The sequence below is a fragment of the Delphinus delphis genome, chromosome 1, assembly GCF_949987515.2.
Source record: "Delphinus delphis chromosome 1, mDelDel1.2, whole genome shotgun sequence".
Classification (NCBI taxonomy): domain Eukaryota; kingdom Metazoa; phylum Chordata; class Mammalia; order Artiodactyla; family Delphinidae; genus Delphinus; species Delphinus delphis.
The window spans coordinates 114,391,204-114,462,213 of NC_082683.1; the positions used below are offsets into that span (position 1 = coordinate 114,391,204).

The 71,010-nt window shown below is 46.3% G+C and overlaps 2 protein-coding genes across 4 annotated transcripts; both read left to right on the forward strand.

The window, feature by feature from the left end:
* Positions 1 to 16,292: 16,292 nt before the first annotated feature.
* Positions 16,293 to 47,638, forward strand: CADM3 (cell adhesion molecule 3). Of its 2 annotated transcripts, XM_060032308.1 has the most exons (10): positions 16,293 to 16,542; positions 34,367 to 34,468; positions 36,519 to 36,659; positions 37,167 to 37,319; positions 38,004 to 38,141; positions 38,500 to 38,670; positions 41,160 to 41,250; positions 41,693 to 41,862; positions 44,487 to 44,612; positions 45,500 to 47,638. In XM_060032308.1, exons 1-10 carry the CDS (start codon positions 16,461 to 16,463, stop codon positions 45,616 to 45,618), a joined length of 1,293 nt encoding a protein of 430 aa, XP_059888291.1. In that variant the 5' UTR covers positions 16,293 to 16,460; the 3' UTR covers positions 45,619 to 47,638. The 2 variants fall into 2 exon arrangements, with proteins under 2 accessions (XP_059888291.1, XP_059888300.1); XM_060032317.1 differs by lacking the exon at positions 34,367 to 34,468 and having other exon boundaries at positions 16,294 to 16,542.
* Positions 47,639 to 47,697: 59 nt separating this feature from the next.
* Positions 47,698 to 51,214, forward strand: ACKR1 (atypical chemokine receptor 1 (Duffy blood group)). 2 transcript variants are annotated; one of them, XM_060008590.1, is made up of 3 exons: positions 47,698 to 48,348; positions 49,467 to 49,599; positions 50,201 to 51,214. In XM_060008590.1, exons 1-3 carry the CDS (start codon positions 47,909 to 47,911, stop codon positions 51,182 to 51,184), a joined length of 1,557 nt encoding a protein of 518 aa, XP_059864573.1. In that variant the 5' UTR covers positions 47,698 to 47,908; the 3' UTR covers positions 51,185 to 51,214. The 2 variants fall into 2 exon arrangements, with proteins under 2 accessions (XP_059864573.1, XP_059864563.1); XM_060008580.1 differs by lacking the exon at positions 47,698 to 48,348 and having other exon boundaries at positions 49,184 to 49,599; positions 50,213 to 51,214.
* The last annotated feature ends 19,796 nt before the right edge of the window (positions 51,215 to 71,010 follow it).

A 71,010-nucleotide genomic window follows, 5' to 3' on the forward strand; every position in this document is an offset into this window, starting at 1 on the left:
GATAAATAAAATAACCTGCCCAAGATCAGTCAACTAGTCATTCACAAAGCTGGCACTCAATTCTAGGTTTTCTGACTCCTACTTTAGTGCAAAAATGTAGGAGTCAGAAAACATCAAACACCTTTTAATGAAATACATCAAATAACAGGTAAGCGAGAAAAGCATTTTAACAGATTCAATCCTTAGATCAAATACAGCGCTCATTCATCAGATACAATTTTTTTTTAATGTTTTTCCTTGTGCTGAGAACTCTCAGGATTTGCTCTCTTAACAACTTTCTTAGATAACGCACAGCAGTGATAAACTTCAGTGCCCTTTTTATTCTATTATAGTGTCACCAATTCACTCTTGAGTCTTCAATATCATCCCTGTGCAGTGCGTGTGGGGAAGGGGAGGGAAGACCAACATGCTTAGTATTCCGTCTTAACTGATAAATTAAAAAATCAAAAGTATTGGATAAACTCTTCCCAGAATTACTGAAGGCTCAAAATAGAAAAAGAGTTTAAAATAATTGTCTCCATTTTTAACCTTATGCATCAGTTGAATTTTTACCACATGCTCTTATGACACGAATAAATTAAAAAAAAAACTGATTTGAAGATTAAATTGATAATGCTAAGTGGGCGCATGCTTGCTCTTTATTTTCTCTATTTCTGTAGTCTGTAATTTTTGTCAACCCTCTCCATCCGTAATTACATAGATTAGTAAACTCATGACCATAGAAATTAAATTACTCACCCAAAATTACAAAAATAGACTCACCATAACGGTCTAATTGGAAAACTACAGACTTTAAAGTCAGGATTGACCAAGGTTTGAATCTCAGTTCTGCAACTTACTATGGGATGATGGGCACCGAAGGGCACCTAAATGTACCTCTCTGAGGTTTGCATTACTCATTTGATTTTTTAGATGCGCACAAGTAATAATGCCATGTAAGGTCATTATAAGGAATAAATGAGATAAAGGATGAGAAAATCCTTAGTAGACTAGTGCCAGGTAGTCTCCATTTTTACAGAGAAGAGCTTATACCCAGGGTTTTTCCCGTATCCCCGACCCATGCCACGATTGACTTCAATGTAGCTAATGCGAAAATGTTCTCACTAGAGTCACTAATGGCTCCCTAATCGCCAGATTCAATAGTCTCACTTCACCTTTCTGCAGTATTTCACGCTAGTGACCACACCTCTGTTCTCGAAAATGTTCACTCCTCTGGTTTCTGTGACACACGCTACTCTCTTCTAATTTGCCTCCTACTTCTTGCCCCCCACCCCTTTTCAGTCTCCTTCACTAGCCCCTCCTCTTCCTTCTTAAATATCAGTGTGCCACAGAGCAGCGTTTATCAGAGTGCCAGTCAGAATGTTAGCAGCGTTTTCATATTATTAAATAGAAGAGAAAAGAAATGATGGGACAGGAAGAGACAGGACAAAATAAGAAAGAAAATATCAGAGGGCATCACCTTCTAATAAGACCATGTACTGGTTCATAAAATTTTGTTTTAGTTACATGTACATGGATTTGTGTGGACTTGTATGTTCTGCGGCACAATAAAAATTAACTTTTTCTGTGAGCTGTGGTCAAAAATACTCTCCCAAAGTGTGCCTTGCTCTCTTCTCATACTTTCACCCTGAATGATCTTAAATAGCACCATACCACATACTACCAACTACGAGCTAAAAATTCCCATACCCATATCTTAAAGCCAGACATCTCACCTGAAAGCCAGATTGGTGTATTTGGCTGCCTTGAAACAGCCATCCCTATGTGACTCACAGGCATCTCAATTGTAAAATGTACAAATCTGAACTTACAGTTCCCCATAAATCTCCTGCTCTTCATAATCCACCAGTCTAGCTAATGTTAGTGCCATCCAGCTACTCATTTATCCATTTATTGATTTCGCAAACCCACAAACATGTACTATATACCAAGAAAGTGCTAAGCATTTGAGACACAGAGATCATGGAGATACCATACCTGCCCTGGATAGAGTCACAGTCAGAAACAAAATAAACAGAATCATAAAACAAAAAAGTTGCCCAGGGCTTCCCGGGTGGGGCAGTGGTTGAGAGTCCGCCTGCCGATGCAGGGGACACAGGTTCGTGCCCTGGTCCGGGAATATCCCACATGCCGCAGAGCGGCTGGGCCCGTGAGCCATGGCCGCTGAGGCTGCGCGTCCGGAGCCTGTGCTCCACGACGGGAGAGGCCACAACAGTGAGAGGCCCGCGTACCGCAAAAAAAAAAAAAAAATGTTGCCCAACTGTAGAAGTAGGTCCAGCGTCCTACAATATCAAAGAATATGGGCAAACTAATCCAGGCTGCAGAACCTGAGAAAGTTTTCTAGAGCTGCAGACCTAACCTGAGGTTTAAAGTAAGAACAGTTGTGAATCTGAGCCAAAGAGGTTAGAGTGGGAAGAGTGCATGCATATGTGTGTGCGTGTGTGTGTATGTGTGTGTTGGGGAAACAGAGAAAGAAAGGCATTCTAAGGAGAGGGGACAGCACAAGCAATGATATAGCTCTGTGTAAGATACTACAAGAAATGAGGGGTTGCTTAAGTCCAAAGTCTCAGGCAGGGAGTTACAAAGAACGTGGCCAGAAAGACCACATCCTGGAGACATTCATATGTCATGTTAAAGGCCTTCGATTTTCATCCTGCAGCAGATGCAGAGGCAGTGACGGACAAGTTTTAAGTGAGGGAGAACTATGATTTGATTTGCATTTAAGATAGATCATTCGGGATGCGGCATGGTGGATAATTTCAAGAGGTCACAGTGAGGAGGCTTTGGCAGTCATCAAGGTAAGTTATGATGGAGATCTGGACCCCAGTAATAGAAGAGATTACACAACAGCAAATTGACAGGAGAAGACTGATTTGCCATAAAGAGTACTGAGGAGAAAGAACTGGTCATCCACTCACTTAAGCTGGAAACATGGAGTCTGTCAAGGCTCCTTCCCTCACCTTTATCCTCCAAATTTAATCAGCTACTGAGTTCTAGCAATTCTGCTTCTTCTCTAGCTCTCAAATCTATCCCTCACTTTCCATTCTCATTACTTTTAGTTCATCCTTTGTAACCAGGGCAATTTAAAAATTTTAATAACCCATCTCTTGTCTACCTGCAACCCTCCCTGTGCCCCTTCTACCCATCTGCCATACCACCACCAAGAGCAATTGTGATTTTTCTGGAAGGCGAAACCCCTCAATGTTTCTCCATGGCCTAGAGAAGAGCCTAAAGGCCATTTATGATCTGATCTCTCCTCCCCTTTTCAATGCATTTACTAATATTCCCTACCCCTACCCTCATGTTGTGCCATGCCAAAGTACTTCCAGTTCCCTAAAATAGAAACAAAATAAACCAGAATGAAAAACCTGTTCCAATCCCATGCTAACATGCTTTGGGATGCAATGCTTCCTCTTTCTGGAAGGCCCTTCCCTTCTCCCCACCCTCACCTCTGCCTGGAGAACTGCTCCTCCTGCTTGAAGATTCAACTCCATCACCTCATTTTCTATCATATCTTCCCTGACCTCCCCCATAGCCCTAAGCAGACTGGATCACATCCATCTTCACACAACCCTGTGCAGATGGCTACTGGAGCACCAAGCACACTGTACTGCAATCAATTTTGTGCAGGTCTCTCTCCGACCAGATGGTGAGCAACTGAGTTCCTTCTACTTCGTCAGTCCAGCAGTGTCTGGCACATGGGAGTTGCTCAACATATGTTTGCTGGGTAAAAAAAAAAAAAAAAGAATAGACAAACAAACTGACTAGAACTGGTCTCTGTCCCACCCAGAAATTATCCCATAATACTACTATAATTTTTTTATAATGGAAATATTAGATGGAAACCCTTAAAATGAGTCCTAAGAACTGGAGACTTTTTCTTCTGTTCTACCTCAAAGTGGTAGTTGGAACTTTCTCCAGAGCTCCAGTTTTTATATCCAGTCTACTGAATATTTATTAGATGGGTTTCCAGAAGCTTAAACAACATAGTTTATACAAAACTAACCTCCCTCATCCCAAAATACTACACCCCACAGAAAGATTCTCCTGCCTCCACTATTTCTTTCCAGGGTTCAGCATTTTCCAAGTCAATCACTCAAACCCGCAAACTGAGAGCGGCCCCTGCCTTCTCCCTCTCGGCCTTTCCATCATCAACACCAAACACAGAGCCTCCTTTCCGTTCCCAGCGCCATCACCCTAGCTCAGGACTGTGACTTTGCTCTTGGATTTCTGTAATCATCTTTGGATAACCTCTTTAAAATAAGCTTTTAAAATTATCTTAAATCTGAAAATCTCACTCCCACCCCAAAAATAATAATTTTCCAAGTTTTATATGTGTCTGAATAATAGGATCACTCATCAAGTATGTCCTATGTGCCAGGCACTATTCAAAGCACTTTAAATAGATTAATTTATTTAAGCCTCACATCACACAACCCTAGGACACATGTACTCTTATTATCTCTATTTTCCATTCAAGGAGAATGAAATATTGAGAGGTTAAGCATCTTGCCCGAGGTCACACAGCCAGCAAGTAGCTATTCATTTACTTAAACACATTTTCACATATGTTATATATGAAATATAACATATGCAAAAATATCGTTTTAGTCCTTTCTCTTATTTTACACAAAAGGGATAACAGTATGTGTATTTTCTTTGTATTTGCTCTTAACAGTGCATCCTGGTTATCTTTCCATGTTGGTACGTATAAATTCACCTCATTCTTTGCTATATGTTATTACAAAGTATGGCTATAGCATAATTTATTTGACCAATTCACTGTTGATGGATATTCAGGCTGTTTTCCATTTTTCACTACTGTAAACAATGACGTGATTCCTATGTACATAAATCATGGTACTCATGTGAATAGATTTATAGCACAGATTGGTGGAAATAGCACTGCTGGTATTTCCATTTTTAATTTGGATACATTCTGCCAAAATATCTCCAAAAAAAACTGCACCGATTTACATTCTCATTAACAATATATAAAGGTGCCCGTTCTTCCAAACGCTTGGCAAGTTGGATATTATCCATCATTTTAATTTTTAACAATCTAGGGTCTCTTTGTTGCTTTAACTTGCATTTCTCAAAATTCACATGCAGTAGACCATCTTTTCAGATGTTTATTGGACAGCTATACTTGTTCTGAAAATTCCTACTCATGCCCTTTGTCCAATTTTCTATTGAATTGTTTGTCTTTTACGTGTGTTTATTAAATATTCTACATATTATCAATTTAATACTTTGTTATATATGTTGTAAATAAAATTATCCCAATCTGTAACTTACTTTTAAATTTTGCCTACAGTGTCTACAATTATATCAATTTTCAAAAATCTTACAGTAACCTGCTGTATAGCACAAGGAACTCTCCTCAATATTCTGTAATAACCTAAATGGGAAAAGAATTTGAAAAAGAATAGATATATGTATATATATAACCGAATCACTTTGGTTATTCAATCACATAACATTCTGCTACAAAAATTTTTCCCACTGACATTGGGCTAAAGATAAAACTTTTCAGTGTCTGGTTTTCACGTCCTACCTTCTCAAATTTGGTTTAAAGCCACCTCAACAAATTTATTTCCCTTTATTCTTATCCACAAAGTTTTTCAAACAAACTAGTGTACTTGACTGTATCCTAAATAATCCTTCATTACCTTTGCTAGGCATGCTTTGCAATTAGGAGAGAACGAAAGCAGATACATCCTTTGTCTACACATCTTTAGTCTGAAGCACTGGCATTGTGGGTCTATCCAAGGTCCATCACTACCCTTTGGCAAGGCAAGAATGGGTGCATTTTCTCTTATTAACTTAAAAAGCTCTGACGTTGAGGGTAAAAAAGAGGGGATTTCTATGATTAAATAACCTATGGCAACATACCGCTCTTTCAGCATTCCTAGGCCAGAGAACTTGGTGTTAAACAAGGCAACAGATAATGGGATCTGAAACTTGAAGAAGCCTTACTGGCATCCAAACTCATAACATTCAGCATACATTTCTTACACAATCTCTGACTGATGAGATGAATATTAGAAAGGAATCAGGAGAGGTTAGAAGAACTGAGATAATACTACCTGAAGAGAAAAGACTGAAGTTAACCTGAAAAATGCTGTATGTATGTGTTCAAAACTCAGAGGAGTTGGGAGCCAGTTCAGCTGAGAAGCTGGGAAGAGGCTGCATTACAGCAAAGCAACCACAGCGAGGGAGCAGAGCACCAGGAATGGTGAGGGGTCAGGGTGGCCACACGAGGGTAGCAGAGAGCAGGCTAAACAGAAACGCTCTGGGTAAGAGTGAACAAGTTATTGGAACCGAACATCTAGACCCAAGAAGTACTTTCTATTCAGACAATGAGCACAGAGAAAAATTGTATGGTACACACAGGCAGAACAGAGAAACATCCCTCACACATCTGCTCTAAGGTGAAGGGGCACAGAGAAAGGTAACTAACATGGATTGAGTTCTTAGCTAGGAGTTTTGCAGAAATGCCTTCATTTAATCTTCACAACAGGTGGAAAACAACAATGTGGAATATTCAACAAGTGAAAAGACTGATCTCAAATAAAAGAAGTGGCATGGTTGGTATATAAGCCCAGGACAGTCCAACTTCAAAAGCCATCCTTCGTCCTGCACTGTTTCTGCAAGGAGTCAGGAATAGCTCCTTGCAGCTGGACCCTAGAGCCTGTTTAACTTCCTTAGAGCCGGACACGCAGCCTTTCCTGGCCTCCTTCGTCCACACCAGCACTAGCCAGGGCTCCATGTGACTGTAGAAAGAACATCCTAATGTACCTGCCTCGGCATCTGGCTTCATTCGCCACAAGAAGAGCAGCAGCAATGGTCAGCCTGACAGGTGGTAAGAGGTAGTGGGGACAGTAGTCCACAAGGAAGCCCTGGGACTGGACTCTCTGGGGGTGAATCTCATCAAGTGTCACCTGGCAAGGGAATACTCCTCGAGTGGTAGCAAGCTCTGGAATTTTAGGGCTTAAAAAGGTCTTAGGACCAACATGGACCACAAGTGATCGTGAGTTAGCCAAGAAGACAGATTTAAAATCAAGGATAGCAGAAAAACATACAAGAGAGCCTGGAATAGTATCTTCATGTCCAACTCATAACCATCAGCCATGGCCTTACCTACTGGGACCTGTTCTGAACTCAACTATCTAAGAGAAATCAGAGAAGACGTTCTGAAATGAGAAAGGAAATGGCAGAAGGTTAAGAATTAGGACACTCCACCTGATATATAGGAGGCTGAGGGGCAATTTAATAACAGTCTTGAAGGCTCTAGAGGGACATTACACAGATGCTAGGAAAGAGAAAGAGATGTCTTCTTTCGTGAACCAGAGGGAAAAGCCTTAAATGACAGTGGGAGGTTCTTGATTGTAAAATCAACGTGTAGAATCAAAGAATGTGGACACTCTTCTCCAAATGTGATGGATAGAGTTCTCTTTCATGCGTTCATTCAAACAACACTTAATAAGCACCGATTATGTGCCAAGCATTCTTATGTGCAACATCCCTTCTGTTTCTGACAACACAACTTGACAGAAAAATTGACAGGGTTTCTTTCCTCGCGAAGTTTACATCTACTGGGAGAAGGAGTACAGACAACAAATAAACCAAAGATAAATTATTAAGAAGATAGCAGAAAATGCTAACTGATTACAAGGGAATGAGAAGGCTTCTCTGAGGAGGCGACATTTTAAGCTGAGATGTGCAAGAAAGGCCAGCTTTGCATAGAGCAGAGAGGGAAGATTCCAGATCAGGAAGGCCAGCCAGTGCAAAGGATTAGGGTGGGCACGAGCTTGGTGTGTTAGAGATACAAAAGGAAGAATAGTGTGGGAGGGGTAGTGTGGCCAAAAAGTAACATGAGGTCAGAGGCATAGGCAAGGGCCAGACTGCATAGGGTTTTATGAACAAGGTTAGCAATCGCTGGAGAGGAAGAGTCAAGGAAATTCTGTGTTGAAAGACTCAGTTATATTTTTTGGTTTTAAAACTTAACACAAAAGACTATTTACAGACACAGTTCTCTCAGGAGTCAGTCAGCCCCTTATGAGGAGACACAAGCTGTGGTGTGTTGCTTCTCAGGAATGTCGGGACCTAGGCATCATCTGGAAGCACTTATTAACAGTGAGGTCAGGAATCTTCATTATTACCCTATGGAACAAGACTCTCCTGGGTACCTGTATTATTTTTAACCACTGCCCCCATATAATTCCTACGATCAGGCACAGATGGATATACTGGGTTTCTGGATGACCAAGGACTCCACCAGTTAATGTGTGCCTTGTAGGAAGTTACCACATCTCCTGAGCCTCATTTTCTTCATCTGTAAACTGGGAATAATAATACCGACAAGACACGGGGCCGTGTGTGAAGGCTGAATGACATAGCATGAGCAAAGTGCCAAGCACATCGTAAGCACTCCATGAATGCTGAAGGAATAAATACATGTGTGAATATGTCACCCTTCAGCAACCATAAGGAATTGGTTCCAGGCCCCCCCCCCCCACCCCCAGGATACCAAATCTGCAGATGCTCGAATCCCTTACAATTGGCGCTCTGTATCGTCAGGTCCCACATCCTCCAACAAAGAGGGCTGACTACACGTATTGAAAAAAATCCACGTGTAAGTGGACCAGTGCAGTTCAAACTCGTGTTGCTCAAGAGTCAACTGTATATGAACCCCATGCATGAATGAAAAGCTAAATATATACATTCAATTCATTCTTTGCAATCCTTTCTGTTTCGAGTCTGCAGTACTCCTTACCACCAGCAGGGAGCCCAGGATCTCAGAGATTCGAATGGAGGTGAGATCCTGGACCAGAAACCAACGTCCGCCCTCTGCCTCCTGCCTAGCCTTTCTTCTTCCCTCTCGTTCAACTGGCCTAGCTATTCTGACTCATCGCCACCTCTACCCCTTCCCACTGCTACCCTCCCCTAAAACAGAAAAGAGCACGCTCAGCCTTCCTCCCACTCCAGCCTACCCTGGAGATGATCCCAGCTCCTTGCCAGGGAGATGGTCTAAGTAACAGGTGCCCCTGACTGCAGGCTGTTTCTGCCAGGAACTGCCTAAGGAGACCAACCTCATCTGAGTTTGTCTGGAACTTTTCCAATTTTAACACTGAAAGTCCTGGCAATTGCCTCTGGCAAGCAGGGACAGTTGGTCATGGTACCTAACCCCTTTCTCTATACAACTTTACATTGCTGTGCACCACTGTTTGGGTCTGTATGTGCTCCACAGCACCGTCTACACTATATATTGATGTCTGGGTCCTACAACAGTATCCTGGGGTTATCTTCACCCTACCCATAGGATCAGACAAGACCACACTCGGTGGGTCCTAGTCAATGTCATGGAACTGGATGTGTGGTCCCCAGAAGGGTCAGGCTTCTGAATCAAATGATGCGCCTCCTCCAGTACATCCATCCACCACTGCCAGAGTTATCGCTCTAAAATGCAAATGTGGCAGTGACATTTCCCTGCTTCAAACCCTTCAATGACTGCTCGTCTGCAGAATAAAGAGCAATCTCGAGCATAAATTCCCTTCACAATCTAGCCACAACAGACTATAGTCTGCTTTGCCTGCTTTCCTGCTTTTGTACATGCTGTTCCCTTTTGCAATACCTTTCATCCTTTTTATACGTGACCAACTCCTAGTCATTTCTTAAGGTTTTCCATAAATTTAATCCCTGCCCCTTCCCTGATTCTATGATGCCTTATATATAATTGTACTGTAGCGTTTATCACATGGTGTAGTAATTACATGTTTGCCTATCTTTCCTACTGGACTATGAGTTCCTTGAAGGTAAATTTCATGACTTATCTTTGTATTCTCTAGAGGCCAACACTAGACATAACATTTTTTAACATTCGCTCCTACTTTATGATTCTAAAAAGTAAGCTATTACTGCCAGATTGGTCTTCGTCATCATGAACTTTGCATCCCTGAATGTTATCCTGACCCTTGCATTATTCCTTGCAGATAAAGTGAGGCTCAACAAACAGGGTGGGATTGGGGATGGGGTAAGAGCATCCACTGATCATCTTGTTTTGTCATTATAAAAATAAAACCTGGGCTTATAGATTTTTTTTATAGATTGCAACAAAACAGCTGTGTCAAAACACCCACTTTCAACTAGCATTGTGCACTGCACATAAAAACTCAATAAACTATAAATGAATGAATGAATGAAAGATCAGGGATCTATTCTGGACAAATGATTTTTTGTGTTCTTATACTAGAGTGTGACTATAAAATGACAAAAATCCTGTTTGACTTTGTTTGTATTAACAAACTGATCAGAATGCCACTGCTCAGAAATTTTCTAGAACTCCTCTTCAGAAACTGCCCTAAGAACCAACATATTAGTCAACCTATAAGCCATTTACTATTACTTTACAGCCAAATCTTGTTTTTGCATTACCCAACATGAACCACCACTTATCGAAAAGGCTTGGATCCCAAAGGCTTTGGCTATTTTCAAAATTAAAAGCTAACCTCCAAGGATAAAAATTTTCCACAATTGAAGATATGCAAAAGGAAGTGGAAGGCTCTTAGTCAACTCCAAGAATTACAAAATGTATCTTGAATAAGTGGATGAAAATATGTGTACATGTGTATTAGACTCATTCACCTAATTTGGGACACATTGTATCTATATGAACACATACAAACGTACAGGAAGTATACCAATGAAATCAGTGTGCCCATGCTTCTGGAAAAAAAAATCGGTTGATTAAGCCTATGTGTTTGTAAACATATCATTTCAGTTTAATTCAGCAGAATTAACTGAGAATCTACTATTTTTCTGTTTCTACACTAAGCACCGGGAATAACAACATTCATAAAATATTATTCCTGCCCTCAATGAGCTCACAGTTAGAAGAGAAAACCATGTAGACAAACTATCGTAACACAGTGAAAACAGTGTAACAGTGGAAGGATATATACAATATCATGATAGCACCTAGCAAGGAGTGATTAACTCTGTGCAGAAGGCTTCACAGAGGCAACGACACCTAATCAAAGTTTGGATGAATAAACACAAAAGTTTCATCAAGCTTAATGACATGGGCAATCCAGGTATAGACAATAGTATGTGCAAAGACACTGAGGCATGAAACGACATACTGCGTTTGGGAAATTACAAGCCATTGGATGTCGGTGGAACACGGAAGGTAAGGGGAGGGATGCGGAGATATTTTGTTGGAAAGGCTACAGATACCCATGTAACTGAAATGTGTATTTTTGTTTGCAGATGATTATGTGTGTCTACTGTCTTTCCAAAATACATCAATCAGCCTGTAGCTGAAACAACAGTGGCACACATATTTATTACATGATTTTATTTTTGCCTGAATGCATCACAAAAAAATCCCCCAGGTCTCTGCTCATATTCGTTCTATTTCCCTGTTATGCTCTCACCTTTTACTCACTTCCCTCCATTTGCTATCTTGCTCCTTTTCCCCTTGTATTGTCTCCTCCCATATCGATCTGAGTCTATCTACAGTCTCATAGGTCATCCTCCTTTCTAATGTCAAGCAACTTCCCTTCTCTCCTTTAGAACAAAGCTCAAATGACCTCTTCTCTAACATGCCTCCCTGGCTAAGTCTAGTGGTTAAACATTGAGGCTGTGTAGTAAGACAAATCTGTCTTTGAAACCTGTGTCTCTCGTTCACCATCTTTGTGATTTTGTGCCAGTCATTTGGCTTCTCCAGGCCTTGCTGTCCTCACCTGTAAAATAGGGGTGAGGCATCCTCTGCACCAGGAGCTAGTGAATATAAAAAGGGATAATAAATGTAAAGAGCTTAGTAGAGAACCTGGCACACCCTTAGCCTTTAACAGTCATTGTTAATCGTAAATTCAAATTGTCTAGAGGGCCTCAAGCCTAAGTCGTGCATATATACGGTGATTTCATTGGTAGGTATTTATTTTGACTCTAAGTGCTTTCCTGATACACAGTGGGAGGCAGGGCAGCTGTGCTGCAAAACTCCAATGGGAACAATGCCCCCAGGGGTACCGCAAGCCTGGGGAGGAGAAGGAGGCTTTTCCTTTTGGTTTGTTTCTTTCCACAGTTTGATTAGTTTAACTCTATAAATACATTACTTTAATGTTTTAAAGTGGCAGTGGGGTTTCTGGGCAGGGAGAATTTGGGCCTTTTTGTTGGTCTGTTTGGTTTCTATCTTGTACCACTATTTTTTTTTTTTTTTATGTAACTAATAATACACTTTCAAGAAACTCAGTATTTTAGAAGTTATTCTAGTCAGAATTAGGATTTTAGGAAAAGATGGATCAGAAAGTATTTGTTAGCAGAAAGAGAGATGACCATCAACAGTGGATTTGGATGCACTACTTACAAATAACATAATCTCATCAAACCTTTATTTCCTCGTATCTGTAAGGCAGCTGATAATTCCAACCACATTAGGGTACTTTCCGGTACCTGAATGACATACTGTGCGTGTAAAGGACCCAGTGCAAAGTCTGGCATACAACGGATTCCCAAAAAATGGTACCTGTGATCATTTTTATGATGTGCAAGTTGCTGTCCTAAATTGGTGGCTTATAACAGGTTAGAATTAGGATGTGGCTTAAAATTAACAATTAAATTGGGGTTGGTATTAGGATTAGTAGAGTCTGTAATAGCTTAGGGTTAGGGTTGAAATTAGAATTCAATTAAGGTTAGAATTAAAACACGTACAAAGGTTATTATTAAGGATAGGGTTAATTAAAACTGTATAATAGAAACAAGAAGCAGTATGAGGAATCCTGGTTTAGTTGGGTGGAAAATTAAAGGGGAAAGCAAATACGGAAACCTGTATAGAATTTACTGATAAAGAAAAAGTCATACAGAGGCGAAGGGTTAGAGGGCAAAGCAGAACCGAGGCAGGCTTCTGAGATTTTTCCTTCAGGTGCTGTCATCCCCCTCCTAGATGAATATGTAGTATTCACCCTACTCAGGCCAAGTTCCTGCCCTCCCCGCTCCCTGAGAGGAGGCGCGTGGGGAAAGGAATGCCCAGGGCCCACACAGCTGCATCCAGCCCTGCACCGGTGCCAGCGCCACATTCCTCAACCCTAGCCACCCAGGCTGCTGCTGAGTGGATAGGGGCACCCAGGAGCCAGAACTCGCCTTCTCTCCACTCCCCTTCACTGTTCCCCCCAGTTTTCACTGTGGTGACCAGTTCTTTAATCCCACAGACAACCTACTCCAGACTTTGTGCAAGTCTCTGGGAAACACAGCTTGTATGTCATAGCATTTTAGAGTGCAAAGTAACCATAGAGATCACAAAGCAACATGGATACTCTTATTTTACCTGTTTTCGGGATGAGGATAATCCTTGCAGGTCAGGCTTTCTTTGTAAAATTCTTTTCCTAGTGAAAAGGGTGCCTGTAAGATGCTGGGTGCACAGAGACACAGGGCATTAGAGCGATTATAGGTAATGAGTTATTCCAAATGGAGACATCTGCCTCTGTAGGAGACACTACCCTTTCACTCTGAGATACGCAGAAGTGGAAATTCCTCAAAGAGGACAATGCTGGAGAGTAATGATTCTCCTTATTCCTCCTGCCCCCGAGAGTATATCTGCCTCCTTTATCCAATACCTTAAGCCCTCTACCACATCCCCGTGTGAACACAGAAAGTCACCTAACTTCTCTGAGTTTCATTTTCCTCATCTGTTCAACAAGGGGTATTAATTAGGTAATCCTGAAGGTCCCTTACAATTCTAATACTCTTTTATCCTATAATTCCAAAAGCCAATGACTGCTTCCTATTCCCAGGGCCTAAAGTACTGCCAAACTGATGCTAATGATGCAGAAAAGGGAAGGAGCCAGTAGGAAAAGAGCATTCCAGAGTCTCATTTGCTTGCTCTTAATACTCTCTCTCCACAAAAGCTCTCGCCCTCTCCTCCCACCCTTGGTTCTCATCCCAGTGCAGTTACAGTAGAGGGTGGGGACAGACCAGCAGAGTAGTTAGAGAATTAAAGGACAGGCAGAAGGGGATCACGGCAGAGTAGCAGATGGAAAAGGTGATTAGTGACAGGAGCTTGGGACCTAATTCCACATCCTGCCATCCCAATCCCACCCATGCCCACTCTCATTCCCCCCAACACTAACCTGTCCTCTCTTAATCCCACTTAGATGATCTCTAAAACTTCTTCTAGCTCCAAAGATAATACTCTTTATCCATCAAGACTCTTTAACTAGGATAGCCTGATCCTTCTTCTCCGAAGCCGTATTCTCTCTTTGAAAACACACCCACTCGTTCCTTTTCTCTGAAGGACTAAACTCATGCCGACCTAATCCCACCTCTGTCGGAAGGTCCAATTTTCCCCTTATCTCCCCTCCTGCCCCACCCCATAGTCCAGTCTCACCTCTCTCTTACATCCAGGTGTCTGTATCCCTCAACCACACTCCTCCCTCTAGCTTTGCCTCTCACAGATATCAAGGTGTCAGAGAACCCCCAGGGAGGCAGAGAACCCCAGAGCAGTAGAACGGTTTGGAGTCACTAAGATGTGTCAAGGTAGGCAAGTCAGGCAACCCAAGGTGGTCAAAAACTCTTACAAATAATTCTTAATAAACACCCAGACATTCAGTAAGTGTTCAAGAGGTAGGCAGAGCTCTTCTCCCAGAAACGATAGATAAACTCCACACACAGCGAGAAGAAAAACAGAGGGGCAGCTTTCTGGCTATCCTCAAGGGTCTTCCTGGAGAATATTCTCTCTCATCCTCTCCACCAGTGACTAACATTCATACAGAGCTTTACTGATTACTAAGTACTTTCCACATCCTTGTCCTTGAGTTACTAGGTGACAGAGACATTAAGTCCATCACAAACAGCTGTGAAGCCTATCTGAGAGGAGGAAAGATTACCCAAACGTTGAAGATTAGCACAGTGAGGTACAAGCAGTTCAGAGAGGGGACTGGTCCAGGGCTTAGAAGACAGGCACCCAAATCCCTCATCTAGGGACAAAATTGGCCTCCCAAGATTGGACGGCACTTTAAAAATCATATGATTCCTTGTGTTTTCTACTATTAATTGTCAGTATAACCTTGGGTAGATCAATTCATACCCTTTGGGTCTCAGTTGCACCTGTGTAATAAGGGATTGGACCAAATATTTTCTAAGAATCCTTATATACATAAAATTCTTTGATTCAGAGATTCTAAAATTTAGGAATGTATTCCCAAAAGCTAAGTTTGAGCAAAACTGACTCAGAAGGATCTCTTTCTGAGACGTACCAAGACTCTTCCAGAGAACTTCAATCACAAAAAAAAAAAAAACCCAAACCCCAGGGGGCTTGGCACTCAGGAGCCAAGAGCAAGTACAGACACCCCACCTCTCTCATTCATCTTATATCTGGCCTCAGGGGCAAGAACTGCATTAGCCACAGATGCACTGGCCCTTAAGAGGGCAGCTTCCTGAGGGTCTGTAGATCAGATCGTTCACCCAGGAATCTTACTCACTAAAATTTGAGAAGGAAGGACAAACTCCTTTGAAATATTAAGAAGAAAAATATTGGGGGTAAGGGCTGGGAGTAAAGTGGGGGAATAGGAAGGATTAAGCGGGGAAACCACTGAGTTGCTTTGTAGGCAGCTTGGTTGGGCAGAGTCTGAAGGGAAGTCACTGTTTTTAGATGGGGAGTAATTTCTTTGAGGAGGGATTGAGAGAAGTGTTGATTCCCATGGCCTGGGGGCTTGCTGGAAGATGCCTGTCAAAGGAAATTGCCTGGGGCTACAAGTTGTTACTGGGCGTATAACTAGGGGCTCATTTGGTCAGAGGAACTAGGGATGTTAGTGCTTTGGAGATTGACCAGGGTAACTGGTTACCCATGGAAGAGATGTCCCTGGGCATACTGTTGATAGGGGAACCCCAGGGCTCCTGGGGATCCCGGGTTGCCAAAGGAGGGAGGGCGGGGCTGGAGGATCTCGGGCTAGTGGGCACACCCTTGCCCAGGCGGGCAGTGGCCGATCCCGCCAGTTGGCCCAGGGCCCTGCCCGACCCCCCCCTCCCTCCCTCCACCCCAAGCCTAAGAGGGGTGGGCGGCAGGTCCCACTGCTGAGCCAGCTCTCTCCCTCTGCTCCACGCCCGAGCCGGGCTGGTGGAGCTCCCGAGGGAGAAGGTGGAAGGCACCACGACTGCGCGCAGGGGGTGCGTGAGGCGGGGGGGGGGGGCGTGGGGAATGCGGCAACCTGTCCCCCCCGCGACCAGCCCAGCCCCCGTCACCCCCCCTCCACCTCCAACCGAATGGTTTGCTCCGAGCGCCCTATTTAATCCCCGCGACTGCAGCAGCGCCGGCTCCCTCCCGGTCCCCGCCTCGGCCCCGGGCTCCGAAGCGGCTCGGGGGCGCCCTTTCGGTCAGTGTCGTCGTCTACCCCCTCCCCAGCCCCAGCCCCTGGGGATCCAGGCTCGCCAGCGCCCAGCCAGGGAGCCGGCCGGGAAGCGCGATGGGGGCCCCTTCCGCCCTGCCCCTGCTCCTGCTTTTCGCCAGCTGCTGGGCGCCCGGCGGGGCCAACCTCTCCCAGGACGGTGAGTGAGGGAGGGGGCGGCGCCAGGGGAGGGGGGGTGGGACCGGGGCGGGGGTTCCGACCGGCTGCGGGGGCGGAGGGAGCCTGTTGGCTTTGTTTGGAAGCGGGGGTTAAAGTCGCCAGTCGCTGCTGATACCCCTGTGTCTGTCTCTGAGCGTCCGTGTCTCTGTGGATCGTGGGGTGTGCCGGGTATGCCCCCTCCTTGTACACCGTCGAGTGTGTCTGCGTGTGCAGTCGGGGTTTGGGTCTGTTATAAGCATCCCGGGGTATGGATGTGTTGATGTCCGTGTGTGTGTCTGGGTGTGCGCGTCTGTGTTGGTGTCTGGTTCTGCGTTTCTGTGTCAGTATCTGTGTGTATGTCTGTGTCAGTGTGTGTTGGGGGCGGAGTGAGATTTGTCGCTGTTTCAGTCAGGGCGTGTGTCGGGTGTTTGTGTATGTATGTCTGGAGGGGTTGGGTAGCCAGTGCAATACCCCAAACTGCTGTATGCAAACATTTCTGCTCCCCAGCCCGTCCCCACCACCGGCGGCGGAGCTCCGAGTGGGCAGGGAAGGGAGCCTGGGTGAGGCTCTTGAGGGGGGCGTGGGCAAGGAAGTGGGGGGCTTCTTCTTGGAGCAAAACAACAACACTGGGCGGAGAGGGCCCCGGGATGGCAACATCCCTAGCGGTGGCAGAAGCTGGTAAAAGAAACCCAGACGAGAGCGGAGGAGGGGGATGGGGGGGGCAGTGGGGAGAGGCTGGGCAAAGGGAAGGATGAAGGTATTTGGGGAGGAGGATGCATAGAAAACCCAAAGCTTTCCTGGGCTAAGGATTGATTTTCCAAATTTGGGGTGGGGTGTCTTGCCTAGCCCCCTTTGCTTCAGTCAGGAACTCAAACCTTCTTGGGTTTGTCACGGTAGAAAGATGAAGGAAGAGAGTGGGGGGGGGAGAAAGGAGGCGGGGCCAGGGGTGAGGGGACTTGGGGCCCCCTCCTGCCCTGGACCGGGCTATGTAGGTCAGCTCTGTCGGGGCACCTCAGCTTTCTTAAAGGCTGCTGACGATTAATGGGGTGGCAGGGGGCAGTTTGTAGGGAGACCAGGAAGGGAGCCACAGCTTCGAGCCTCAGGTTCCCGGAGGAGGGAGGGCAGGCTGTGAAGGGACTAAAGGAATGCATCCTTCGGTCTCCTCCGCCCCTATGTGAGGCAGGCTGGGCTGGGGGAGGGGAAGAGGGACCGGGACCTCTGCAGAGCCAAGGGATGTGGGGACAGTGAAGGGGAGGGTGGTGGCTATGCCCGGCCAGATGCCAACGGAAAACAGAAAGAACCGCAGGGGAGGAGAAAGGGGAGGCGGCTCCTGGGTGATGGACCCAGTGGCCAGAAGGGATGGGCACAGGGCGGGGCGGGGGTGGAGAGGGGAGGGGTTGAAACTGGGGATGATGATGTAGAGAATTTCATCTGAAGGAAACAGGCGAAGAGCCGGGGTGCTGGAGGAATAATTGCTCCATCTCGCCTGACCTGCTCCCCTAGCCCTGTCTCCATCATGATAAAGGAGTTTCTGCTGGTATGAGGACACTGGGGATCCCCTACCTACAGCTGGCTGGCTGAGTCCTTCTACTCTGTACCCATTAACCCTCCCCAGGGGAGTTCCTGCCCAAGTCACCATAGAGACAGCAACCCCTCCTCTCCCCTGTGTGGAATCCCCCTTCCCCAGAGGACTGTCCTGATGACCCTACTCGCTGAGGAGGTGAAGAGAGTCCTGAGGGAGGGCAGGCTAAGTGCAAGGCAAGGAGAGGCTGCTGGGTGTATGGACCACAATAACGAGTCTCTACTAAGCCTTGACTTTCAGCTGCAGCCCCTGGCCTTCCCATCCTGGTAGCTGGGTTTAAGAGAGACAAGCATGACCCAAACTGCCCCTGTTCGGCCATGGGAACTGATGGGGCCAGGCTGAGACCTAAACAGAATGAAGTCATCCCAGAAAGCTGTGAGCTCAATCCTAGGATGTAAACATTGGAGAAGAGAGAAAATCCATACCCTAGCCAAGTCTTTCTTCACCAACTGCACTATTCTTTCCTGGTCTTCAATTCGGGCTCCAGCCCCTACTCAGGCTTTAAGGTTTAGAGGAAGAGAAATGCTTTATCCATATACATATATATATATATATATATATATATATGTATATATATATGTATATATATATATATATATATATCAGAGCAGTGGCTTGAGGGAAGAGTGGAAGGCAGTACATTTTGAATGGAGAATGTCCGGAGGAGGGGTTGAGAATTTGGCGATGGGGAGGGAGATCTGTTCCCAAGACAGAGTCAAATCAAGCATCATTTTCCTTGTAGAGCATCATCTGTGCAGACAGTGGACATATGTCTGGTTGTAATGTCTCAGGATGTACTGATGTACAAGAGGCACAACCACATGTGATCTTCTATCTAAATTAATTCTACTTCTTAGCTTCAGGATCAAAAAAGACCCACTCTGACGGGGGAGGTAGGTGCATAGATTTAATGCTCATGGGTGGTGATCCTAAGGCCATTCTGCCCAGGATCATGAAGAAGGTGTGTCTAGTACCCCTGACTTGGCCTGAGGTCCCTGGGCAGGGAGCTAGGCAGTATATGGCTTACCTGGTAACATTTGACCAAAACAAGAAGAGACGCGGTGTGAAAGTTTAAGGACAAGATATCCTAATACACGGATGCTGGAGTGGTCAAGGGTGTAAGGCAGAGAGGCTATTTCCATTTAGAATGAGGAAAACAAACTTCATATGCTGCTGGGGTATACAGCTCCCTGAAGTACAGCATACATTTTTTTTTTTTGGTTTCATAAGGCTGAACAGGGATTGAGAGGTTGGAGAAGGGCAAACAACTGTTATCTGAACCCGGCCATGAGTGCTGTGGCTAGAAACTCAGGGATGGCTTAGATATTCAGAGTTTGCCACCTGCCCCTTCCTTCTCACGTTTCTCCACTAGTATTGGTAGAAGTTGGCAGTTCCAGCTTTGGGGGATACAAGGCCTGTGAACTTAATGTATTCTGTGGTTGTCTTTCTGGTGAGCAGCTCAACATTCAACATTGCAACCAGACTTCCTTGGATTCTTCCTTTTCAAGTTATTTCCAGCACTCTGTGAGCTGATCTAGTGCAGAGACAGACAGGTGGGCAGCCTCACTTTGCTTTATACCAGGATATAGCAGTTTAACTTTGGACTGCACTGCCTCACACATGAATATCTTTCCCTTCCCAATGACCTTCTGTCCACTGCCATCCATTCTGCAGCCCCCTGGCCAGGTGCCCAGTGCAGAGATCATGCCCAGTGTGCCGGAGAAATCCAGCAGGCATTCACTCTAGAGCTGCCCACAGATCTGCTTGGCAGACCTACTCCATCCAGTTTCTGTTCCTAGTTGCAGCTGTAGCTGTTCTGTTTCTGCTCCTGTTCTCTTCCCAGTTGCAGCTGGGAACCCCTGGGAAGGAGATGCTCTCCCCTCAGACATGTGCACTTTCTGGCACAAAGAAGCTGAAACCGTCAGAGAGACACTGGTATCATACAGTCTGTCTGATGTGGGGTCCAAGCTGTGGCATGTCAGCTGCCTATCCAGCAGTTACACCAAAGATTCTGTCCTAAGCTCTCCCTAGGGCTAGGCAGCACTGTTGGTTTTAGTAGTTTCTTTTAGTACAGTGGTTTTCTCACTTTTATCTTTAAAGATGTGAAATTCCTTTATCAAATAAATAAAACAGATCCAAGGAGAATTACTCTTATTGAAACAGATAAGACCTGGAGCCCTCTCACCCTTCTTCTTGGCTTCCCCTACACTCCCCCTAATCCTTAAGGCATAGACAGAGGTTCTGCCACATACAGTTTGAAATCCTCTGCCCTAGACTAACAGTAAATAAGACAGCTCACTACCCTTAGGTGTCTTCTCTCTCTCTCTCTCTCTCTCTCTCTCTCTCTCTCTCTCTCTCTCTATCTCTCTCTCTCTCTCTCTCTTCTTCCAGCTGAGGAGAAAAGGAGGGCCAAATCTAATTTCAAGAGCGCCTTTTTGGAGACATTCACTATTCACTTGAAGAATGACTCATAGTTCTGCAGCCATAAAATTCCACAGATGGCATCTTTTTGGTGCTCTGGTCACTTTGAAACAGGAGACTAAGTAGTTGTGCCATTGCTCTGAAAATCCTTAGATCTGATTTTGGTACCCCTTGGTATTACTACTACTTTCTTGCAGTCCAAATAATATATACAATAGAATCAAAAGCTGCTTGTCCTTAGGTCACAAAAAAATAACCTAGGAAAAGATCCTCACAGTTCTCATCAGAGAAATAATAAAACCCCTGGGGCTGTGGCTAGTCACATTCTTTGTTGTTTCCTACTCCAACAGAACCAGCCCAACAATCCCTTTTTTGTCATCTATTTCTCAGTAATGGAATTTCACTGAAGGGTGGTAATCTAGCCTCCAGGTTCTCCATGAAAGCAAGCTGTGGACTGGACCAGCTCCTTACTGACTACTGAATGAAAAAGCCAGGGTATTAGATAGTTTTGTTAATTATATCTTCTCCTTTCATTTTTCATGCTAAAAGTTAATATTTCCTGTTTAATCATCGGCCATAGGTCAACGTACTGGAACAGTTTGTTTCCTGGATAAGGTCATGTCCTAGAAGTCCATCCATAAATTCCGAGAATAGCCATCCTCATGGGAATGCTTATAAGAAATAGAGAGAAACAAACCACCAGAAAAGCAAGCCATCAGAAAAAGATTCAGGGTCTCTAAGAACTCAGTCAAATTAAGAACAAACACTCCACGTAATTGTAAAATAGAGGAGAACAAGTCTCTGGGGCCAAAGATCTGCTTCTTCCTCTAGGATCAGCAGCAGAGTTGATTCTTTACAGGGTCAGAACCAGCTGATGCTCAGAGGTTTTATAACCTAAGTAAAAACCCAATCCAATCCTGTTATAACAAGGAGATCCATCCATTCTAGCACTGAGAAGTCAAGTTGTCAAGAGTCTTGAACACATGAAGCTGCTGAGATTTTTTACAAAATATAAGCTCATTAAAGCTACATATTCTTCATGGAAGCAACAAGTACTGAAAGAGAGAACTATCTGTCCCTTTACTGAAATTCCCCTAAGTCTAAAGAGAGTGGCCAAATTTCCCAACTAACACAGAGGCCTCTAAGTCCTGAGGACAATACCCTTTTTAAGAGTCATAATCCATTCCATTTTTCTGTGTATGATCAAGACTGGACGATTCACAGCAATTTGGGGTGCCTTAGAGCACCCGGACTCTGATACACCTCATACCCTATCTGACTGTAATACACATTTTGGTTTCCTCATGCCTAGCGTGTCTCTGAGGGGACACAGGCTTTGTGGTGCTCTTTTTCCCACACTGAAAGATACTATTAATTTCATGCATAATTGGTTGTAGCAAGTCAAAACCTCTTCCACCACCACTGATACTAATGTAATTTTCATAATTACTGAGGCTTATGTTGACAAACTCAGTCTGGTGGCGGTCCTCACTTTTTAGCACAGTCTCTTGGTTGTATGTGTGGCAGGTTCAAACAGAGTACTTCAGGAGGCCTTTGAGAGCAAGTGATGTGTGTGGTGTGATCCTAGCAGAAGCCCTGATGTCTGGCTTGAGAGCTGGCTGCCTTAACCTATGATCCTGGTCGCCCTGTTCTTTGTGGAACAAACCACAGGTGCTTTGAGCTCTCCATGGTGCTAGCCCCTGACAGGGATGCTCCAGGCTCTTCTTGCTGCTCTCCGTGGTCCTGCTCCCATCCAAGCTCCTAATCTCTTTACTCTCTACACTGCAGCCCTCAGAACAGGGCTGGAACTTCCCTCCCCCTACCACAAACACACACATGATCTTGGTTATGATCCCTGACCTGCTCCACCAGAAAGAGGTAAACAAGACCTGTAGATACAGCTCTGGAGAGTCTTCATAACCACCTAATCCCCTGTAGGAAGGGGACAGAAAGAGCAAATAATACTGAGGTTGAAAAGAAGTGTGGTTTGCAGTGTTCAGGAGACTAGGACATAGAGTGACCTCAAATGGCCTCAAAAAAACTGAATGTTTTGCCATATATGGACTCATAGATTTAAAACAGAACTACAAATAGTTGTGGTTTAGATCGAGACAGCATTGCTCATACACTATAACCACATATACACTATAAATGTGGAATGCAAAATGAGTCCTACTCAGTTTATGAGCGTGTACCTCTTAACACCACTCTGAGCCTGACAACCAACTCTAATTGTCCTGTCATGGTACCCATTGTTCCTGTCCCCTCAGCCTTAGCAGTAAACGTAAAGACAACATATAGGATAGGTTATCAGAATAGATAATAGAGGAATTCGATATATGAGAGGCATAGAAGGTAAATATCAAATCCCTGACTCATGTCCCTCATCATTATAACCATCTAGTACAGACTACGTGGCCTTAAATATAACCATCCTATCCCAGAGTCCAAGTCCTTGGCCAGATCTCAGGAGCTGGATCTTTAAACTCTTTTGGGGTATCTGCCAATGATCCCAATGAGAATGCTCAGCCCCTGCCAGTCTGAGACTAGACAGCCAACATGTTCCTCCCATCACATCAAAGCTACACAAGCTTCTCTTCCCCTAAATGCTGATTTCCCCACGTCAGTTTTGCATAATAGTTCATAGAATAGTTAACACTTATGAATGACCTACACCAGAGTGAGGCTGGGGAAACAGGTTTCCAGAATTAATTTCCAGGACCCCTCTTCCATTTCCTTCTTTGATACAAGGAGAAACTTCATTCCTCAAGGACAGGTAATGGAAGTGATTTATCTCCATGAGAGAGCCTTCAAGAAGACAGAATTAGGGTTATGGTAACAGCTGGAGTTTCTCCCATCTACTCATCTCCCTGAGACCCCGTTCCCATAAAGAGCAGACATGTTTCTGAAAGGATTCTAATGCAGAGACTCCAACATTGTTTTCAATATGTGTATCATTTTTCTATGTGAGCTCTTACGTCTGGGATTCTTTAGCCCTCTCATCTCTCTCCATCTTTCTCCTGGACATCTCCAGGAGAATAAGAAAGCTAAATAATAAAAAGAACTAAAATGTTGTTTTCTCTAAGGATTTATTTTTCCTTACCCCAGCTAGACCTACACTAATTGTGTATTGATTGCTAATGATAAGCACCTTTGGCTCGTTTACTTCCAGTTCAGGGTCAGAAAGGTCAGATGCATCACCTCACCCTAGGGAAAAAAAGAAAAAGAAATGAAGGCTGATATCTCAGCCATTTATCTCTAAGCTAGCCACTACTTAGTTCTCCATTTCCTTCATATAGTCCCAGGTGTTAGCAAAATAGAATGGAGAACTATACTTCCAATAGCAGATTTCATTGGGAAGATGCAGATCCTTGTTTCTTGTGTTCATTTTTCTTCTGGGACCTGGCTCTTTGCTTCCAATTTGGATTCTAGAATTCCAGCCAAAGCCTCAGACAGAGTAAAAAGCTCCAGAAGGTGAACTGGTTTATTGAGTCTCTGACTTAAATACCCGATACTCCTTGGAAACCCAGCAAACCTCTAATAAATACATCGATGACAAGTAACTTATGACTTAGCCTAGCCTAGGTCAGTCTTTGAAGAGCCTAGAGTCAAGTTCTCTCATTATCATAAAATGAGGGGCCCGTTTTACCATCTGCTCCTAATCATTTGTCCCTCAGCAAATGTAAACTTAACAGTGAGACAGTTATACTCACTTGTTCTTACTAGTTCTTTTTGTTTGTTTGTTTTGTTTTTGCGGTTACGCGGGCCTCTCACTGTTGTGGCCTCTCCCGTTGCGGAGCACAGGCTCCGGACGCGCAGGCTCAGCGGCCATGGCTCACGGGGCCCAGCTGCTCCGCGGCACGTGGGATCTTCCCGGACTGGGGCACGAACCCGCGTCCCCTGCATCGGCAGGCGGACTCTCAACCACTGCGCCACCAGGGAAGCCCTACTAGTTCTTACTCTAGTTCTTAAGGATGAGATATTTCCAAACACATATTATATATTCCCTCCTCTAATCTCCATCCTGTAATCTCAAACAAATATAAAAACCACCATCACTAAACCCATGGGCCTCACACATTCTCATTTATCCTCAACTGCTGCTTCATGCCAACTCTCTTCTGGTTTCCAAGCCCCGGAGTCCAGTGTCAGTGACAGATGGACTGAGCCTCAGCCCTGGGGAGAAGAGGATTCTGGCCCTCTCCTGGGGAGTTTGAGCAGGAGAGAGAGCCTGAATTCTGCTTTGGGGAGGATCTCTGAGTTTAAACCATATGGTTTGCTGGACATTAGGGATTTTGATTAATAACGGGCTTGTGAAAAGGGCTCTGTATCTGGGTCATAAGAAAATGCTATGTGTATGACCAAAAAATAATGAAAACAGGGATACAAATAGTGAAAATTGTAGTTGTCATGTGTGTAGTGAGGGACACATCCTGAAGAAGAAAAAGAGAGTCACCAGGTTGGAATATATGTGCATCTTGGGGAACAAAATCGAATGTATATCCACACTGAAGAAGAGACTTTCAAGAAGATTTAAGGAGAGGAGCTCTTTGGGTCAGAACGGAATTATTTGCCATATCGGGAACTGTGAGGTCTGCAGACTTGGAAGAATGTGTCTATCTCACAGAAGGGTTAAATTCCCAGGAAGGCCCAAAGTAATTGAACTAATTGAACAACAACCTGCCGAAAAATACATTTTTAGGTGAGAAAAGTGAAGGGCAGAGACTACGTCTCAGCTAGGACTGGCGGAAGAGGGGAGCCCAGAGTAGTGTGGGTGTGTAGGGCAGACCACCTTTTGCGCCATGTGGTCTTCCTGATCACTGCCCCGAACCTGTCATCCACACCCTGATTCTGATGACCCAGTGAAGAGAAACAAGTCCGTAAAATGAGAGCCGGCCGAGATGAACGCTTTCTTGCCTGACTTCTAACAAATTAAACTTTTTCACAGCATTGTTATCCCGCCACACCAAGCCATCAGCCTGAAATATCTAAAGTGCCACATTAAAGAGCAAAGAATAAGATAGAGCTTGTTGAGAAGGGAATGCATCCATGTACTCGAACAGGTATGGAGGCTCTGGAGGGTTAGGAGCAAGGCTTTGGCACCTGGTTGGAGATTCCTCAGGGAATCTGCTCTTTACTTCTCCCCAGGGTCCCTGGGCTTTCCCTCCCATTCCCAGTCCGTATTTTCTCATCGCTAAACATATTTTCCAACAAGTTAAACTGAATTATGCTTTCATTTACTCCACGCTGACTCTGTTATGTGTCCTTTCCTAAGTACTTTCCTAAGATGGGGTGATTTTTTTCCCCAGTTCTATTACATACGTGTGAAAGCAGCTAGATACATTTAGGGAAAGGGTATAAAAGTGCCTGCACTTGGTTCAAGGGACATCTGAGAGTTCAAAGTCTAGACTCCTGACTCTCTATTGCATTAGAATACAGACTCCAGGTCATACCTGTTGTGATTTCTGAGTATGTGAGCATGGTGGGAAGGGAATGAGGAGATAGGGGTAAAAGGCCACTTCTAAAATGGCTCCAGGCTGTCTTCAACTGGAGTGATTTCATGCCCTACCTTAGGGACTTGCTTGAGAAACAACTGATGAAAGTCAAAGCCCTGCACAGAACCCATGCTCCTAGCAGCCCTTACTGAGCCGATCCGTTCTGCTGTGTCTCATCACCTCCCCCCAGCCTCTTAGTACAGAACACTAGACACTTGTCTGGAGCACAGAGCCCAGTCCTAGAAGGTAGGTGCTAAGGCGAGGAAGGGGCTCTTTAGGGATTAGATCCCCTTCCTTTCTGTCTCCCAACTGCAGTTCTTACTACAACACAGTATTGGCTCCAGAGGGGCTTGTTTTTGTTGGGGGCCAGCCCAGGGCTCCCTCCCAGTGCTAATGCACCGAGAACACTGACTCAATAGCAAATCAAAGCAACAGCTGTCCCCACCTCCTTCTCTGCCACCCACTTCCCAGTCTCTGCTCCTCAGAATCTTAACTAAGTCTCCGAGAGCCCCCCCCCAGCCTACTGCAAGCCCACTTCTGCCTCCAGATTTCTTCTCTCACTAGCTCAAGAATAAGAAAAGCTCCTCTGCGTTCTTCTCTCTTCGAGTCTCTGTCTCCCACATCACAATCAGGGTAGCATCCTCCAGCTCTCCACCACACAGATGCTAGCACGCACACGTACACATGGCCTGTCCTTCTCATCACCCTTTTAACTCCTAAAGGGCATGGAAGTAGCTTCTGCCCCATGGCCTCCTCTTTGGTGAGAACCGGAATCTGCCATGAAGACCCTGACATTTGACGATGCCATTCTTCGCACCTTCAGGGACTCCTTCCTCATCTCACCCCAACTTCTGTAACCTGCCCGGCATTTAGTAGAGTTACTTCCCTTGAGATCTAGGGTCCTGGGGTTCCACACTACAACGCACAGGGAGATGGGAAGCAGGAAGAGTGGACGTCACTGGAAGTAAAGTAACACTAAATGGCAACTTAACTTCCAAATTAGCTAGTTCACAGGACTGCTATCAAATGGCAACGAGAACAGAAGACTGGGTTGTAACCACAGCTCCCACTAGCTGCCTGTGTGACCATGCTTAAGTTTCTAAGCCTCTCTGAGCCTTGGTTCTTCATCTTTTAAATGGGAAGTTTGCGCTAGATGCTACTTAAGATTCTTGTCAACTCTAAAAGTCTATGCTTCTAAGAATCCTAGACGGGAAAATATTTTAGGAAGAATGAGGCGCAGAAAGAGAAGGCAAGGAATTACTGAACTTTGGTAATAGGGAGTCAGAAAGGACATCCAGTTCCATCCTCTGTCTAGAAGACTCAGAAAGATCTGAGGAATAACCACCTCTGGCCATTAGGGGTCAGTAGAAAATGACTAGAACATGCAAATGGACTGCAGGGTTTTAGCAAACATAGTTACTCACGGCATCTTAAACTTGTATACTTTTTTAACATTTGGATATAGGAAAACATTTGGAATAACTGGGTCTTTCTTTTCAGTGAAAAGAGGGTTAACATCAAGATGTGCTTTTTGTTTTAACCCCACCCTCACGCCCACCATAGGCAAGCTAGCCAAACTGGCCAAGTACCCTAAAGATTCCCTCCTCTTCATTCAGCCTAGAAAAGCTAAGCCCCACACCATTCCAAACCCAGGAAACAAAAGCCTTTCATTTTCAACAACTGCTTAGGATGGAACCAAAAGGTATCTGCCTTCATGCAGTAATAAACCTGTTTGAGCCCAGATCCGTCCTTTCCAAACCTAAATCTCTTGGATCATCTAACAGAATAGGATCCCTGGTTCTATAAATCTGTACCTCTTGGCCACCCTTTACCAAGCTATGAGGCTAATCAGTACAGTAGGAACTTCTTACAGGCAAGGTTCCCTTCCCCACCCTATTCACCTTCCAGTTTCACTTATATCGTGTACGCCTCCTGGGAGAGTAAAGCTACACCCAGAGAGTAGTGACTTCGGGCCCAAGAGGCTGTTGGGAGCCGGAGAGAAAGTAGATAAACAAGACTCCAGGAGGGAAAACCAGACAGCAACAGAAATAATGGAGGGAGGGAACACGAAGGAGCAAGGCCTCAGCAGCTCAAGCCAGAAAGGGTGGAGGCGCCAGCGAGCTGGAGAGAAGGCCTAGATCAGGGAGGCTGGCAGCTGAAGCGTGACTGAGCTGTGAGGCTCTGAAGTGGATGTGAGCCGGAGCATATCTGAGCTGAGCAAGGCGATCCTTTAGGGGATCCTACTGCCTGTGAGGGGACAGGGGCCTGCCCTGAAGAGCAACAGGAAAGGAAGGAAGTACACCTGAAAAGACAGACAAGCCCCCATGACAGAATAACTCTTACCTCTATGGCCCCAGCTTTCTTTCGTCTGACCGCACTGTAACATTGGGAATGGAAGCGAATCGGGAGCTTGGGGAGGACAAAGTTAGAAAGGAACGTAGAGCAGGAAGTGAGAGAATATTTTGACACTCCTGCCCTCAGTGTCTTAGACTAGGAAACTACACAGTAACTTCCGCAGAAGTAGCATAATTCCTGGCAACCTAAGAGCAAATGTAGAAAATTGAGTTTAAAGAGAGTCCTTTGTGATCAGGGTGTTGTGCTCTAAAGTTACTCAGGTCAGAGTAACTCCCCTCCCAAATCTTGGAATTATCTATTAAGTCAGGCCTCAGATGAGACTGGTCCACTTTCCTCCAAATGCGGAAGCAGACGTTCACTGCTAAAGAAAAATGTGGCTCTGCGCGTAAAGAAAAGATTAAGGCGCTGAGTTCTAATTCTGATTTCATGGCCATTCTCTTCAGTGTGTGATCGAAATACGTATAAGAATTCACTGCATAGCTAGTGTTAGGGAAGAATCAGAGTGAGATCACCTGGTCAGGGAGCCCAGTGATGGGGGTGGGTAAACCATTCTAAAAGTGGGTCCCTTCAGCACTCTGGGCCACAGCCCCCAATGTGTTTTTCCCTTGGAGATAACACTCCTCCACCCACCTGTCATGGTAGTCGTGAGGAATAACAAGTAGGCTGGGATGAAGAGTATTTTTAACTCTGGAGTTAGAGAAATGCTGAATCATCATCATCACCATCATCATCATCATCATCATCACCATCACCATCAACTCCTACTCGGGGAGTTGGTGTTTTCTATAATCTGGGAAGTGGAGTTCTGGACCCAAGCACTGGCAAGGCCAGCAGCAGTTATGCAGGGGAGCTCTGTCCCCTTGTCCCACCATCCCAAATGTGCACCTGTGACCCTGTACATGGCCCTAAGGCCCATACAATGCAGATTCCCGAAACAGACAGGGCAGGTAAGATACATAAACCAAGCAATAAGGGGTTATACTGACATATAAACTTCCTTACTAGCATCACTTAAATTGGAGACAATACATTTTTATTCATTTGAGTTACTCATTTATTTATCCAATAAATATTGAGCACTTACTATGTGTGAGGTCCTGTACTGTGGATGAAAAATGAAATCAGAGGTGCCAATGGATGCTTTAAAGGGCACATTAGTAAGTCCCTGGTTCCCACCTCTGCTACTCTTAATATGAACAATTAATCAGAAGGAAATCAGTGGGTGAAAGGGCTACTTTGTCCTTTAAAATGCTGGGAGTCTTAAAGCTACTGGAACCCATGAGTAAATAGACCAAGAATTAAGAAACCCTCCAGACAACTGAGAGCAAATAAGAAGACAATCTTAGTTCGTAGCCTAGGTGCTAGAGTGCTATGAACACGTGAGGGCATTCTGTTAGTTTTAACCAGACACGTCTATTGCTTGGTTAACTGAAGAATCATCCCAAATTATAAGGCCTTTGGGGTGAGCCCCCAAAGATAAAGATGAAGACACACCAGGAAATCCAATTAAAAATGCAATTCAGTGGATACAAATCACACCACCACCACAAGCACCCATTTCCAACTCGCTGCACTGTTATTTTTACCATATTGCAGGCTAGCGTTGTGAATTTTGTTTAGGTGAGCACCCCCAGGCCAGCAATGCAAGAAGGAATCTTTCCACCTATAACCTCTGCCCTCCCCCACCACACACACACACACACACACGAAGCACATGTTCCTACAAAGGGAGGCAGTGTACTGAAGATATGCAGAAAGTCTGGGCTTTGTGGTCAGAGAGATCCAAGTTTATCCCAACACTTATTGGATGCATCATATGGACAAGTTACTTAACTTTTCTGAGTCTTAGTTAGTCTCTGAGTCTTAGTTAACACATCCTTAGCATGTGCGTCATAATACCTATTAAAGGGTTACTCTGGAATAATGAATATAGAGCACCTTGCTTGGATCATGACACACAGAAGGTAATCAATAAATAGAGATTTCCACCCATCTTGTAAACTTACAGAGCTTCAGCTCCTAGATGATCTACCCTCTTCCTTGGCCCATTTCTTCCTAGCCTTTTTGGTTTGCTATTTCCTCTTCACTGGCAGATTTTGAACCTAGTTCTCACAGTTGAAGATGTTAAGCATCTTTGATTCATTTATTAAATAAATACTCATTAAGCACCTTCTAAGTGCAGTGTGCTGTATTGGGGCCAGTACCAGATACAGAGACGAATCAGATACCAACCCTACCTGCAGAATCGTTAAAATTTAGGAAGAAAGCGAAACTTGCAGTACAAAAAGTAAAGAGTGATGCATAATTTAAGAAAAGTAGATAAAGTGTTGTGACTCAAAAAAAATCAGAAAGTATTTCCATCTGAGGCAATCAGGGAATCAGGGGAGCCTTCTTGAAGGAAGTGCCACAGAAAATAGGCTTTTTAGGGCTTAGATGTGTGAAGATGGGTGAAAAGCATTATCAACAGAATGACTGTGGGAAAGGGAATGTATGCAGGAAGGGAAAGGGTTTATAGAAAGAATTCCAAACAGCGTCATATGTCTGGGATATGGGGTGAGTGAAGTAAAGAAAAGACAAAGCTGAAAGACATATTGGCATCAGACCATGCAGGATGTTATTAGCCAGGCTAATAAATCTGGATATCATCTGCAGACAATGGGAAGTCAGTGAGGGTTTCTAAGCAGGGAAACAATATGACCCATATGACTGGAGCTCTCTCTCTTTATCTGTTTTTCAATGTGACTAACCTGGGCCTCCCCTTACTAAAGGTCTTGTGGACTCAAAGTCTGCATTTCCTTCCAATGACCCTGCCTGAGCAGAACTGTCATTATTTCCACTTCAAAGTGCATGCCACCTTTTCAGAGTGCTCTTAAGTTTCCCTTTCGAGTCTGAATCCATTGAGGGAATTTATGCTGATGTCACAAACAATTGGCAAGCTCTAAATCCAAAGAACAAGGCTTTCACATTCCATTCCAGGTTATAATTTCTGCCATTTATCCATGTTTCTGTGAATAACATTATAATCGCTCATCTGCACCCAGGGGAGTGGCTCTTCGGAATTTATCATTACAGGTATACAATTTTATAAAACCAGCAAGATAACTTTCAGGCATATTAACAGACAGTTCTCAAGAGGAGACATGAGATCATAAGTACTTTGGAGAATTACAAGGTAAAGTATCACCCCCAGGAGGAAAAAAAAACCCAGCTACTTCTTAATCAGTTTCTTAAAACACAGCAAACCGGAGTGAGTTCCTTGTAAACCTACAGAGACAATACTGTATCTCAAGCATATCCCCGATATGCCATTTATTGGAGATTATTTGTTTAGTTATCAGACCCCTCATCTAAACAATTCAGTTTAGTTTGAATGACCGACATCATCATTTCACTTATTCATCCTATTCAGAAAAAAAAAAAAAAAGCCAGCAAAATGCAGGAGGAGGGGAGGGATGAAAGGAATATAAGCAAGGAGAAAAGCAACTGAGAAGAAGGCAGAAAACAGCACAAATGAAATAAGGAGCAAGAGAATGAAGACTAAACCTATGCTATCTGGACAGAAGACATGCTCTGCCTGAATAAGAATGGACACAGCAGAGCGCCAGTCGTGACTGAATGAATTTTACCAGAGCCAATTAAATGCACTGAGAGCCCACTCTGGGCTAAGTGCTGAAAATACAAAGATGAAGAAGGGAAGGCTCCTTCTCTTCAGCAACTCTGAGTTTAGATGAGGAGGCTGATAACTAAACAAGTAGATTGCAGTACAATGGACTGAAATGCTACAAGAAACAGAAGCTGTTGAAAAAGCTTTGAGTGCACCACCAGCAGGAGAAAGAGGATCCTTGAGAGGGTGTTACTTGTGTGCCTTTAGGTAAGTCACTGAACCTCTCTAAACCTCATCTCTAAAAAGTGATTCTATCTGGCTGCCTCTCCCTCAAGGTTGTTTTGACATGAAATGAATTCATGATTGAAAATCCACTCTGCCAACTGAAAGCCCTATGCCAGCGTAGGAGATGGCTATTTTATCCGTTTGAGCAAAGGTCTATTTAGTGCTTACTTTGCGCGCTAGGTACCAATACTGTGGTGTGGGGCACTGACCCCTCTCTGGCTTCTCCCTGTCCCTCCACCATTCCAAGCTTCAGCACAACCAGTTTGGCTTCCCACTGTGTGTAGAAGCGCCCACAAACAGACGACCTGCAAAATACCGTGAAACACTCACCATCTTCCGGTTGCCTCCATTCTTGATGTCCACAGAAGGCAGCAGGGCGAGGGCACCCAGGGGGACTCTCTGTTGGATCTGAGCGCCCTTGTCCTCTTCCTGGCCGCCTTTCCTTCTCCCATCCTCTTGCCTCTCTTCACCAACACTTTCCTTGTTCGCTTTCTTGCCTACTTCTACCTGTTACAGATACTCTTTTTTTTTTTCCACTGCTTTACTCCCCCTCCCCATTTGGGCATTAGCGCTTCTCCTGTTCGGGAACAGAGTCATTTCTCAAACCTCCTGGAGCATGTCTGAGGAACAGTGGAGAGGGGAGGCGTCTCCTTGAAGGCCAGTGAACCTCTGAAGCTATCTTAGAGCCCTGTCCCGAGGCTAGGACTCTTTCTAACACCCTCTCCCTTTCCCCATCCCTCTCCCTTCCCCGGTACTCCCTTCCCTCCCTCCCCCACTCTCTCCTCTCCCTCACCCTTCTTTCCCTTTGATTCTGCAACTCTCTTCCTCGTCCCCTTTCTTCTCGTGGACCCTAAGACCACGTCCCACTTATCTTTTTAGTCTCACACCCCTGCCACCCCGTACCCTCCCCACCTCCCCTACCCATCCTCCTCGGTCCCATCGCCCCCTTCTCGTCCTGTTCTCTCCCACTCCCCTCCCCCGCTGCCTCTGGAGCTGGCGCGCTGGGACAATTGGCGAAGTTCTGCCTGACTCCAGGCCCGGGACAAGGAGCAGTTCCGGACTCTGCTCAGCAGCCGATGACGTTACTGAATTTTGCGCGTGTGATTGGCTACTGGCTTTGCAATGGGAGATCCTGTAAAGATTCTCAGGGCCGGTTTCTTTGTCCCTCCGTCTCTCAGGTTGAGTTGGGGAAAATAGACCATGGAAACTATACAGTACTTCACAAAAGGGTTTAGGGGCTACCTACTAGGAAGAGAGCCGGTGACTCAAGTCTTGGGCGTGTGTTGTGCCAGATGAGGGAGCAGAGTCAGTGATATAAAATGGTGAGTGGGACTGAGAGTGGAGGAGGAAAGCTTGAGAGTCGTAGCACCGGATAGAAGGTAACAATCTAGGAAGGCGTGGGGTAACTTTCAACCCCAGCTGTGGTCTCTGTCTTCAGTGCTAAGGGTGTCACCATGAAACAGAGCTTTGGATTTGGAATCAGGCATTTAATTTCTAGTCTTTCTTCTTCTGTTTGTAGGACCTTGGGCAAGTCACTTCATTGTTTCCTCTCTTCAAGGTAGAAGTGATAATACCAACGTACTTATTTAACTGGTTTATTAAAAGGATTAAATGGGAACGTACTTTTTAATTATTAAACCTGTCATTATTTTAGTAGATAATTTGGTGTAGCAGAAAGAATCCCGGATCAGAAATGAAAAGTCTTGGGTTATCTTTCCTGTTTCTGTATGACCTTCACCAAGTCACTTTTAACCCTAGTGGGCATCAGTGTCCTCACCTGTGAACTGGGAGAACTGGACCAGATGACCTCTAAGATCTCTGTTGGCTCTAACATTATGTGATTGACTGCCAAAGCTTAGCATCCTCCTTTAATTCACCCCTTCGGAGGAAGACTTCACTTCCTTTTTCAGGACTTGAGTTAATCTCCCCCTTTTGTGAGAAAGCCACCTTCTCTTAGGTACCCTGGTGAACCTGCTTTTCACAGGGGCCAGTCCTCTCCCCCATCCTCAACAATGAAAGTACAGATCCCAAACGGTAGCAGCTTACATGTAGGGCTCATCCTTCATGGAGACTCTCTCCCCAGGCTACTGGCAAGAGCAGAATTTGGAGCTGGGGACTCTGGCTCCACTCGAAGAGGCCATGAGCTCCACAGTCTGGAGCAGCCCTGACATGCTGGCCAGTCAAGGTGAGAATCCAGGCCCCTTCATCTCAATGTCCCGCAGTTCCCTCCGCCATCCTCACATCATCCCCCACTCATGTTGCTTCCACCCTGTGTTCTCAACTCCACTCATTACCACACAACTCTTCCCCATCTCCATTTGACATTTTAGTACTTAGTTCTACACCACCAACTCCTTTGGCACCTACTCCTCCTTCCCTCACTCCGGTACAGGGACCTCTGTATCCCTTACACCTTTTTCCAAAAATAAAATGATGCCAGGAGGAGTGTATTACTCAGAATAAAGAGGTTCTGGAAAGACACAATCAAGATAGAATTCTTCAAAAGGAACCAGGGAAAATGGGATTACCAGTCAAAAATCGGCATATGGCTAGCAGTAAATGATAGGTTTCCCAAACCTTTCGTTGAGATATTTAAGGAAGATATCACTTCCACCTGTATTCGGCCGGCTCGGTCTCTGGCTTGCTAACATTGAAGTCGTGGTTTTGATTCTCCAGTTAGATGATTACCTGAGGCGCATTCCAGTGAAAAGAGCACTGCCATGAGAGTCAGGATTCTAGTCCTAACTAGGGTCACTGATGGGTAGAATGATCTTAAGCAATCACTTCGCCTCCATTGCCTCATTGTCTACATCTGTAAAATGAGGGAATTGGATTCCATGATCCCTAAGGTCCCTGTCAGTTCTAATTTTTAGGATTCTAAACACTAAAACTAGCAGCAAGGCTTTGGGCTCCAATTTGGAGACAGCCACTCAGAAGCATTGGTGTTTGGTGTCAGCTCTGGCAGGTGCCACCTTCACTCTTCAGGGCCCCTTCTCTGCTAGCAACGCTCATTGAATATTCCTTGGAAATGGAGCTCTGGTGACCAGGAAAGACAGGAATAAGCAGAGAGGGCAGGGGTAAGGTTGGTTCCATAGGGAGCATGGGGATTGTTTTAAATTGCTCCATCAGGGAGTGTCGGAAGTACGTTTCTTGGTTTCTGATTCAGAGGCGACAATGCTGGTTAAGTAATTTAGTACCGTAGAAGAAATTGTGTGGATGTTTCAGGAATCAGAGCTAGAATGTGTTATTTTAGCTCTGCAGGGGTCAGTGCCATCGGGTCACAGGAAGTCAGACCTGAAGATGAGGGAATCAATGTTAGGAATCAGAATCCATGCTTTGGGGAACATGGGACAACATTGGGTGGAGGAAGCAAGTGTCACACAGACTGAGGGGCTCACAGCTAGGCCTGATTAGAAGGCACGTTTGGGATTCAAATGAGTCATCCTCACGCTATCTTACTAGTCCTTCTTTTGTTTAACTTGACTAAGTAGAGAGGGATTAGAAACCATATTTCTATCACATCGAAGGGAACACTTTAATCCATTATTCTTTAAAGTAACGTCAGGATAGTGATTTGGGTTTGTGTGTTGATTTGGGAGGCGGGTAGTACTGATACTGAAAGGACTATGTTAAGGGAGCTGATGATTGAAGGCAAGTTATTGTTGGAGGAATTGAAAAGTCTGTGTCAAAACGTTTTAGGTTTTTTTAAAAGTCTTTTTTGTTTATTTTGCAGTTTTATCAGCTACCTCTTGTGTAAACGAATGTGCAACCCACATTCTTGGGGGTTGGCCTTTTCTTCGCCTTTAGTTTGGACATTATTACAACCTCTTCTGTTCTTGCCCTTATATACAGGTGGTGGCAAGAAGGTAAAACAGAATGACAGACTCGTATGTGTGTTTTCAAAGGTGAATGGTAGAACTCTTCTCAGAAAAGATACATGGGGAGTGGTATGTGTAGATTTGGGGTGCCTTTATCCCTCTAAATGTTTGTGGCCCTGTCAGTTCACTCAGCAAATAGTCAACAAGGGACTCTTTTTCTGTGCATTCAAAGCAAGAGGAAGTAAGGTCTGTCTTCCCCTGCCTCACCCCACCTCTGTTCCTTCCCCCATGATGTGTTAAGAGAATACAGAGACATGGGCCTTGGATGGTCTGAATTAGATGAGGTGGACTGTGGCCCAGAAATGGGTGGAGGGGCTAGTGCTGCCTTAGGAAACTAACCCAATTCTACTCCTGCAGACAGTCAGCCCTGGACATCTGATGAGACAGTGGTGGCTGGTGGCACCGTGGTGCTCAAGTGCCAAGTCAAAGATCATGAGGATTCATCCCTGCAATGGTCTAACCCTGCCCAGCAGACTCTCTACTTTGGGGAGAAGAGAGGTAGTGTCCCACGATTTATCTGCCTCCATAGGAAACGTGGGCTAGGGAAGGGGGCTGCAGAGCTGAGAGGAAATGTCCCTGTAGTCCAGAGGCTGAGAAACGTGAAGGGATGCTATTTGGGGAAGCAACAGGCCATGGGCTCCTCAGCTGGTTCCAGGGAAACTTCATAATTACGGCTCTGACCTAGGCCATGCATGGTTTTATAGGGTCCTGGAGTGACTCACCCCAAAGGAGCCCTAAGAGACAGCTGATGTCAGTGTTGCCCCAATGTGGCCCACAAATCCAACCTACTTTTCTGAGTATCTCTGAGGCTACTGAGCCCAGTGGCCCAGGAAAGTAACTGAATAAACTAAAGACTAATCAAACTCAGGAGCAGTTTTTTTTTTTTCCCCCTGCCCCAAAACCACACTAGACCCTCTCTTGAAAAAAAAGCTGGCCCGGTATTGGAAGATAAAGATGAAAGTCAGCAGTTAAAGCCTTGCTTCCAATTTTCCCAATTTCCCCCAGCCCTTCGAGATAATCGGATTCAGCTGGTTAGATCGACGCCCCATGAGCTCAGCATCAGCATCAGCAACGTGGCCCTGGCCGACGAGGGTGAATACACTTGCTCCATCTTCACTATGCCCGTGAGAACTGCCAAGTCCCTCGTCACCGTGCTCGGTGAGGCTCCCAAACCCCAGTGTCTCCACAGCGTGATTCCTTGCAAACAAATCTCCCTGCATGGGCCCCTGAAGCAGCCTAGAGCCAAGCAAGTCTCCAAGCATTTGGGGAAAGTTCAGCGTGCGTTTCCGTTGCAATGGAATGAAATGCAAAGAGTGCTGGGGTCTAATCTTTTCTCCTTTACTTACTGTTTGCTCTGGGACAAATCTCTTACTCTCCTTGAGCCTGACTTTCCTAACCTGTAACAAAAGGATGATGGTGTCTGTTCCACTTACCTCCCAAGATTGTGTAAGGGAAACACGAGAAGTATGTGCAGTGTATGATTATAATTTCCAAGATGAGTACCCCCGTGGTTTGCATGCTCTCATCTTGATCCTACATTTTAATTTCCTTCTTTGCTCCCCTGAGCCTCACATATATCTGTGGCCACCCAGCTGTGTTTTTTGGTTGTTGGGTCATGTATCATCTCAGGTATGGTAAATCTCCCACCACCATATCTCCTCCCCCTGGGGTGGTCTTTCTCTTATCAAAGAGAAAGATAATTTCTCTAGCCTTCTACCCAGCATAAACCAAACTAGAACTCAGATATCCTAACCCTCAGAGAGTCTACCTCGGCAGGGAGAGATGAGGTGTGACCTCAGGGTGCTTCTCTTTCCTATCCTGGCCATCCCCTATCCATGGCAGGAATCCCACAGAAGCCCATAATCACTGGCTACAAGTCATCGTTACGGGAAAAGGATACAACTACCCTAAACTGTCAGTCTTCTGGGAGCAAACCTGCAGCCCAGCTCACCTGGAGGAAGGGTGACCAAGAGCTTCATGGTAAGTTCCTCCTGCTTTGGGGGTGACAGAAGGAAGTGGTGCTGGGATAGCAGGGAGAAGAGAGGGAGTGAGGGGCACATGTCTATATGCCTGTGTATGTGCACATAAGGCATGGTGTGGAAGAAGAAAGGGGGATGACAGATATTCTGTGTACAGTCGTGTGTGTGTGTGTGTGTGTGCGCCCGTCGGGGACTCCATCCTCCTTGTGTGTACATATCCATTTCACAACTTCCTAAGTCTGCCTAAGTTGAGACGCACCATCTGTATGTCTACAGTGGGGCCCACACAATCTCTGCATGTTAGGGCTCACTCTGTGTCTATGTGTGTGTGCGAGTGTGTGTCTGTTTCTGCTCTCTAGGGGAACCAACCCGAATACAGGAAGATCCCAATGGCAAAACCTTCACCGTGAGCAGCTCAGTCACCTTCCAGGTCACCCGGGAGGACGATGGGGCAGACATTGTATGCTCTGTGAACCACGAATCTCTCAAGGGAGCTGACAGATCCACCGCTCAACGCATCGAAGTTTTATGTATGTCATGGGCTTGTGAGTGAAGAGGATCTGGTGTGAGATGGGGAGTGGGGAAGAGAAACGTGCGGGTTACTGCATATGAAGGACCAGGCACAGATAAGTAAATAGGTGAAAAAAAATAAGACAAGAATTGCCGGGGTGAGGCCAAGGGTCAGCAAACTTTTTCTATGAATGGCCCAATAGTCAACAGTTTAGGTTTTGAGGGCCATGTGGTCTCTGTCTCAACTACTTAACTCTGCAGTTGCTGCAGGAATGTAGCCATAGATCACATGTAAACAAATGAACGTAGCTGTGTTCCAATAAGACTTTATTTACAGAATGTAGCTGGCAGGATTTGGCCCGATAGGTAAATTTACCATCTCCTGGGCTAGGCCAGTGTTATGCACCTAGATTGTAAATTGTAGCAGTAACTGTAGCAAATCGAGAATTAGAAGACAGATTCTAGTCTGCCCTTCACCGCTTACTAGCTGAGTGATGTTAAGGAAATTACCCCACTGAGCTTGATTCTTTATTTGCTAAATGAGAAGATGGACATGGAATCACAAAGACTTCTTCTTGGTCTAACATACTATGAGTTCAAGAAAAGAGGTGGCAGGAAAACATGCTCTCTCTGTCTGGCATCATTATTCCCAGATTTCTCCCTACAGTACCCCCCACTAGTGTGCCCCAGGTCTATGATTTTTCTTGGGATTCTGACCTGAAATGGCCACTGTCAAAATCACTACTCCCAACCTTTCCAAGGATCCTCATCCCTCTATGGAATCTGCCTTGAATATGGGTGGGAAACGACCCACTCACCTGAGGAAATTGACAAATTTTCAAAAAGAACTTTTCTGAGTAGAAAAGTCAAGGGGAGGGCTTCCCTGGTGGCACAGTGGTTGAGAGTCCGCCTGCCGATGCAGGGGACACGGGTTCGTGCCCCAGTCCGGGAAGATCCCACATGCCGCGGAGCGGCTGGGCCCATGAGCCATGGCCGCTGAGCCTGCGCGTCTGGAGCCTGTGCTCTGCAACGGGAGAGGCCACAACAGTGAGAGGCCCGCGTACCGCAAAAAAAAAAAAAAAGTCAAGGGGAAAAAAATAAAGTAGAAAGGGAGAAGATAATGAGTTATAAAAGAATGTACTTCTTGTCCTAACTTATCTAAAGGCTGGGTGTTTTTCTAAAATGACTCAAACCTTTCATCTCTTCCTTATGGAAAATCCAGGCCTGACTTCAATGCTCTTTAAATCAATTGCTAGACCCATTGCTGAAACTTGACCATGAGGTAGGTTTGGGGTGGTGTCACTGTCCGTTTAGCAGACTCTCAATCTGGAAACAGACAACCTGGATTCTAGCCACAGTGAGCCACTGCTTACTAGCTTTGTCACTTTCACCAAAGCATTCAATCTCGTAGCGGTCCCTTCTTACTTCAGTGAATTTTCATGAGGGTAAAAGAAACACTATATAATGAAAGAACTTTGTAAACTTCAAAGTTCTGTATTGCTATAAGGTGTTTCTCTGATAACTAGTTCTGAATGTAAAGCCCCTGGCCTTGGTCTCCTTGTCCAGGGCCTGGTCCCTGGCCAGGGCTAAAGAAGGCCCTCCCCTGTCTGAGCCCCAAAGACTCCTTCATTAGGTACTGGACCATCTGGCAGTTACTCTCCAGGGATCATTTTGGCCCAACTGTGATCAGCAGTCAGTCAACAAATGCTATACTACAGGTGCTGCACTAGAGGCTTCTCTGGCTGTGAGGCCTTGGAACACCCGTTCTCTCACCTGGCCTGATTCTCTTCGTCCCGTTTGATTGGACTGAAACATGTTCATTAACCGGATGTTCAGGTTGGCTCTTTCCTTAGGGGAAGCTCGGCCTCTTTATCTGTTGTTCTAAACCGGCATCTGGTTGTATTGTTCTGTGCGGCCATCTGGACCCAGCCTCCTAAGCAGCCCTTCGGCATCGGTGGCAGATGCCATCATTCCTTCCCAGAACCCATCTATATTGTGTCAGGGCCTTTTTGCAGCCAAAATATGACCTCCATCTCTTGCTGTTTCAAAGCTCTCACTTCATTTTTGGACCAGCTACTAAAAATGATGTTCTGCATTAAAGCATTGCCTCCCATTTAAGCTCCCTTGCAGAGAGGATGGAGAGGTTGTGAACTCAATCAGTGATCAAATTCAAGTTTATTTGTTCCCTCAGAAATATGTATTAAGTTCCATTTATGTGCTAGGCACAGATGATCCAGTGATCTCTCTTCTCAGCTCTCTGTTAAGACACCCCTTGGGTCCCCAGCAAGGACAGACCTTCCATAATCCTACCTCTGCAAGGTTGCCATGTGACTCCCTCACACATCCAACAGCAAGAGTGGTCTTTGCTCACAGAGGTTGGGGGGTGGTCTTTGTTCACAGCCTCTTGGGCTCCTAGGCCTTTAGGGGTGGCGGCTGAAATGCATACCTGGATGATTCTGAGATCGAGGTGACCTTGAGTTTCACGTTGACCCCATTTCCTTCTCCACAGACACACCAACAGCGAAGATTAGGCCAGACCCTCCGCATCCCCGCGAGGGCCAGAAGCTGTTGCTCCACTGCGAGGGGCGTGGCAACCCCGCGTAAGGAGATCCACTTCCTGAATTGTAATGCACCTCTACAGACGGAGACTTTGCCTGAAGTCTTCCCATCTCCTTCGTACTGTCTGAGCCTCTCGTTTTCCCTGACACTGTCTAACAACACCCAAACTCTGACTGCTTCTCCTGCAAAGCAGCAGAAGTGGGGAGGGGCCGCCCCCTGGCTGAGCCTCTGAGGTTCCTGTAAGGAACCAAGTCACAGTTAGATATGAGCTAGGCAATCTTCCTCGTCCCCAGACTGAACCCCAAGGAGTCCCTCTCCTCCTGCCTCTGAGCAGCTCAGTTGTCTCTGGCCCCTATAACTGCTCAAGCCTTCATCAAACTGTCCTTGACTTCCTTGCTCCCAGTTTTGTTTTGTTTTGTTTTGTCCTTCTTTAGCTCCCTGCCCTACTCTTTTCTGAACCCTTCGATTTCTCTGCCTCAACAGCCCCCAGCAGTACCTATGGGAGAAGGAGGGCAGTGTGCCACCGCTAAAGATGACCCAGGAGAGCGCCCTGATCTTCCCCTTCCTCAACAAGAGTGACAGCGGCACCTATGGCTGCACAGCCACCAGCAACATGGGCAGCTACAAGGCTTACTACACCCTCAATGTGAACGGTGAGCCCTCCGCAGCTCTCCTCCAGCAAACCCCTTCTCCTCCCCTCTAACATCTGGTGCCCCGGTCTTTCCATCTCCCGATAGCATCCCCAGACCATAGTTGGGAGTGGGCTAGTAGGGCAACAGCCCACCACCAGAGGGCCCGAGGACTTAGGCTCCAGGTCCATTCTAGAATGTGGAATAAGGAAAAACCAGTGGAATGGTGGACTTTCATCTGCCTTTGTTTAGCAGTGGTGACCCAGGCAACACCATCCTCCAGCCCCTGCACTCACCTGGCAACAAGAATAAGAATTCTGTGTGTAGAGGCCCCCGAGCTGCTCAAGTGTGAGTGTAGATGCGTCTCCCTTTGCAACAGGCTGTCCTCAGAGTTGCTTCTCCTGTGACTAGTACAGGATACATGCTGCTGCTGTCATCTCCTTTTCTGCAGACCTTGGACCCCTTATACAGAATTCAGGTGGAAAATAGAGCTAAGTTCATACTGTGCTGAGAGACAGTCAGAATCTTTTCTCAGATGCCATATTTTCTAGAGAGACTAGATGATGCTCCTTCTCTGAAGTTCTTCCCAAAGGTGTGACCACACAATCCAGCTTCAGGAGAAGTGATAGGCTAGGACAGAGGCCTCTTTATGCAGAGTTGGCAGGAGGTTTTTTGAAGACCCCAACAGCAGTGGGGTCCTGCCAGAAAGCCTTCATAAGCCTTTCCTCAGAACAGGGGAAATGCATCGTCAGGGGAACATCAGAGACTCCTTTATGTGAAATGCCCATTAAAGCAGTGTAGGGATAGCAGCCAGGCCTCCCAGGAATAAGAGATCGGAGATCTTGGGACCAAAGTGTCTAGATGGGGAGATTCCAACTCCAGGAGCAGACCTCAGCATGTGGGAGCTGCCTCAGCACAACAAACAAAGCTATTGTAGGGTGCCAGGAGCGAGGACAATGCACTGAGGTCCTGTGTCTGCCCCCAGATCTCTGACGATGATTGGCAGTGAGAGAAAATTCCTGTGCCCTTGTGGTTGGTTTCTTGCTGATCCCCCGCCACCCTGTGCTAGAAAGCGCCGTCCTGTTTGACTGCATCTTCTGCCAGTGCTGACGCCTGGTGGTAGAATGAGTTACTGCATCTCCTTCCAGAAATCATCCTAAACCGAGTTGACTCCCAACTACCTGGAGTGAAATTAAATGGAGCTCTACCTAGAGACAGTGACATGTAATTGATGACCCCAGAGTTCATTTTGGTCGTGCAGACCTATGCTCTTCTAGGGAATTTACATTCCCATAGCCTCTGGGATAATTATCCAGGACTGATTTTTAATGTGGATTGTGTCTCACGTTTTCCCGGGGGCAGGGGGAGAGGGGAGAGAAAAGGAAGAACAGTGGATAACCTCACTGTGCTCCCTCCAGATTACATCACACCCACCCCTCCTATCATAGAGCCCCGCGGACCTTCTTCTCCCTCCCTCCCAAGCTGAGTATAAAAACCAGAGCATAAGTTTTTTTTTTTCCAAATAAGGCGGAGACAGGCAAGGAACTAAAAAGCTGGTCCAGTCAAGCCTGAGGAGACAGAAGGTAGGAGAGACAAAATGTATGAGGAGTCAATGAGGCATCAAGGCTCAAGCTGAGTCTATGAAACAACAGTAGCTCTCCCAGGGGTGGGAGAGCCGCAACGAGAGCTCATGTAATTTGGGACACATCAGAACTGTGCCCTGGGCCCGTGCACTGTCTCCTGAGATCTGCGGAACCCTGACTAAGGCTGCGGCTCTCCTTCACATGCCTGGCCAAGCCTGTGCTTGGGAATCTATCCTCTATCGATGCTGCTATGGAGGACAGGTTCTCTATATCCAGTGGCCGAGACCTTGCCATCATGGGAGGAAGCAGTTCAGTCTTTGTCCTTCCCACAAACCTCTGGTTGGTGGGGAAGTGAAGATGGAGTCCCAGACCTCTCTGATGAGACCTGCTGGAGGATTGCATCTTGCTGGAACTCTAAGTTCCCCTGCCAAGAAGGAACACTGTTCTTTATACAGGGAGTCACAGCCCATCGTCTTTTGTAAGGTGCTCTCAAAGTGCCTATTCCTGGCTCCATCAGTTTTTCACTTCTCCTTCCCTATCTGATATCAGGACAATGGGTGAATATGGTGAGAAGCCCCCCTAGAAAGGCCAGCTCAGAATATAAATCAGACGGGAGAGTATGAGGGCATGGGTGATAGGGAAGAAATACTCTGCTAACCCAGAAATTGAAAGAAAGAGAGAGACACACCACACACACAGACACACCACACACACACACACACACACACACACACACAGAACAAGAGATGATTTAGACATTAAAGTGATGATCTTTGACCAAGGTCAAGCTTCAGGTTCAAGAACTCAACTTAAGAGGTTGAGTGTGAGCAGATGTATCTATTTATTCATGATTGCATTCTTTTAAAGCAATTACTATGTTCCAGATAGTCTGTAAGAAACTAGGTACAAAAGAAGACATATCCCTTTTTGCTGGAAGATGCCACTCCATTCTCCTGATGTTAGTCCATGTTGTCTGCTGTGTAAGATGACCCATGGCCAGGTCAGAAATGCTGTGAGATAAAAGTTCTTCCCACATCTGACTGTGTGCATCCCACCTCCCTCCAGATCCCAGTCCGGTGCCCTCATCCTCCAGCACCTACCACGCCATCATTGGTGGGATTGTAGCTTTCATCGTCTTCCTGCTGCTCGTCCTGCTTATCTTCCTTGGCCACTACTTGATCCGGCACAAAGGTCAGAGGCATGAGGGAAGCATCAGGAGGGATTGGGAGTGGGTAGGGAGATCAGTGAAGGGAAGGCTGCAGGAAGGGCCTTTGGAGACTCAGTCAGCCCCTTGGAGAGTTTGAGGAAGAAAGAACACAGCCAACCCTGTGATAACTGAGCACCTCCAACCCCACAGTAGAGCCTGATCCCTTGGTGGCCATCCAAGTAAAATCAAACCTTCCCACTCAGTCAGCTGCTGCTCCCGTGCCTCTCTGCCTCCAGGGTCTCCTGCCATAAGACAGAGAACTGCCGAAACTCTGCCTCTTCTTCCCATTCCTTCCTGCACTTTCCTCCTTTCTGTTCAGCCTCATGTTTTTTTGTCCTTTGGTCTCCCTGTGCTTTGTCCTCGCACCACCCCTTTACTTTTCTCTCCTCTCCTGTATCCCTGCCATCTCTCCCTCCCCTCTTCTCACATGCCTTCCTCTCAGACCTCCCCCTCTGTTATTCCTTCTAGCCAGCAGCTGGACTTACGTGGACTGGGCAAATGCTAGCCAGATCTTAGGTTCGTTGTCATGGAGCTGACCTAGCAGTTTCCCTATCACCACCTTACATGCACACGCACGTATATACACACATATACACACACATATACACATACACACACCATTTTTTTTTTGGCCTGTATTATAGATCAGACTCTAGTTAAAGGCAGGATTCGTTAATTCTTGGGGGTGTGGTCAGGTGACGGATGTTGGCAGCAAGATGCAAATTAGGGCGGGTGGGGAGGAAGAATAAAGCTCTAGGCAGGAGAAAAATTACAGAAGCAAGGTGTGGGTGGGTGGTGGGAAAGTGGACAGAGGGGCTTCAGAGGTTTGGAAGCTGCTCCTAAAAGAAGGAGCCTCTCTCTCTCTCCCCAGGAACCTACCTGACACACGAGGCGAAAGGCTCTGACGATGCCCCAGATGCAGACACAGCCATCATCAACGCAGAAGGCGGGCAGTCGGGCGGGGACGACAAGAAGGAATATTTCATCTAGGGGCAGCCCCCCAGGGACCCCGTGGGGACTGCTGGGGTCATCACCAACCTGGACTTGTACAGAGCGACCCCAGGGCCGCCCCTCCCGCTTGCTCCCCAGCCCCCCCCCACCCCCCTGTACAGAATGTCTGCTTTGGGTGCGGTTTTGTACTCGGTTTGGAATGGGGAGGGAGGAGGGCGGGGGGAGGGAGGGTTGCCCTCAGCCCTTTCCGTGGCTTCTCTGCGTTTGGGTTATTATTATTTTTGTAACAATCCCAAATCAAATCCGTCTCCAGGCTGGAGGGGCAGGGGGTCCTGGGGTGAGGAAAGCAAACAACAACAAAAAAAACAAAAACAAAATAAAAAAGAACCCAGAGTGTTAGGAGGAGAATGAGGAAAGGGTAAGGGCAGGAAAGAAGCGGGGTCAGTTTGGTGGGGGGCTCTCACCAGCCCTCCATCTTCTGCAGCAGGGGCTCTTCCCGGACTTCTCCAGGGACGGGGAGGTTGTGACCAGGAGCTGGAGGTGGCTTTTCCTCTGTTAGTCGCACACCTCGAGCTCTGGACACAGGAGCAGGTACCACCTGACACCACTTCTCCACCCCAACAGGAAAGGAGTGAACGGCGGTCCCCGAGGGGATGTGACCTGCAGGTGGCATGCAGCCACACGTGCGGGGGGGGGGGCAGGGCTTCCCCATGGGGGAGGACACAGGTCCTTGCAGGAGGGGCAGATTTGGAGAGGAAGGATGGCGGAGATGGCTCCCCACAATGAACGAAGCCAGGCCCTTTTCCCAGGAACCGCCCTTGTCGGGGGGAGGGGGGGGAATAGCAGAGCAAGGCTGCCCCTCCTTGCTCCAGCAGCTGTGGGAGAGGCACTGCTCTGGGCCCTAAACTGCATCCGCTTCCCCGCCGAGGGGCCCTTCACTCTCACCCGAGCCCCTGGCCTGTTGCACGGCAACCACTCATCTTATGGCCTTGCTCAGCAACTCCTCCCCGTCTTGTGCTGCCCTGTGGCCCTTCCTGTTCCCGAAGCTGTCCCTAGTCCTCCCTCCCTCCCTCAGCAGCCAGGCAGACATAACAACAAAAATACTAAAAGGAGCTTCTCTGCACTGAGCTGTTTCCTGCCCAAACGAAGGGAATAATGTGAGTGCGTGTCTGTGTGTGTCTGTGCACATATGTGTGTGAGTGAGAGGCAGAGGGGCTCCTGGGCATGTGGGCGGGCTGTGGGAGGACGGCTCCTGTAAAGGAGGGCTTTGGGAGCTGACGGTCCCTAGGCAGGCTGTGTACCTCACCTGGGACGCTGCTCCACCCTGGTATTTTCCATGCCATCCCCAGCGCCCATCTGTCATGGAGAAAACAGTCCCAGCGTGTGTTTTTGCTCAGTCGTCCACCTCATCTCTCCCTAAAACACAGGGCATTCAACCCCCGCCTCCATTTCCCCTCTCACAGCCAAGGAGTCAGTGCCACAGCCTTTGCTATGCATCCCCCAGGCCTCTCCCTGGCGCTGACCCTGGAATGACCACTGTCACTTCTTGTTCCCATAGTCTGTACCCGGCGCGTTGAGGGCTGGGAGTGATGCTGCCTGTCTCCTTCCCATCTCCACCCCTGCTTTTGATTTTCTGTCTTACTTGTGGCCGAGCCGGTTGCCGTGGAGACGAGACTGCTCGCCCTCCCCGCCAGCCGGCCGCCCTGCCTCAGACCCAGGGTGCCCCTGGGCACTGCTCTGCCCCTCCTCCAGCATGTCCTCCTGCCCTGACAACCCAGGGGCGTGCGAAGTGGGGGCAGCTGCAGCCAGCAGATCTGCCACCCCTTTCCGTTCAGGTAATACCGTTGTGAATCTTCCAGCCGCTGGTTAGAGCCCGGGGTCCCCTCCTCTTACAGCAGCAAGGCAGCCTAGGGCCCCAGGCCTGTGGGCTCCCTGCCTCCCAGCACTCGCTTTTGGGAAAATGACTTTTCCTCTTCGAGCTGAACCACTCTGTCCATATTACACAGAAGCCATATTTGTACGGGGGGAGGGGGAGGGGCCGTTGTGCTGTGTGTGTGTGTGTCTGTCGGTGGGGGGGGGGGGCGGGGCAGGGAGCAGGGAGGGCATCGTGTATCTTTATAATCTTTCTAACTCTCCTGTGCTAATCTCAGAGGGGCCACCCTCAATATATCTGGATTATCCGTGTCCTTCGGCTGCCTCCTTCTTGCCGCCCTTGCTCCTGTTGGGATGCGTGTGTGTAAGGGCTGTTCTGCTGGTCCCCCCGCACGTGGCGCCTCCAGGGGTGGCGTGTGCCTTGCCGTGCTGCTCGCCCCAGGGCATCTTGTATGGAATGGATATAACTCTCCAAGGGAGAGAAGTGTGTTCATCCCCTTTGGCCAGGTCCTTTCACTCCACAGCACCTGACTGCTCCCCATGTCCTGTGCCAGGCTGTGCTGGAGAAGAAGACCTCCCCAACACCATTCCGGGACTACTTCAGCAGACCCCCCAAACTCCCTTTCTAGCCCACCTCATGTTGAACCTGAAACTGAAGCTAGAGTCCTGGGAGAAAGGGGACCGTCTTAGCAAGATGGCCATCCCTCTGCACCTTTGCTTCCACCTCCAGGCGGCGCTGTGTGAGTGGGAAAGACCACTGGTCAGAACTGACTACCACATCCCGCGCTTTCTTGGACAAATGAAACAGTGTCGCCTAACCAACCCTGTTTATCTCATCGTTCCAGCTCGGACACTCCATGACTCACCCCTCCCAATGTCCAGGCTAAGTGTCCCCAAGTGAGGAAATAAAATGCATGGTAGGGGTGGAGGGAACAAAAGAGCAGAGATCACGTGAAAGCAGTGGGATGGTGGGGAGAGGGGGTACCAAGGAGCAGAGGTGTCGGTTTAGGGGCATCCTCCTGCAGGGTGCACGCCTTTTCTCCCTGTGCCAACTGGAGAGAAATAGCTCTCCCCCGCCACAAGAAACGTTACATCTTGCTAAGATGCCAGGCCAGTGTAGCATTTCCAGAGCTTTTATGTCCCCCAACAGAAATATGAATAGAGATTACCCCATAGGCAACAGTCCCATATTAAAATATGCTGTCCCATTGTCCCCCAGAGCCTGCTTTAACTTGTCACGTCATGTGTTCTGCTCGCTATGGAAGATGCATTCGCTGTGCCCATAGGTGGCTGGGCAAGTGCCCAGTCGCTCCCTGAAGTAGCTTCATTATGCAACCTTGACAGCTGCCCCCAAGCCCTCCCTCCTCGCACACTGAAACACCCAGACCTGGAGATAGCAGTACACACACCAAGACACCTGCCTAAAACCTAGCACTAAGATATGATACACAGGGTACACAGCCACACACACAGACGAGAACAGATAAGTAAGTACATTCCTACACCCAGATGGATACACAAAGAGCCCCTGCTCGCACACATGTAGCTCAGGCTGCCAGCATCACGTGGATCCAGCCACAAGCACCACTAACACCCCCTCCCACAAACACGTCCCTTTTGAACTATCTTTCCTTGGATCAAGTTCAAGGGGACAGAGAAGCAGTGAGAGCCATCAGCTGCCCTTTCCCTCCAACTTCCCAGCACATCTCTTATCTCTGTCTCACACTTCACCTCTGGCCCCCTCTTCCTTCCTTGTGCTTGAAGAATCCCTTTATGCTGGGAACCCCCTGGCTTCTCCACCTTCAGTAAGTCTCCCTTTCCATCTTCGGGAAAATACCCACCTTCTGGTCCCCACCTTTTTCCTTTCCTGAGCGCAGGTCCCCACCAACGGAATCCACCCTCAAAACAGGAAGCCCTGGGCCAGGGCCTCAAGTGGTCCTGAGGTTCAGGAAGGCAGTGGGCGTGGGGTAAAGGCTTCCTGAATGCATCCCCATCCTGCACTGCCCGCCCCATAGCCCTGCCCAGAGCCGATGGCCTTCATTAGTCCCTGGCACTTATCTGGGAACCACAGCCACTGACAGAACTATCCCAGCCCATCTCTCTGCCTGCCCTGAGCCCAGCAGTGTCATGGGGAACTGTCTGCACCCGGTGAGTGTGGGTCTGAGCCCACAGCCCCTCCCTCTCTGCCCCCCCACTCCTTCTGTCTGCCCCTCGGGTCTGTATACCTCTATCCTTCTCTCATCTCTTGTCCCTTCCCTCGTTTTCCTTCTCCCCTTTTTACCTCAGTGTCCTAGGTCCTCCTCATTCATCTTTGTCTGTTCCATCCAGACCTCCCCCCTCCCCGCTCTCCCAGTCCTGTCCACTCCCCTTCCCTTGTTTTTCTTTTCTTTTTTTTTAAAGATTTTTTTTGACGCGGACCATTTTTTAAACTCTTTATTGAATTTGTTACAATATTGCTTCTGTTTTATGTTTTGGTTTTTTGGCCGCGAGGCATGTGGGATTTTAGCTCCCCGACCAGGGATCGAACCCGCACCCCCTGCACTGGACCACCAGGGGAGGCCCTTCCCTTGCTTTTCTACGACTCTTTGCTCCTCTTGAGTCGCCCTGCCTTGTCCTCTCCCGCCATCCCCACTCCATCCGGCTCTTCCAGCCCCCACTTCCCCACTGTCTCTCTCTCCCCACCTCTTGCCCTCAGTTCCCAGGATACCCTTCAGTGAGGTAACTAGATGTTCTGATTGCCCCTTCTGAGAATGTCCTCCAGGTGGCTGATGACAACTCTACTAAACTGGCCGCTGAAGACAAGATTTGGAGTGAATTTCTTGAGATGTACGATGCAGACTATAACTTCACCGATGTGGAAGCAGCTGCGCCCTGCCACTCCTGTATCCTGCTCGACGACTCCTCGCTGCCCTTCTTCATCCTCGCCAGCGTCCTGGGCATCCTGATTAGTGGAGCTGTCCTCTACGCGTTTCTCAGACCTCTGTTCCCCCGTCAGGTCTACCAGAACTGGTCTATCCTGGTGCAGTTGGCTGTGGGCAGTGCTCTCTTCAGCATTATGGTGCCCGTCCTGGCACGGGGGCTGAGTGGGGCCCTTATCGCCTCCCTGTGCCACCTAGCTCACTTGGTCTCGTATGGCTCAGCCTTTGCCCAAGCTCTGCTGATAGGGTGCCATGCCTGCCTGGGCCCCAAACTGGGTAGAGATCACGTCCCAGGCCTCAGGCTGCGGATCAGTGTGGGACTTTGGGGAGTGGCTGCCCTATTGTCACTGCCAATCACGCTGGGCAGTGACACTTCCCATGGACTCTGCACAGTGACCTTCAGCGGGGAATGGGAAATTTTGCGGTACATACATGCTGCAGCCTGTTTTGCCATCTTCGTCTTGTTGCCACTGGGTTTGTTGGGAGCCAAGGGGCTGAAGAAGGCATTGGGCAGGGGGCCATGTCCCTGGGTTGATATCCTATATGTCTGGTTCATTTTCTGGTGGCCTCAGGGCATGGTTCTGGGATTGGACTCCCTGGTGAGGTCCAGGGCCATGGTGGTGTCAACATGTCTGGCCCAGCAGACCCTGGACGTGCTGCTGGACCTGGCAGAAGCCCTGACAATATTGCACTGTGTGGCTACACCCCTGCTCCTCGCCCAGGTCTGCTACCAGGCCATTCAAACTTCTCTGCCCTCCCTGCCCCTCTCAGCAACACAGTCTTCTCATCTGGACATCCTTGGATGCAAATCCTAGCTCTCTTCCCACCTGTCAACTTGAATTAAAGTGTACGCTGTTTTTATGAAGCTGGTGGTTTCTTGTTTTGTCTGGGGATGTAGAAGAGAGGGAGGAGAATGGAGAGAGAGAGAGAGAGAGAGAGAGAGAGAGAGAGAGATTTCACAGCAGACTTTCCTGGCAGTGTCTGGCTGGCCTGGGGAGAAAATGAATGATGTGCAAATATCCTCGGGGCACACAGATGTTCTCTTGAAGTGTGGGGTTACTGCCATCTCAAGGGGGAAGAGCAGGGGGATCAGACTATGAGGAGAGCAGCTAAACCTAAACTAGAAGAGATGGCTTAGCTAGTAAAGAAAGAAGAGAAGCTGTTGCAGAAAGCAAATGAAATCAGAGTAGAAGCCAGAGAGAGAAAAACAGAGAAGACTGAAGATGAGGCCAGAGCATGACTCCTCCTCCCGGCTCAGCCTGTCCAGCCTTCCTCCCTGCCGTCTGTCTCCCTGTTGGCTTTGCTTAGAGATCGGGAAGGTGGAGAGAAGCATCCTGAGGGACCTTGCTTAGTCCAGGGAACAAATCAAGATAATTCTAAAGCCACTTCCCAGGAGTCATCTCTCCCAGGTTTATTTCTCAGCATAATCCTCATCCCTGTGTGTGTGTGTGCATGTGTGCATCTGTCTGTCCTCAATCTGTTAGAACCCACATCCACGTTAGATGAATGCATGTAATAACAGATGTCTACGTGTATACTTGCCTCTCCGTCAGTGTCTGATTTGCATTTGTGTATGCTCCGATCTCTCTCAGGCCTCTCCCTTCACCTCATTCTGTTCTCCTTCCTTGTTCTCAGGATATGGAATCAGGATTTGTAATTCACTCCTTACCAAATGAGTTTTCCTTACTCCGGTTTCTGTATCTAGTCTTCTCCGTGAAGGATGTGTAGAGGGAACTAAACAAACCAAGAAGTTGTGAAGCCTGAGATACTTAATGGGGAAGGGCCTGATCTGGCTGGGTCATCTTCTTGGATGCCAAGAATTTGGATCCCAAATTTCCCTTTCAAACACCTTTCAGCTCTCAAAATAAACCTTTTTTTGTTTGCTACACAAACATACCCTTCCGCTTTCCACGCTGTACCCTTTCACTCTGGGCGCCCCCCCCGCCCCCCCTTTCTCTGGATGCTTAGTCATGATCCTGAGGGCTATTTCTCAGCCAAGTTCAGGTGATGATGGGAAGGACCATGAATAAGCCCCACTTCATAAGGGGAACAACTTCTACTTGCACCAACAAATTCACCGTCTACCCAAGATGCCACACACACACAAATGAGTTTCTCCCTCCAACCCAGTTAAAAAGCTGGGGAGACTTGAGAGGTACCTTATATCTGTCTGAATCTAGGTATGGTCTTTCGTTTTTCAAAGATGTGCTATAGGGCTTCCCTGGTGGTGCAGTGGTTGAGAGTCCGCCTGCCGATGCAGGGGACACGGGTTCGTGCCCCGGTCCGGGAAGATCCCACATGCCGCGGAGCGGCTGGGCCCGTGAGCCATGGCCGCTGAGCCTGCGCGTCGGAGCCTGTGCTCCGCAACGGGAGAGGCCACAACAGTGAGGGGCCCGCGTACCTCAAAAAAAAAAAAAAAAAAAAAAAGATGTGCTATAACTGATTTCTCCCCTAAACCGTTTCTGCTTGACTCTGGACTTTGGAGCTAAGTAGGAGAGTGCAGGAGAGGAGCAGAGGTGAGTTAGAGCATCCTAGGCTTGGGGAATTTTCCTGGGTGGGTGCAGTGACAAATCCTCTCAGTCCCCCACCTCCTGTCTCTTAGCAACCACCAGCTTAGCTGCCGATTGGTGTAATCTAAATTGAAAGGCGGGATTTAGGGACCTATTGAGAGGCGGGAGACATTCTGAAACAGAAAGGAAGGCAGAGAAAATGAAGAAAAAAGACATAATTTACAAACCTAAATTATGCTAAGGTCTCCAACCACAGTTTATGCATGTGTCCCAGTGTTCTCTTTTTTCTTACTCCCTTTCCCGCCTATTCTCGTAGTTTGCCCCCTCCAGCACCTGACCACTCTCAATCCTTCAGACATTGGCCAACTCCTTTACAAGCTATTGGATTCGGAGGCTGACCTAGTTAAGGGGGAGGAGAGGGCATTTTCGACTTGCTGAATCTTCCAGTGTCAACCTGATGCAAGGGAGGCTTAATTTAAGACCACTGGGGTTGTCTTATCTACACCCCAAGCCATGCCTCCAGATAGAAATCCCTCTTTGCTCAGTCCTGTTAGAGAGACCCTCAGATAGCTCCACAGCTCTCACATCTTTCACAAAAGAAAGGCAGAGGCAGAAGCCTGCAGCTGATAAGAGGTCAGGATGGGTTGGAGACGCCTCCCCATGGCTATCTCCTCCCCATTCCATCTCCACAGCTTTGCCCCAGTCCCCTAGGCGGCTGGCCTTTCCCTGTGTTATCTACACTGCATTTGGAGAGTTCCTCTGTAAGTCTAACCCTGGCCTCAGTCATTTCTTTAAGGTTTTCCTGGGGTCCTGTCACACCAGTCCATTTAACCCACTGAATGCCACCAACCACTCCCAAACTAGTCTAACTCTGGCATGTTTTCTGAAACCCTTCAGGAATACAAATCCTATTTCCTTTGAACCCTTCAGAATTTAATCTCAGGGAAGGCAGAGACTTTAGCTGTGTATGAGTTATTGGGTCTAAAGAAAAATACCCTCTCAGAAAGATGACAGCCAGGGAGCAAGCTCTTGGGAGCACTCCACGCCCTGGGTAGGGTCAGTCTGCACTGCCTCTTTATGGAGAGAGACTTATTTCCTAAGGGAAGGTGGAAGATCACATGGACGCCCATAGTTCATTGATTTCAAACTGCAGCTCCTCCCAAAGGATTTAGGAAGCAAATACCTGGTCCTCACACCCTTTTATCTACTCCTATTTGTGTAAACCCCCAGCTCCTTCATCACCTTCCTCCAGAAACCACCCTCAGAGAATTCTGATTGAAAACTTCACTGGAGTTTCAAACCCCATTCACTGCCAACTCTAATTGCCAGGGATTTGCTTGAAAACCACTGTATGCTATCCAATTACTCTCTGGGCACAAGAAGAATCGCAGTTTTAATTAACAATAGCGCACCTTGCAGACGAATGTGACTGTTTAGGTTAATAAACAAGTCCAAGCCCTTCCAAATCATCTCTGCACATCTTCTAATGATTTGGGCAGGAGAGGCGTGGGGCACGCGGGGTGTGCGGGGCGGTTAGAAGTCCATTCAGCCAAAATGTGTGTCAGCTTTCATCTTCCCTATAACTATCTGGTGGAGGGAAGAGAGAATCTCCAGGAGAAAGGGGTCCTTGAAAAAAATTGACTTAGGGAAATTTAGGGGCATAGTATTGGGGGGATTTTAGGCATCTTTACATCACCCTTAGACTTTTAGAAACCTTTTAGACACAGTTGTAGAAACAAGAGAAAGAGGTCCTTGTAATGCTCAAATATCTCTGATTCATTGTCCAGTTGTTTGCAAATTTGATGTCTTCCATGAGATCCCCAAAATTCCTAACCCTGCCATTTCTCCCCATATTTTGGGGTATGTTCCTACCATATTTGGGGGACATTTAGATGTTGTTTACTCCCTAAGATGTCACAGATAATGTCCCAAGTTCCACCCTTGACCTCCTCAAGGATCATTCTTTGTACTTTTTCTCCTGGGTAATTCTCTGCATCCTGGAAGAATTCACTGCATGTGGCTCCAAACTGGATGTTTCTGAAGGGCCTGGGCCTTCTCTTCTCCCTCTACATCAGGTATCATCAACGTATGGGGGAGGGGAGATCGCAGGTCTCTTGGAAAATCTGATGAACGTTGTGAAGTCTCTTTTCAGGAAAATATAATATTACAGCCCAAATTTGGTATTTAGTTCTCCCCTGCTGTACCCAGAGCTAAACTCACATGCTTTTGCACTGCCTGTTGGGACTTCCATAAGTCTCCTCCCTGCTCACTAAGCCAGAGGCCCAGTGACCCAGGGGACTTTCTGTTCTTTGAATGGGCAAGTCTTTTTTCCACTCTAAGAGTCTTTGCCCTTGACATCTCTTCTGCCCAGAATGTTCTTTCCTGTGCTTTTTGTGACTGACACCTTCCCATACTTGAGATCTCAATGCGAATCTCGCCTCCTCCAAGAATGACCTTCCCTGACATCCAATGGGCTATAGCCCCCGGCCACCTCACGCACCCACTGATTCCCCACCAATTCACCTGAGATGTTTCCAGTGTACCGTGTATCACACATTGAAATCGTCTCTTTCTTCATTTGTCTGCTTACCAGCTTATTTCTAATCTACCCTTCCTCCCCCACCACTAGAAAACTAGCACCAAGAGTGCGAGAACTTTTCCCCTTTTGTGACTGGAGCATAGTCAGAGCTCAGTAAACATGTGCTAAATATGGGAATTAGTTAATTTTATATGAATAAAGCATGATCCCCACCCCGGAGGGTTTATAGTCCCATGGGGAAGAGGAACAAGTAAGCAAAGAATTAGCACAGAAGAACTGCCAGAAAACGGAACTCCTCTCCCTAAGTCCTATAGGCCATCTCTCCCGCACCATGCAAGCATCTGGGGGCTGAAGAGACTGGAGGGCTGTCAGCACACGATTTCTGGGAACCTGATTTCTGGATCAACTTTCAGGTGGCTGAAGCTGGGGGACTTCACCACTTCAGTTCCCCAGCCATGTCGGAGGAATAATGCGTGCTTTCCTTTGGGACAAAGCTGCGAGCTTTGGACAGCAGGGGAGAGCTGGGAAGGGCTGTCATTCTTCATCTTTATTTGCGGAAAAGTGAGTCCCAGGAGACTCACCAGAGTTCTGGGAGACAGTTTTCCATTGGCTCAGAACCAAATTTGGAGCCTAGCCACCTCCTCACATTTCATCACACTCAGCGGGAGAGCCCACACCCTCCTTGGATCTAAAAGTCATTTCCGTCTCCTTGATGATTTTTTTCTTCTCTGTTCTCCCTCCTCCTCTTCTTTAGTTCCAGCTTAGCGCCCCTGCCCCCTAGCCCTTCCCAACCTCTGAACTCTGGTTCCTTCTTTCCCATTCTGGCCCCTGTAGCCAGAATATGGCATTCATCTCTCTGCAGTTCTAGGTACTTGGTCGGGTTAACCCTTTAAGGCACTTAAGGGTGTATAATTCATTTCATTTAAAGGATGTATTGAGTGCCTTCTAAGTTCAAGACACTGTGAGAGGTCCCAGAAGACACAGAAGTGAATCAGACACAATTCTGGACATCAGCATCTCTCTGGACTCATCTGGTCCCCTCCTGTCCCCTTCCTTCCTTGGTTCGCAGGCTTTCCCAAGCCTCTCCCTAATAACCCTGGACATATCCAGATCCCAGGACACACTGGAAATCTACAAGGCCCTCTGTCACGTAGACCGCTCCGTCCAGGCCTCTGTTTCACAGCTACAGACCCTTAGCAAACCATAAAGCCCCTGGCCAATGGGTAGTTCTGTCTCTCTGTCACATCCAGAATGTTCTTTATGTACAGATACAGAGAAGATACAAGAATAAAGGACATTTTTCCTTTCACACTCTTATAAGGTAGATGTGGTGGATTCTGGAAGCCAGTGCAGTGAAGGCCAATTACTCAGAAAAGAGGGGATGGGTGTGGAGCATTGGAAAAGGAAGCTGTTTACAAATCAGTTGGCCCTTTTCTGTCTGTGACCTGAGAAAGAGGTGAGGAAGAAGTGGACTCTCTTGACTATCAGCCTGGAAGCTTCCAAAAATATGACCATGTTTCTCCTCCTCTACACCTACTCCTTCAGGCCCCAGAAGAGGGCTGCTCACTTCACATTCTTGACTGATTGACAGGGAGATCTATGGAAACTCTGGAAGTGTGAAAGGAGTAAGTTGGAGGGAAGGTCACTGAGATAGAAAAAACTTTTGCAGAAATTAAATAAAGTTTGAGAGATTAATACAAAACGTGTGTTTTAAAAAATCAGTTGCATATGGGCTTCCCTGGTGGCGCAGTGGTTGAGAGTCCGCCTGCCGATGCAGGGGATGCAGGTTCGTGCCCCGGTCTGGGAGGATCCCACATGCCGCAGAGCGGCTGGGCCCCTGAGCCATGGCCGCTGAGCCTGCACGTCCGGAGCCTGTGCTCCGCAATGGGAGAGGCCACAGCAGTGAGAGGCCCGCGTACCGCAAGAAAAAAAAAAAAATCAGTTGCATAAAAGCAGGATGGAAGAGGCCTGGCTCAACAAAAGTTCTTATGAAAAAAAAAAAAAATTTAGAGGTTTCGCTTGGGCACAGGCTAAAGATGATTCAATAGTGTGTGTAGCAGACTGAAAAGCTAATGCAGACTCCAGCTGCATTAAGAGATGTGGTGTACAGGACAAGGGAGGGCACTACACTGTCCTCTCCTGCCCAGGACAGGCCATTTGGGGAATAAACGGCTCAGCTCTGGGTACCAAATGTTGGCCACTAACAAATCAGAGGTCTTCCAAGGGGTGTTGCCAAAATGATGCCACTCCAGAGACCATGCCTCTTCTATAAGCAGGGGCTGGAAGAGCAGGGTTGAGTGTGGGTGGGGCATTGACACTGGAAAAATGTAGAAAAATACACAGCTATCTTTGTATAACTGAAGAGTTGTCCTTGAGAGAAGCATTAAACATATATGTAGCTGGAGCTTTAGAACTAGAAACACGGGATGTGGAGAAATAACAGAGATTGATTTTGACTGAATGTTAGGAAAGGCTTTCCTCAACAAGATTGCAGTTTACAGGGATGGGCTGTGGCATTTTTTTTTTTTGATAATGTAAAAAAATAATACACACACACACACACACACACACACACACACACACACACACTATGTGCTCTATACTGCTCTGTGTTCTTGTTTCACAGTGATGGGCATAGAGGATGAGGGCCTTGCTTTTGTCAATTTTAGAGACCATAAGAGAGGCAGAGATTAGACACTAAACACACAGATAAATTACAAATGCTGTTATAAGAGAAAAGAACTGGTGCCATGGAAAAGAATAAGAGGATAGAACTGATTTGAGTCAGGATTTCACAGTAACAGAAAGGACTCAAGCTGAGGCTGGACAGTAACAAATCATCAGAATATAGTCGAGGGATACCCCATGCTTTGGGATAGAGCCAGGACAAGTCCAGCAGCTTTTTCCCAAATTGGCAGTGCGTCAGAATCTCCCGGGAAGCGATTTTTTTCAACAGCCCTTGACTCAAGTCAGGATATTCTGAACCCGAATAGTTGGGACTAGAAGACTCTGAAAACCCTAAGGTGATATGTTAAATGAAAGAGCTATAGACTAAAATGCATAGTCTTTGATTCTGGTGTCTGGGTCTCACTTGTGACCATTTTAATCTCTTTGCTTGGATCCTCGAATTAAAGTCCTCTGGCTCAGAGCTGGGATGCTTTGGTCTCTTCCAGACCTGGTTTGTAGAACAATAAAGGGATTCTTAGCCAGATATGCACCTGACCTGAATTTTTCCAGGCGGTGGGTACCATTCCAGGCACCAGCTGCTGCAGAAAAATTGTAGCTGGTGCCTGGGGTCCCTCTAGTGGTCAGAAATTATCACTTCGGCTCCACTTCTCCAGACCCCCGTTTAGCCAGAGAATTATTTTCTGACACAGGCTCTATGATGATGAGGAGCCTTACGAAAATAAAGCAGAGAAGCCTAAACACATATTTTAGAAAGTTATTCACTAGAATTAACGTTAATAAATAGAAATGGTAAAACTAAGAAATCGCTTACCAAATTCCTCCTGCCCCTTGCCATGTCTTAGATGATCTCAATTTAGGTAACTTCTAAAAACCAGAGTTGACAACTCCCCAGGACACCAGGCCATCAATTAGGGACTCCACGGGTCCTTTCAATTCCCTGGGAACATACAAAATATGAGAAATGGGTATTTGGATAGAGCATTGGGTTGAGTTGGGAGACAGGGATCATGGCATTCTGAAACATGTCATTTACCAGCTTTTCGAGGTTTAGTTTTCCCACCTGAGAAAAGGCAGGTAATGACATTGGCCTGCCTAGCTTACAGATCTGACATAAAGATTAAATGAACTGGCAGATGTGGAAGCTGTAAAATGAGTTACAGCTAGGAGGAAATACAATGCAATTAGTATTAAAGTTTGCCGGGCAGGCAATTGGTTAAATTGTCCATTGCCTTCTGGGCAATTCCCCTGAAACGTTTTTACAAAGGCAATAGTACATAGAACTAGCTGGACTGCTGAGACTCACCTCCACCTCTGTCCTTCTGTCTCCACTTAACCCTGTGACCAAAGGGCTAACAGAATCTGTCTGAGACAGTTTAATAGGAAGCTCCCAGGAAGTGTGCCTTTAAAAGAGAGGCTGAGCCAGTGGGGATGATGGTGGTGGTAATAATAGGGACTGTTACAGGCATCTTGCTGGCATTTGGGCTGGCTTTTGCTGCATTACAGTATTATTTAGGGCAGAGCACAAAGTGTTCCTGGACTGCCAAAAAGTGATATCACCTAAATGCCGTTTATGATACCCAACCTTTCCCCAGGGACCCTAAAATGGCCACATTCCAGCTCTTCTCACATGTTCTCTCCTATAGTTTCTGTCCCTTGGAATATGGCATCTTTTGGAGGCTCCTTACTGTGGGAGAACTTGCCTGCTCAGCAGCCCACGGTGAGCTTCCCCCAACTCTTTGGGAAAGATTAATGCTACATATTCTACACCCTTGCCACTCAAAGTGTGGGTCAAGGTTCACAATATTGGCAAGACCTGGGAGCTTGTAGTAAATGCAGTCTCTCAGGCTCCACCCCAGAACCGCGGCTGAATCAGAATCTGCACTTTAACAAGATCCCAGGTGATTTGTTGGCTCATGGAAGTCTGGGGAGCACCGCACAATTTGTTGGATATTCAACCTGGGCTCTGTTTTCATCCAGCATCCCCCATCTACCACCCCACCCCCAGCAGGTAGGAGACCTGGTTCCCTGAACCTTTCACTTCTCCAGTCTCCCTGCCTTCCAGACTCCACTCCAAAATTCAGGAATTATCATGCAGGGCGGGGTCGGGGGGGAGGTCCTGCACAGACTGTTTCCATGCTTTAGACAAAGTGAGATAAAAACCACACCCAGGTTCCTTCCCAGGCTCCCTCTGCCCCAGAAGGATAGATCTTCCTCAAGTCTTGCCCCAAATGGCACAGGTTTGAGGGCTGTGGGGCAATGGGGAATACAGTCTTTCTACCTTTATTTTCTCCTCTTACTCTGGGTAAGCGGGATCTCTAGGAAGGGCAACAGTGGGAAACTGTCAGTAAGTCAGATATGAGGTAAGAGAGGATAAGAAGTGACCACGTGTTGAGGGGTTGCCAGCCACAGAATGGAAAAGGATCACTCCCTCTAGGTAGTGAGGGGACCGCACAGGGTCACACCATACACAGAGGCAGGGCACACTTGCCTGTGGGCACAGCCACACATCACATTCCCCTTCCAGATGTTGTCTGGGCACCATGCCCTTTAGGCAAAGGCCGTGCTGCCCCATCCTCACTGGCCAGGGCTTGTCTGCATTTGGTGGCACAGACGTAACTCCAGCAGGCTGTCTCGGATCTACTTTGTGGTCTGAGAGTGTCGGGGATGGGACAGGATGGTGTGGGGAAGGCCTCATAGTCTAATCCCTGCCACCCATGTCCACTCTGCTGATTCCCGAAATGACTGCTGTTAGAAAGCTCTCTCTCACTGGTAAACATTGTCCTCAACCGGGTTCCTCTTTTAACATATATATTCCCTTAAGAGGGGCAATGAATTAAGAAACAGACACTAAGTGCAAGTTAATTTATCAGAAATGTTGCTGCAAGGAGGGTCGAGGGCAACAGCAGAAAATCAGGCAGCTGAGGAGGAACAAAGAACCAAATGCAAGGAGGAGCAGAGGTGGGGGAGCCCAGATAGACTCTCCCAGCCTCACAATTGTGCCAAGGAGTAGCTCTGGTCCACGGTGTAGGATGTGGGCTGGGATTACACAGATCCAGCTCCTTGGAGCAAGTGGAGGAACTAGCATTTCCAGCCTTCTGATGGGCCCACCATCCTAGAGGAAAGCCAAGCTTTAGCTTGGCACCTACAGTCCTCCCTAAGCTTCCCCTAACCCACCTCTCCAGCCTCGCCAAGCATCCTGAGTTCCAGACATGACGCACAGCTCCCCAAAATCAAATCACCTTCTCTCGGGACCCCATGCCTTTGCATGGGAATGCTCCATTGGACTGAAAAGCTCTCTACATCTCCCCTTTGTCTGGTCAATGCCTAAACTTGTCTTTCAAGATTTGACTCAAGTGTCCCCTAACCTGTAACTATCCTCTTTATCCTCATAGGTTGGGTTGGTGAATTAAGTGCACCTATTCTGTGCTCCCAAAGCATCTTGGGCACAATAGTTACTTTACCCTGTGTTATTTAGTCTCTGTCCCTGTGTGTTGCTGCCACTAGACTAGGTGTCTTAAGAACAGAGTCTATGGCTTCCTTATCTTTCAATTTCTATAACCCAGCCCAGTACTGGACACAAAGTATGCATTTTATTTTATTTATTTATTTATTTATTTTTTTGCGGTACGCGGACCTCTCACCGTTGTGGCCTCTCCCGTTGCGGAGCACAGGCTCCGGATGCGCAGGCTCAGCAGCCATGGCCCATGGGCCCAGCCGCTCCGCGCCACGTGGGATCTTCCCAGACCGGGGCCCGAACCCGTGTCCCCTGCATTGGCAGGCGGACTCTCAACCACTGCGCCACCAGGGAAGCCCCAAAGTATGCATTTTAAATGTTAAATGTCTGTTGTGTGTATTAATGCATGTACGGAGGACAGAGGTTAAGTACCAAAAGGGAATATCTAATCAGAAATTATGCAACTTGTTCAAGCATAAATGGTTAGGAACCAGAAAAATCTAAGATTTGAACCCGGGTCTGTGCTTCAGAATGACTTCAACTTTAAAGCCCTTGCTTCTTCCTCTCTTGCATCCAGCTGGTGATGAGTCATCACAGCACAGCCCTGTAGCTATATTTTCCATCAGCGATTCCAGACATTCAGATCTGACCTTCTGGGAGGGACCTTAAAGTGAATCAGGTTCTGCCTTCTTGTTTTCTAGCTGATGGTTGAGTCTCAGGGGTATAGAATGTTTCCTTTTTATTCTGGTACTGAGAGCAACATGATAATGTTGTCATATTATCACATAATGGTCTGGGCCAGGTTGGGATGGGAGGGGCTGGGGAATGAGGAACGGGCCAGAGAACACAAAGCCCATCTTCTCCAGATCAGATCACACTGAAGCAAAGCAATATATATTGATTGATCAAGAGCTACGTGCCCAAATCTCAAATCCCAAATCCCAGCTATGGGAAAAAGGTGGCCTAGAGAACAAAGAATATGTTTATCCAGCCACCCCTGCCCCCCAGCCCAAAGGGAGAACTGGGCAGAATATATCACTTAGAGCCCACTTCCTTCTGGCTTCACCACAAAGGTCACATCCAGATGTAGAAACTAGTTAAGAGGGTCTCTCATTTGGGTTCATTTGCATACATTTGCATACCCACCCAAGAATGCATAGTTCATTCTTAGGCAGTTTTCAAGTAAATATGATTATTGCCACCTTCAGGTTGTCATGGATAGATTTTGCTCTTCTCACTTTCCTTCTCATCTGTTCACAATCCCTGAGCCTTGACACCGGGTGACTGTGTACAGGTGTTGTGGGAAGGGCAGTGCTGACAGGGGGACAGGAACATCCAGCTCCAGCTTGGTGGCAGAGAGAGGGGCAGCAAGGGCAGCTCCAGCAGCCTCTCCTGAGTCCCTGTCCTCAGGACAAGCTGGGGGAGGCTGCTCAGTCACATCTGCTGTGCTCAGACGAAGATAACAACTATGCTGATTGGACGTTCTTGGCAAGTTACATGGTTTCTCACTGTTCTGGTGGCAGTGCAATACAATAAAACCCCTTCTGTACACAGGACAGTGGGCACATCATGAACATTATGTGAATATAAACTGTGAAGTCAACCATCGGGCTCTTGGTCCCTTTAGAATCTTTCCTCTTCACCATATTATCCCAAGTCCTCTCCCCTTTTCTCAGAGAACCAGCCTTTCCCACTATTTGGCTCACAGTGGGTTCTTCCCAACAGCCTTTTAACAGTGCAGAGGCTCAAAAAGACCCAGAAGGGAGTCTATTTGGTCTTTCAGGTTGCAAGGCAGGCAGCTGGTGCTGCTTGGAGAACACAGGAAATAAAGGACAGGGTCCTTGCTGTTCTCCTTGGCATGGGAGGAGAGTTTGAGAAGCAATAGAACATCAGGACTTTCCTCCTTTGAGTTGGTAAGTCAGAGAAAAGACTCTCCTTGCTGGTGATTTCTGTGAAATTGAATACTCAGACAGCATATAAGTGAAATGAGAGAACTGTTTCACCAATTTCATAGATTCAACATTCTCCTATACTAATTTGCTGATCAGCTAATCAACAAATATCTTCTGTGCACCTCAGGAAGGTATTTATTAAATACCTACAGTAGGTATTTAATAAATACTTCTAATTTTTTTGAATGCAGTAGAGGTACTGTGCTAACATCAATCATGGGATTTGGAAGCTAAAATGTACACACCCTGCCATCTAGTAACTCAGAGTCTAGGATGATATTTGAAATACTTTGTTTGTATTTAATAATAAAACATGTAATATTGTCGTTGAGAGCAGAGGCATTGAAGGCAGAGACCAAAGTTCAATTCACAGCTGTGTGACCTGGGATAAGTCATAGAACTTCTCTGAGTCGGTTTCCATTGAAAGTGGACCAGCAACTACCGATGACATAGGGTTATTTAGAGGATTAAGTTGCCTGACATGTAAAGAACTTAACACATTTCTCGGCACTGAGAATGCTTTCAGGATGTTAGCTAAAATATAAGAAAGGCATAATTAGGTAACAAAATGTATGATTTGGAGGTGTACAATTTTTGGAATTAGAAAGAACCTTAAAAACCCTCTAATCCAATGTTTCCCAAATAATGGGCTGTGGACTGTTGCCAATTTGTGACAAATTTTTTACCAGTCTACAGCAAAATGAGAAAACAAAGAAAGCAATGTAACAGTAGACTATTCTCTCTGTGTTCAGTTTCCTTTTTTTAACGAGCTGATAAAAGGCAGATGGTAAGAGTGTTAATCCTATGTCGGTCCTCCATTTATTATCACTGTTGTTGTTGTTGTTGCTGTTTTGTTCATGAAATTTAAACCTGAGGACCACTATGGTATCAGACCAAACTCCAACCAGTAGCATAACCTTATAAGCCAATCTCTGGGTTCCATTTGAACACTTCAAGGATCAGGGTGCCACCCTGCTGGGAAATTCCTTTGCCTTTGGATCCCAGATAGAGATAAGAGAACAAATATAACCCCTGTTCTACACAACTGCCCTTCAGATGATTGAAGACAGCAACCACGAAGGAGTCTGGGATAGTGGGCAGAGCTTTTGGTGTAAACTAATTTCCAATTCTACAAGAGTGTTGGGTTCCTCCTCTAACCTTCTTATCAAATAGGCCAGGAGCATCTACTGCTGAAGAATATTGTGCGGATCAAGGAAGATAATGCACCTGAAAGCACTTTCCGAATGGTGATGTACCATGCAAACGTTACATCTATAGTCACAGGGGGCCCCATTTCCATCAGGAGATCTTCGTACAGCACAGCATCTACTCTTTACCATCAGCTTTTCCTCCTCTGGACATGGATGGAATGGTTGATGAATGCTTCCCACAGAATAGTCTGCCCAGAACTGAGCAAAATCTAGTCAACTATATGGAATGAAATGAGACAAAGAGCTGAATTGGGTGGTCTTTAGGGTCCTGGGTTCCATGCCTATCACCCCTTTACCCCTCCTGACAGGGGAATCCTGTATGCCATCACAGCACAAATGGGTCTTGTTTCCTTTCTGGCCAGCTAAAATCCCCAGAATCCAGGACAGCTATTATTTTGGAGCAACGAGAAACTTTTTCCTTTTTATTTTGGCTTCCATATTACAACCATGTTTAATCTACCTTTTCCGACTTAAAAAAATCCTCGCTTCAAATTAAATGGCAACAAAAGAAGAGTTTAATAAGACTGCTTTTCCTCTGACATCTGTTCCCATTTTGTCTCCTCCATTAAGTCTATATTTCCTTCTTCTTCCTGTTACATGAGTATCCCCTTTAAAAGCCATATCAAATTATTATTTTGCCAAAGACCTATGCATTCTGCTCTTGAACCTGCCTACAATGGCCTGAGAAGAGTTGTGAAGTAGATAAAAGTAGAGCATAGGGGTGAAGAGTGCCGACTCCGGAGCCAGCTTGCTTGGATTCAAATCCCAACTTTTTGGTGTTCTGACCCTGGGTCAGTAATTTAATCACTTTGTTTTCTTAGAACCTTCCTCTGTAAAAGCAAGATAAATTTTACACCTACTTCATATTGTTCTTCCAAGGAATCCATGAGTTGATATATGTAAAGTGCTTAGAACAATACTTGGCACAACAGCAAATCCTCAGTAAATATTGGGCATTAATATTATTACTGTCTTTATAGGACCATGTGAACTTTTGGATTTGTTATGAGTTACACATTCTTCCTTATATCTTTTGTGCAGGGCTTTATTCAATCTGAGCTCATCAAAGAACTCTTTATGAAGCCCCATGGGTTTTGTTAGCTGCCTTCTCCTTTTTTTATCAGGATGACTCATGGTTATATTATTTGAATTTCATTTCTTAGAAGTGCCCATCCCATTAGAGAGTGGAGCTCCATTCTTATTTTGCATCATGGATCATAAGATTGTAATCCTTTGCTCTGAACTTTCAAAAATCTGCTCTCTTGGTGTCTGGGGTACACTGATCTGAATATTTGAACAAATGTATTCATATAATGCTTCCCAAAAGGTATTGAGATGGTTGCCATATTTTATTATAATAAGAGGATACCCTATCATTTATTATTAGTTTTCAGAAATGCCATAGTCACTTTCCCCCAGTTTCCTACAACATATACATCATGATCCAGGTCTTTCTTACTGGTCATAATTAAGTCCTGAGTAGCAGTTCCCCCTCATTGCTTTTTCTACCTACTGAGAGATTAAGTTGTCAGCAAGGCAAGGGAAGAATTCATCAGCTGTTCTGCATGAGACCTCCAGCAGATGTCCTGCTAGCTGAAGTCCCTCATCACCACTAGATCTTGCTTCTCTGCCAATTTTTGCCATTCGGAGAAAAGAGGTTAGAAAGATATCTATATGCCATTTGCACAAGGACCTGCCTCATCTCCTCTGTAAGAATGAAAGTTCCCATAAGACTTCCTATTCTAAGCACCCTTCATGCATTCCTAAGACTCTGCTAGATTTATTTATTTTTTTTCATCAGCTCTTCTCCAGACTTTAGGATTTTTCCTCGACATGGAGCTTCTTTGGAAGAAGTATCTGTTAAATACCCCTTTGGTATCTGACTCTGTGCTCTGTGGGTCAGAGCCCCCGCCACCCCTCCACAAAGTGTATATCTCATCCAGAACCCTGCAGAGAATGTAAGATACCTGGGCTCCTGGTGGACTTCTTATCATAGGCCTCTGACTGATGCTGAATCATCACAGCTAGCCATTCAGCTGATCTGATGGTTGTTGGTTAGCTAAATGTATTTCTATGTGTCTCCCTTCTTCATAGTAATTCTTGGTGTCTCAGCTACCCCTCTTATCAGGAAGAGATCATCATTCATAGCAGTAATAATCAATGTTAAATGGGAGGTAAGTTCCTTGAGGGCAGGGGCCAGCTCTCTGATTTACTCCAATTAACAAAGGAGGTCAGTGAAACAACAACAATCATTTATTGAGCATCTACTATGTGTCAGACACGTGTTGGGATAAAGAATACAAATAAGACATGTTCGTCTTATCTCAGAAACTCATAGACATTATGGAGATAGGCATATAAACAGATTATTGCAACACAGTGCAATAAGTGCAACGAGAGAGATATTGTTCTGCCTATTAAGGGACACAGAGGAGAGGCACCCAGCCCAGCGGGAGGGGAGGGGAGAAAATACTGCTTGTTAGAGTGACTTCTGGTCAGTGGTGATGTTGAACTAAGTCTCAAAACTTAGCAAAATGCCCTGTTGTAAATAAATGTCACCAATTTCTTTCTAACTAGAGAGATAATATTGTGGCACAAAATAAACACCTTCTTGCCCTCATTGGGAAAATGATCAACCTTTGGGTTTAAAGACTGGACAGGAAAAATTGCCAGATGGCCCAGATCATAACCTGCTAAATAGGCTTTTAAGAAAATGTATGGGTCCTGATGGGTCAACACCCCTATTATGTAAAGATGGTGGAATCACCCCTTGTTGGAGAAGATCTGAGAGAAAGGGTGAGAGGACCTGGGGGAGACACAGGAGAGAAAAGTGTCAGGGTCCTAAGTCCCTGAGAGAGCAGTTTATAGAGGCAAGATACTGGGCCAGGAAAGGCCAGGGTTGGTGGACAAGAGAGCAGGCTGCCTGGATGTAGCACCTACATAGAGGACCACTCCAGCAGTGGCTGCTGGGGACAATCCTCCTGCAAGGGTAGCTGGCCATCTACATCTAGAGCCCTGACCATTCTTGCTCTCTGGGTACTCAGAGTCACTGCATGCAATCTGTCTCTGCCTCAGAGAGGCCATCCACAGTTCTTCAGTCAATGCAGTACATCCAGCAATACTGAGGATTCTCACCCAAGCAAAGCTCTTGGACACTTCAAATCTTTAGAAACTCTCTGATCACTTAAGGAGGGGGTGAAAGGATTGCTTTGAATTTTCCTCTGTCACAGTCCATTGGGTGAGGAGTTCAAGAACCTGTACTCAGTTGATGGTTGGAAGCAACCTGGAGAGAGTGAAATGGATACCTCTGTTACCTAAGGGCAGATAAAGACTAGCTAGGTGAGAAGAGTGGGGAGGTGAGGATCCAGGCAGAAGGGAGGAGGACTGAGCTGGCACAGGGAGGAATGACATCATGGTCTGAGCAGAGAATGGCAAGCAGGTGTGTGTTACTGTAGCACCCAGTGGGAGGCAGGGAGTGACAGGGAGGTAGAGAGGGCTAGACTATGGGGAACTTCGTAGAACAAGTTAGGGAGCATACATTTTATCCTATTGACAGTGTGGACTCATGAAAAGATTTTGAGCAGAGAAATGAGATGATATGGTTTGTTTTTAAGATATCAGAGACAAATCACTTTGGAGATTGTATAGAAAGCTGCTATAATCGGCTGGATAAGAGTTAAGATGACCTGAACTAAGAAAGTGATGGTAGGGGTCGGGGGAAGGGGATAGATCTGAGGAATATCTAGGCAGTAAAATCAGCAGGACCAGGTAGGAGAGAAGGTAGAGGAAGGAGACGGAGTAGTCAAGGATGATGTCTGGGTCTGCAGTAGTTTGGGTGAAAAAACATTTGCAGTGTCTGTCACGTAATGGGTGTTTGATAAATATTGATATAAATACAGTGCACTGTCATGATGATGGCTTTTTCTGTCATTAGTACTGAGTGTTACTAAAATGAACACAATAGGAAGTCAAGAGATTCAGATTCTAGTCTCAGTTCACCCACTGTGTGATCCTGAGAAAGTCACACTGTATTTTCTATAAAATGAAAGGTTTTCACCAGATAAATTCTGAACTCCTTTCCGTCTTTGACTTTTCTGGCAAAATATTGTGGACCAATATTGAAAACAGATCACAATTTATGACAATGTTTTCATACGTAAATGTGCTCCAAATTTCCAACAACTAACAAAAAGTGAAATTTTGGAGAAGCCTTCTAATTTAAGCGCTGCCAGGACTCTCTTATATCATTTCCTTTTTTCTCCCTCAGGTATAATTTCTTCATGAAGATAAGTCTTTGCCCATCCAAAAAATTTTAAGAGACTATGACATATGTTTTGGATCCCCTATAACATCTGGTAAAGTGCCAGGGATATTTTCACCACTCAAAATTGACTAGAGCTGAATTAAATTGTGTCTTTCTGCAGGGGTTTGATTCTGATCCCAAATACCTCAATCGCTCAAGTATACCTTCATTCATTCATGCCTCCATCCATTCAATCAACAGATACTGATAGAGTACGCAATCAGGTATAAAAAGAATAAGGCAGCAACAGTTTACTCAACGAGTGAGCAGTGTAGCAGAGCAGATAAGACATGTGTGCAGGATTCCATAACATGTGCTGGGAAGTGAATGATGCCAAATGGAAGAGGTGCAGATAAAGTGATGTGGCTATTAAAAGAAGAGATTAATTGCTTCCAGTGAGAAGGAAGTAAAGGCAGCAGTCTTTGGGAGGTTCTATATGTACAGGTTTGTGCCCCACACAGAAAGCTTTATAGTTACTAGCCTTGTTTGAAGGTTCTCAAGCTGAGAACTTTGAGATGGCTGGTGGAGCACTGTGGGGTACTGTCTGACCTACCAGGCAGATTCTGCTGGAGTAAAGCTCATCAGACCAGTGAATGGTCAAACTCCAGCCCTTAGTTTCACAGGGAAGCAGTGTGTAGAGAGATCACTGGATTGGAAACTAGAGTGTTTCGGGTCCGCTCTCATCTCTAGACACTTCTGCATTGGGTGACCTTTGGCAATCAGTCAAGCTTGTCTTGACCTCCAGCTGCTTCTTCTGAATGGTCCCTGGGAATGCCTCTTCAGCCTTGTGAAGAACAAGGGACATGATAATAATAATAACATTGTAGCTAATGGTCACTGAGTGTTTGCTATGGGCTGTGCAACTGTCTGAAGCACTTTAAAGTATTAATTTATTTAATCTTCACAGTAACCCTACAAAGTAGGTATTTTTGTATTCCTTTTGTATAGCTGATATCACTGAGGCACCAGGAACTGTTCCAAGGTCATGCAACTAGGAAGTAGTAGAGAAGGTATCAAGACCAGGCAGCGTGGCTCCTGAGCCACCACTCTTTTATGATTATGCCCTATTGCCTGTCTTCTAGCCTGACAGCACTTTGTAAACTATAATATGATATTCAATGTGAACCATAATATTGTTCACAAGAAGTAGGCTAATCAGTCCAGACTAAAGGTAAATAGAGGTAGCAATATAAACAGAAAAAGATGCATATTACATACATGCATATCTCAGAGATATTATAGGCTCCGGACCACCACAATAGAGGAAATACCGCAATAAAGAGAGTCACAATTTTTTGGTTTCCCAGTGCATATAAAAGTTATTTTTATATCATATTGTAGTCTATTAAATGTGCAATAACATTGTCTTTTAAAAATGTATATACCTTAATTACAAAATACTTTATTGCTAAAAAATGTTAACCATCATCTGAGCCTTCAGAATCATAATCTTTTTGCAATAGTAACATCAGAGATCACTGATTACAGATCACCATAACAAATAAAAGAATAATGGAATGGACATATATACACTACCAAATATAAAATAGATAGCTAGTGGGAAACAGCCGCATGGCACAAGGAGATCAGCTCGGTGTTTTGTGACCACCTAGAGGGGTGGGATAGGAAGGGTGGGAGGGAGACAAAAGAGGGAGGGGATATGGGGATATATGTATAGGTGTAGCTGATTCACTTTGTTATAAAGCAGAAACTAACACACCATTGTAAAGCAATTATACTCCAATAAAGATGTTAAAAAAAAAGAATAATGAAAACGTTTGAAATATTGCAAGAATTACCAAAATGTGATACAGAGACACAGAGTAAGCAAATACTATTGGAAAAATGGGGCCAATAGACTTGCTCGACACAGGGCTGCCACAAAGCTTTGGTTTGTAAAAAATGCAGTATATGAGAAGCACAATAAAGCAAAACACCATAAAACGAGGTTTGCATATAAATATTAAGAAGTGGAACTAGGACT

What these genes read in the sequence shown, in the direction of transcription:
- CADM3 (XM_060032308.1), top strand. Translation starts at nt 16,461, where the DNA reads ATGGGGGCCCCTTCCGCCCTGCCCCTGCTCCTGCTTTTCGCCAGCTGC. An exon ending in TCAACGCATCGAAGTTTTAT is followed by an intron (nt 38,671 to 41,159) that starts GTATGTCATGGG and finishes CCTTCTCCACAG; the next exon opens with ACACACCAACAGCGAAGATT. An exon ending in GAGGGGCGTGGCAACCCCGC is followed by an intron (nt 41,251 to 41,692) that starts GTAAGGAGATCC and finishes CTGCCTCAACAG; the next exon opens with CCCCCAGCAGTACCTATGGG.
- ACKR1 (XM_060008590.1), top strand. Translation starts at nt 47,909, where the DNA reads ATGGATATAACTCTCCAAGGGAGAGAAGTGTGTTCATCCCCTTTGGCC. An exon ending in TCCAGGCTAAGTGTCCCCAA is followed by an intron (nt 48,349 to 49,466) that starts GTGAGGAAATAA and finishes CCCGCCCCATAG; the next exon opens with CCCTGCCCAGAGCCGATGGC. An exon ending in TGGGGAACTGTCTGCACCCG is followed by an intron (nt 49,600 to 50,200) that starts GTGAGTGTGGGT and finishes GCCCCTTCTGAG; the next exon opens with AATGTCCTCCAGGTGGCTGA.